Source organism: Lissotriton helveticus, chromosome 1_2 (genome assembly GCF_964261635.1).
Source record: "Lissotriton helveticus chromosome 1_2, aLisHel1.1, whole genome shotgun sequence".
NCBI lineage: Eukaryota > Metazoa > Chordata > Amphibia > Caudata > Salamandridae > Lissotriton > Lissotriton helveticus.
Genome location: NC_136058.1, coordinates 331777045 through 331849133, shown reverse-complemented (window position 1 = coordinate 331849133; position 72089 = coordinate 331777045).

Below are 72089 nucleotides of genomic sequence, written 5' to 3'. Positions count from 1 at the left end.
TACAACCTCATCACGTGACGGCTCATCCTTTTGCCAAATGTCATCTCTCACCTTTTGTATGTTGCAGCCCACATAAATTGATCTCTTATTCTTTTCTCTAAGAGTGAGCCAAATTTGCAAGAAGACCCGATTTTTCTGAGTGCAATAATATAATTTTCTACTGACTCTCCCTCGTTTTGACTGCGCCTCCCAAAATGATAACGTTTCAGAATTGTGCTAACTTTTGGGAGGTAGTGTCTATCCAATGTCAAAATACAGATCTCATACTCATTTAATGATGAATCATCTATAGCAGGTAAGTGGTCAAAGACCTCTTGACCTTCCGACCCTAGACAGTGCAGTAAAAGTGCAGTTCTTCTCTCAGCACTTAAATTTGTCCCACACACCTTAGCATAGCGCTCGAATACCTTCTTCTATTTCTGCCACCTAATAGGCGGATCACCAGGATCAGAAAGGTGGGGTAGCTACATTCTGCATGATGAAAGTACAAGGTAAAAGGTGAAATCTTAACAATACCAATAATAGAATGACTTAAAACGTACTTTTCTGAAACACCCGCAACATAATACAAAAATATGTGGTTATCAGTTTAACAAGAATTAATGAGACATAGTAGTATTCATCATGACATGCACATTTTGCACAATTCACTAAAAACTAAGTACACATCATGTGGACTCCGTGAGTAGAAAATGCACTAAACAATTGTAAGAAGTCAATTTATAATGCACTATATTGGAATAATTGTGGTGTTATTAAAGGCTGTTAGAGATATTAGAACTCGACCTTTAATTTGAAGCTGATTGTCAAGAAACACTCAACAGATAATTCTTCTAATTATTTCCCTGCTGAAGAAGGAAAGAAAAATCAGCAAATAGAAACTATCTATAAGCGGTACTTATTCAAAATAAACATTGTGCAATAACTAAATTCCATGGTGGGTGTATATATCATTAAAATGGAACAGAAGCATTTTTCTGAAGTTCCGATGGTAAAACCAAAATGGCTCCCACGTTGCGTGAGACGTCGTGTAACGTGATGACATCACAAAACTACGGTCCCTCGGAGGATCAAACTTCACCACGGCCGTTGACTCCAAGATGGAAGGAATCGGTGATGGTGATGTCGCGAAAGTTAGGAAAGCTCACGGCTCATGGTGCGGCGTTGGCGGTGAGTTGATTTTCAAATTGAATGAACGAGGAACTGACTCATGAGTCAAAGATATCGATGAAGATTAAGAACAAAAAAATACGAACATAAGAGACTTTCCAATCTCCACAGTTCAAAACTGGCAATCAAAAACAGCACCAGACCATATATTAGAGACGATCTTTCATAAGATATAAAGATAACGTCTCTCCTTAAGTCCTAAGTACAGTCCAATTCCAATATACGTGTGTGAGGTTGCTGCATGAAAGTAAGAGTTTCTCAGAGATGAACTTTGGCAAATTCCTACTATGAATATAGAGTAGCCCCGCTATGAAGGGGTTAAGATGATGGCACTTCCCAGATTTCTTTTTGCCTTGCAGAATACCCCATCTCCGGTTCCTCCATCATATTTCATAGCGATATAAGCGGAAATAAACTGCCTCCTCTGGGACGGGAAACCGGCCCGAATAGCCATGAATAAACTAGTAAAAGGTTGGTACGACGGCGACATTGCACTCCCAAACATACAGACATACTATTGGGTCTCCCAACTTATCGTACTCAACCAGTGGCTTTACTCCCCTCAAACTGAACCCGCGTTCCGTTTGGATAGGTATGTCCTGGGAGAGGGAGGAATCCTGAGGGCACTCTACAATAAAACTTGAAGGACACATCTCATGGGACCCACTGGCACTTCCTTTGGGGCCACGAGAGGTAGATAGGCACCGCTCTCATCTTTTGACAGACCACAAGCAATGGGAATAAAATATTGTAACAAAGTTTTCTCAGGAGGATCAACCTCACTTGAGTGTTTATGCTTGGCAGACTCCAGTTCTAGTAGAAAAATCCTGGTGACACTATATCTTGTTCTAGAGTTGGAATAATGTCTCTGCAGTGACGACTGCGTATCAAGAGTCGATTTAAATAATGGCCAGTTATGAAACATTCCCATTATTGTTTCATTTGATGTATTGAGACATTTGGTGAGAGTTGAAATGCTGAGACTTCTGGAAATGATCAAGAAACCAGTGTGTGTGTAAAGCAATTGAACTCTAGACACAAATTACCACATGAAAGTATAACTGATTCAGTAAGCCTTGGGGACTTGAAAAGTTACAAACTACAATAATACTTTCTGAAGTACGGCAGAAAAAGTGTGAAGAGACAAGAGGCTACAGCATGGTAAGAAAAACCGGTCCTGTGACCTGCTGGAATCAAAGAGATCATCTTTGTGAAAATAAACCTGTAAGGGATACAAGGGCAGCACAATGAACGGGAGTAGGAAGAAGTCCCGACCAGACCAGCTGAATACACCCAGGAAGACGCTACACCTGGGTACTCTTAGGGGTGAACTGTCAGGTACAGAGGCTGGAAGAAGTGATGACCAGAACAGCTGAAAACACTCTACTGGACACTCAACCTAGGTACTCTCAGGCAGGAGCCATCAGATACAGGGGCTGGAGATGCCTTTTCCTAGGGTCTTGTGATCAGTCAGTGGTGATGTGGCAGTAATACAGGCAGGCACAGTGTTCCTCAGGGACACCAATGCTACATCACATCAACTGAATGACCAGGCTGCTTCCTGCGAGAAAATGACTCTTGAAGTAGTAAGGCCAAGCAGTCAAGGCATGAGCTGGAACAGGTTAGAAATCATACACAGCACAACACAGTAAAATAAACAATAAGGTCAATGTTCAACCAGAGCTACACAGTTAAATAGGGATTGGACTTTCACCAAGAGTACAAAAAGGACGGGCTAAAAATATATAGAAGATGCTGATACCCTCTTGGGTAGAGATACAGAGCCAATACATTTATTATGTTTAGCAGCATGAGCAGAGGTCTCAAATAACATTGAGTTGTTAACCTGTAACCTACATTGTGAACATCAGCGAATTTGATCTTTGTCCCACCTTGTATAGCCAGTCTGTCATTTCCAACTTCTAAGTGCTGGTTGCACAAATCCCATTTCCTTTGCTGCTCACAAGAAACACGAGTCTGTGCTAAAGGTCTTTTACCACACATGCTGCTTTTCCAGCTACAAATAGCCTTGTGCAAGTCTATAAGTAAACTAGACAATTAGTAAATTGATTATGATTATGTACTCAGCTCTCCTCCTGCAGTATCCAATATATACCATGTGATAACAGATGAATGTGACTAACGGTATGCTCTTAGGAATGTTCCATGCTTACATGTAACTTTGCACAGGAGTTTGTGCCCTTTGTACCTGTAGATAGATGTATAAATGTCTGTGTGACCCTGTGCCTGGCAGAGAACTCTAAGTGAATCCATGCTGTCGCGTTCTCTCCACTCGAGTGTGTTTACAATAAATGCTGTTGTAATTCCTCGCTCTGTGGTAGAGTCTTATCTGTTTTTAGAGTTCCTGTATCAGACTGGCGTGGTAACCCAACAATAGGAATATTTTCTCTCTAACAGAGTCCCATTTCCAATGTTAAGCTCAGGGACTGCGCTTGGGTGTTCTCAGAAGTCTTTAGGACTCAGTAGCTCTTCTAACGTTTTCAAACAAAACTAGTCCATTGGAAAGCCGAGCAAAATATAAGCATGACTTCTCATTGAGTTTGAGTCCCCGCTACTATATTTCAAGTTATAAACATTCAAAAAAGCCCTCCTTGCCACAAAAAAGAACATTTAAGCAACAAAAGGACCCACCAAAGTGATCTGAGCAAGTTTTATGGCACCAGGCGTCTCAGTGTCCAGTCAGAAAGTCGCTGATGCCTCTTTTGATGCCTGACAGGGACCCACAAAAGAATACCTGCCAGCTGTGAATGTTTTGACTCTGATTAATGTTTGTCGCATCCGCGTAGAATACACAGGCATGGTTTGCTTTGTCAGATTGTATGTGTACAAACTTCAAGTTGAAACTTTCACAACTCGGAGAAGATTAGATTTCTATTAAGCAGAATGCTGGGATAGCTCTCCTACTAGGGCGGGAAAGGAAATGGATCACCCGCCAAACTTGGTGATGTGTATAAGAGTTTCTCTGAGGGAAACGACAATACATACTGGGAAAATGGCATGTTAATAAAATGTGACACAACCTTTCCACTACACATATAGGGGGTCTGCTTGACAGCCATTCCTGTCCTGTTGACTACTAAAAATATTCTACTGAACAGTGATAAAACAGAATTTCTCGTTATTGGTGGAATGACATTAGCTGGGAAGTTGGAGCATTGGTTCACACCGGTTGTAGCTGAAAAGATTAAGATTTTTACTATGTCTTTTTAGGTTGAAGACAAGGTGACTCACTAGAAGCCAACAGTTCCAAAGTAAAATGCAGAAGAAAGATGGGAAAAGGCTTCTCTTGACTTTGGCAATATATAGATTTAGGTCTGTGTAACAGAATGACTGGAAATTGGAATGAATCTATATCTGAGATTATCATCGAATCCAGCAGTTTCATCCTCCGTGGAGACATGAACTTTCACCTCGAGGACCGTAATGACTCCAACTCAAATGCCCTCCTCAAAAGCCCTGGGAACATCGACCTTCCTCAGTACATCACCAGACCCACCCACACCGCCGGACACTTTCAGGACCCTATCTTCTTCACAGTAGCAACATCACGATCAACAAACCAACACCTATCACCTGAACTTACCAAGCCCTCATGAGGTTCAAGATCACCATCCTGGCCCACAGGAGACCCACCACCACAAGTCAACTGGCACACAGAAGAACTCAGGATGGCGATGAAGCACTGTAAGCAACTGGAAAGCAAGTGGTGAATGAGTCAAGACACCGCAAACAAGGAAGTCTTCAAATCTGGCCTGAGGTGCTTCCTACAGCAAGACTGAAATGCCAAATGAACAACCCATGCCAACCACATCCAAGCCAACAATAACAGCAGCAAAGAAATCTTCACCATCATCAGAGAATTCATGGTGCCCGCAGCCACCACCAGCAACATTCCCCCATTACAACACGCCTGCATCAATCTCTGTAAATTATTTTGGAACAAGATCACGTCCATATAAGACAACTGCAGCGCTCCACCTGACCCCATCAACCTCACAGCCAGTCTTCCAATCTCAGCCAAAGATTGGACCTTGGCTATTTTGAACGCCATCACCACAAACGAGGCTGCCACAACCATGAAGGCCATCGACTCTGGTGCCCCCATTAGACCCACCCCGCCACATTTTAAAAAAAAAGGCCTAAACCCTATCAGTGAAGTCCTAACTCCTATCCGAAACGATTCCATCAATGCAGCCCTCTTCCCAGGAGCCTTGAAACAGGCAGCTGTTACAGCCCTGCTGAATAATCCCTCCCTGGACCTCACCAACCTCAACAACTAGTGACCGATCTCCCTCCTACCACACATGGCCTACAGACAACCATCGTCTGATCAACTACCTCATCAACCACCAGCTCTTCAAGGTCCCACAGTCTAGATTCAGCCTCAACCACAGCATGGAAACCCATGCTGTGGTTGGGGCATCGCACCCACCTATGCTATACACATGATCATAGATAGAGCAGAGAGTGGGGTCTTAATCCTATTGAACCTCTCTGCGGTGTTTCACATGGTATTACACCTCATCCTCATTGGACACCTTCACAAGATTGGGATTCAAGGTCCTGCCTTTTGATTGATCTGCTCCTTCCAGACAAAAAGAACTCAGATGTCAACCTGACATCATAGTCCTTGGAAACCGGAAATCTCATCTGCGGAGCACCTCAAGGGTCATCTCTCAGTCGGACCCTCTTCAAAAAGGACATAACCCCACTGGCCAACGTCATCCATACCTACTACATCACCAGCCTCCTCTACACAGACGACATGTAACTAATACTGCCCTCTCCGAATAAAACCCACAACTCAAGGAACACGTTTACCACCAGCAGGACATGGATGAAATCCAACTGTCTCAAACTCAGCACTGACAAGACAGATGTGTTGATCTTTGGAAACAACACCTGCCATGGGAATCCACCTGATGGCCAGCCGCCGTAGGACCTACTCCCAACCCCAGCTTGCACCCCAGTAACCTAGGGATCATTATCGACAAAAACCTGGACATGTCTGCCCAAGCCAATGTTGTCACTTCTTTCACACACTGATAATGCTGAAGAAAATCTTCAAATGACTCCCAAGCAACACCAGACGCTCATCATCCATGCACTCATCCCCAGTAGTCTGGACAACGGGAACTCTCTCTGCAGAAATCATCAAACAGCTCACCAGAAGGCTGCAAACCACCCAGAACACAGCTGCCAGACTCATCCTCAACCTCTCACTCAGAACACATATCACACCGCACCTGAGAGAGCTCCACTGGCTCCAGATACATAAGCACCCAGAGTCAAACTACTCACCCACACATTCAAGGCACTACACAAAAAAGTCTCTGCTTACATTAACAACCGCAACCACTTCTGTCAACATCCTAGGCACCGCCGCTCAGCCGTACTCATACTCGGACACATCACAGGCATCCACAGAAACAGATGCGGAGGCTACGCCTACTCATACATCACTCCTAAAGCATGGAACTACTTCCCTCAACACATCAGAGCCTCCTCCTCGTTTCTTGAATTAGGCAAGAAGCTGAAGACCTGGCTCTTTGAATGACTCTGCCCTCGCGGCTAGACTTCTACACCTGCACAGCTCCAGGACACCCTTCCGGGGGATAGTGCGGTCTACAAATACACTTAACATAACAATGCATAGCTTAACGTCTTTTACCCCGTTGTGGTAAAAATCTGTGCCATGTGCCTAGATTAAGTCCGCAGTGAAGTAAAAAGTAGTGCAGTGTAGAGGTTTCCTCTTCTGCTAGCACTGCATACAGCAAGAGTACAACACAGTGCAATGGTCACACACTCCCTCATTTATTTAAAACCACTCAGAGTGCCAGTAATAAATGGTAGAGTGTGTGAAAGGTTCCACAAAAAGTAAATGCTCCTTGCACCCTCTTACTGCAAGTGATAATCAGTGCACCGTACAGGTCTGTAAATACCCCTAACAGGGGTGTGGAAATATTTTTAAAATCTGCTTGTTTTAAGGGCAGATTGATACAGGAATCAGCTTGCCCTTTAAAGAAATCCACTTGTCCAACCTACTTCCTAAACATTAGCTGGACATAAGACAGATTTATAGCTCTTTTTTAATAGAAAAACATGTCTAGAGTTGGGACAGCTTGAGGTGGTCTTAGGAGCAAAATTAGTGGAGTACTTTTTAATAAAAATGTTATTAGGAATTTATTAGGATTGGTAATGGTGAGGCAAAGGTAACAGATCTGTGCATTCTGACCATTAACTCACTTGTACAGGATGACAGTTGGAACCTGGGACCCCTAAACTATCTCAATAGAGTTGAAATTTGTACCCCGCAGGAAAATATATGGATCCCTACAGTGGTGCATTTACACTGTTTGATGACTGGAATTATTTTTTTTATTTTTTATTTGCAGAGTTCTATATAGCGCAAACTTGACCCGAATCCGAATTGGCTATCAGAGTGCTTTACATAGCACCAGTTACGTTACATGAGGACACATATTCATTTTTGTTAGGCACGGGGAGATTAAGTGGTTTGCCCAGAATCACAGGAGGTTTAGCGCCATTACCGAGACTCGAAACCAGTTCCCCAGGTCGAGCGACCTAGCCGTTAGGCCACCTTCTCTCCCCAAATCCCTGATTCATAGCACTAAAGGTGATTCAAGTATTGGTACCACGGCCAGACGCCAGAAGCTACCGTTGTTGCTGTTGCTGCCGGTGCCAGAGTGATCTCCTGTGATATCCGTGAGCCGGGCTTTCCAACGCGGCAGGACTTCAAAGGCGGCAGAGCCGCAAATCGCTCTTCATCGCGGTAACACCTGCAGGGCATCTCTGAGCGCTGCAGAGAGCCGCTAGTTGCCCCACAGTGCGATGGAAGCGGCAAAGTGCTTTTTAGAGCAGCAGGAGCCGCAAGTCGCCTTCCAGTGCGGCAGGAGCCGCAAGTCGCCCTCTAGTGCGGCGGGAGACGCAAATTGCCTTCTTGTGTGGCAGGAGCCGCAAATTACTTTATATATATATATATATATATATATATATATATATATATATATATATATATATATATATATATATATATATATATATATATATATCCAAAGAACTCACTTCAAAGAAACGAGCAGAGGACACAGCGGGGAATCTTTCAGCGGTCATTTATTCACCATTTTAAAGTAAGGCATAATGCATTTCGGCGTGGGCCTTCATCAGATGCCAGGTTACTCTGGGATGTACTCGCTCCCTCATTTAAATGTCAAAAAGCACTCCCATTGGTTGGAGTGAAGCAGGCTCCGTTCTTGATTACTTTCAGCTGTGGTCCGGCTCATCAAGGACTCCAATTCCCAGCTTGCATCATTCGGGTAAGTGTCAATAGCGGAGCTGTATTATGCTCATGTGAGCGCTGCTGTGCATGACTGAAGAGGGAGATGGCTAGTAGTAGCCGAGTGAATCCCGCATTGCAGGTGTTGGTTGCCGCCTCAAGTCCCCAACGCCTCAACCATAAGTCCAGCACCAAACCGGGCCGTGACACGGAGATACCGTGATCCCGCGTCCCCGTGCAGTCACGGACTGCTAGCTGCAGCGGCCACTTGTCAGGTCTCTCCCCATGGTGGGCTTGCAAACATCCAATACCTTGGATCAAAAGAACAGCGGTGCCAATATTTTTCGCAAGCCACTTGCAAGGCGGGTCCTCTGTACACGCGCTACTGGCCAGCACGTGAAAAATATCCAAAGAACTCACTTCAAAGAAACGAGCAGAGGACACAGCGGGGAATCTTTCAGCGGTCATTTATTCACCATTTTAAAGTAAGGCATAATGCATTTCGGCGTGGGCCTTCATCAGATGCCAGGTTACTCTGGGATGTACTCGCTCCCTCATTTAAATGTCAAAAAGCACTCCCATTGGTTGGAGTGAAGCAGGCTCCGTTCTTGATTACTTTCAGCTGTGGTCCGGCTCATCAAGGACTCCAATTCCCAGCTTGCATCATTCGGGTAAGTGTCAATAGCGGAGCTGTATTATGCTCATGTGAGCGCTGCTGTGCATGACTGAAGAGGGAGATGGCTAGTAGTAGCCGAGTGAATCCCGCATTGCAGGTGTTGGTTGCCGCCTCAAGTCCCCAACGCCTCAACCATAAGTCCAGCACCAAACCGGGCCGTGACACGGAGATACCGTGATCCCGCGTCCCCGTGCAGTCACGGACTGCTAGCTGCAGCGGCCACTTGTCAGGTCTCTCCCCATGGTGGGCTTGCAAACATCCAATACCTTGGATCAAAAGAACAGCGGTGCCAATATTTTTCGCAAGCCACTTGCAAGGCGGGTCCTCTGTACACGCGCTACTGGCCAGCACGTGAAAAATATCCAAAGAACTCACTTCAAAGAAACGAGCAGAGGACACAGCGGGGAATCTTTCAGCGGTCATTTATTCACCATTTTAAAGTAAGGCATAATGCATTTCGGCGTGGGCCTTCATCAGATGCCAGGTTACTCTGGGATGTACTCGCTCCCTCATTTAAATGTCAAAAAGCACTCCCATTGGTTGGAGTGAAGCAGGCTCCGTTCTTGATTACTTTCAGCTGTGGTCCGGCTCATCAAGGACTCCAATTCCCAGCTTGCATCATTCGGGTAAGTGTCAATAGCGGAGCTGTATTATGCTCATGTGAGCGCTGCTGTGCATGACTGAAGAGGGAGATGGCTAGTAGTAGCCGAGTGAATCCCGCATTGCAGGTGTTGGTTGCCGCCTCAAGTCCCCAACGCCTCAACCATAAGTCCAGCACCAAACCGGGCCGTGACACGGAGATACCGTGATCCCGCGTCCCCGTGCAGTCACGGACTGCTAGCTGCAGCGGCCACTTGTCAGGTCTCTCCCCATGGTGGGCTTGCAAACATCCAATACCTTGGATCAAAAGAACAGCGGTGCCAATATTTTTCGCAAGCCACTTGCAAGGCGGGTCCTCTGTACACGCGCTACTGGCCAGCACGTGAAAAATATCCAAAGAACTCACTTCAAAGAAACGAGCAGAGGACACAGCGGGGAATCTTTCAGCGGTCATTTATTCACCATTTTAAAGTAAGGCATAATGCATTTCGGCGTGGGCCTTCATCAGATGCCAGGTTACTCTGGGATGTACTCGCTCCCTCATTTAAATGTCAAAAAGCACTCCCATTGGTTGGAGTGAAGCAGGCTCCGTTCTTGATTACTTTCAGCTGTGGTCCGGCTCATCAAGGACTCCAATTCCCAGCTTGCATCATTCGGGTAAGTGTCAATAGCGGAGCTGTATTATGCTCATGTGAGCGCTGCTGTGCATGACTGAAGAGGGAGATGGCTAGTAGTAGCCGAGTGAATCCCGCATTGCAGGTGTTGGTTGCCGCCTCAAGTCCCCAACGCCTCAACCATAAGTCCAGCACCAAACCGGGCCGTGACACGGAGATACCGTGATCCCGCGTCCCCGTGCAGTCACGGACTGCTAGCTGCAGCGGCCACTTGTCAGGTCTCTCCCCATGGTGGGCTTGCAAACATCCAATACCTTGGATCAAAAGAACAGCGGTGCCAATATTTTTCGCAAGCCACTTGCAAGGCGGGTCCTCTGTACACGCGCTACTGGCCAGCACGTGAAAAATATCCAAAGAACTCACTTCAAAGAAACGAGCAGAGGACACAGCGGGGAATCTTTCAGCGGTCATTTATTCACCATTTTAAAGTAAGGCATAATGCATTTCGGCGTGGGCCTTCATCAGATGCCAGGTTACTCTGGGATGTACTCGCTCCCTCATTTAAATGTCAAAAAGCACTCCCATTGGTTGGAGTGAAGCAGGCTCCGTTCTTGATTACTTTCAGCTGTGGTCCGGCTCATCAAGGACTCCAATTCCCAGCTTGCATCATTCGGGTAAGTGTCAATAGCGGAGCTGTATTATGCTCATGTGAGCGCTGCTGTGCATGACTGAAGAGGGAGATGGCTAGTAGTAGCCGAGTGAATCCCGCATTGCAGGTGTTGGTTGCCGCCTCAAGTCCCCAACGCCTCAACCATAAGTCCAGCACCAAACCGGGCCGTGACACGGAGATACCGTGATCCCGCGTCCCCGTGCAGTCACGGACTGCTAGCTGCAGCGGCCACTTGTCAGGTCTCTCCCCATGGTGGGCTTGCAAACATCCAATACCTTGGATCAAAAGAACAGCGGTGCCAATATTTTTCGCAAGCCACTTGCAAGGTGGGTCCTCTGTACACGCGCTACTGGCCAGCACGTGAAAAATATCCAAAGAACTCACTTCAAAGAAACGAGCAGAGGACACAGCGGGGAATCTTTCAGCGGTCATTTATTCACCATTTTAAAGTAAGGCATAATGCATTTCGGCGTGGGCCTTCATCAGATGCCAGGTTACTCTGGGATGTACTCGCTCCCTCATTTAAATGTCAAAAAGCACTCCCATTGGTTGGAGTGAAGCAGGCTCCGTTCTTGATTACTTTCAGCTGTGGTCCGGCTCATCAAGGACTCCAATTCCCAGCTTGCATCATTCGGGTAAGTGTCAATAGCGGAGCTGTATTATGCTCATGTGAGCGCTGCTGTGCATGACTGAAGAGGGAGATGGCTAGTAGTAGCCGAGTGAATCCCGCATTGCAGGTGTTGGTTGCCGCCTCAAGTCCCCAACGCCTCAACCATAAGTCCAGCACCAAACCGGGCCGTGACACGGAGATACCGTGATCCCGCGTCCCCGTGCAGTCACGGACTGCTAGCTGCAGCGGCCACTTGTCAGGTCTCTCCCCATGGTGGGCTTGCAAACATCCAATACCTTGGATCAAAAGAACAGCGGTGCCAATATTTTTCGCAAGCCACTTGCAAGGCGGGTCCTCTGTACACGCGCTACTGGCCAGCACGTGAAAAATATCCAAAGAACTCACTTCAAAGAAACGAGCAGAGGACACAGCGGGGAATCTTTCAGCGGTCATTTATTCACCATTTTAAAGTAAGGCATAATGCATTTCGGCGTGGGCCTTCATCAGATGCCAGGTTACTCTGGGATGTACTCGCTCCCTCATTTAAATGTCAAAAAGCACTCCCATTGGTTGGAGTGAAGCAGGCTCCGTTCTTGATTACTTTCAGCTGTGGTCCGGCTCATCAAGGACTCCAATTCCCAGCTTGCATCATTCGGGTAAGTGTCAATAGCGGAGCTGTATTATGCTCATGTGAGCGCTGCTGTGCATGACTGAAGAGGGAGATGGCTAGTAGTAGCCGAGTGAATCCCGCATTGCAGGTGTTGGTTGCCGCCTCAAGTCCCCAACGCCTCAACCATAAGTCCAGCACCAAACCGGGCCGTGACACGGAGATACCGTGATCCCGCGTCCCCGTGCAGTCACGGACTGCTAGCTGCAGCGGCCACTTGTCAGGTCTCTCCCCATGGTGGGCTTGCAAACATCCAATACCTTGGATCAAAAGAACAGCGGTGCCAATATTTTTCGCAAGCCACTTGCAAGGCGGGTCCTCTGTACACGCGCTACTGGCCAGCACGTGAAAAATATCCAAAGAACTCACTTCAAAGAAACGAGCAGAGGACACAGCGGGGAATCTTTCAGCGGTCATTTATTCACCATTTTAAAGTAAGGCATAATGCATTTCGGCGTGGGCCTTCATCAGATGCCAGGTTACTCTGGGATGTACTCGCTCCCTCATTTAAATGTCAAAAAGCACTCCCATTGGTTGGAGTGAAGCAGGCTCCGTTCTTGATTACTTTCAGCTGTGGTCCGGCTCATCAAGGACTCCAATTCCCAGCTTGCATCATTCGGGTAAGTGTCAATAGCGGAGCTGTATTATGCTCATGTGAGCGCTGCTGTGCATGACTGAAGAGGGAGATGGCTAGTAGTAGCCGAGTGAATCCCGCATTGCAGGTGTTGGTTGCCGCCTCAAGTCCCCAACGCCTCAACCATAAGTCCAGCACCAAACCGGGCCGTGACACGGAGATACCGTGATCCCGCGTCCCCGTGCAGTCACTGAAAAAACCATAGGTTATAGACCATATATAGTTAGGAATTAGCATTTACAAAACCTTGAAAATTCACTGAAAAAAACATAGGTTATAGACCATATATAGTTAGGAATTAGCATTTAAAAAACCTTATTTTACTCACACAAAACCATTGAAATTCCATATATAGTTAGTTGCACTAACTATATATCGCGCACCTGCAATCCACTGCTGATGATGTCACATATTACATCATTCATGACATGGTCAGTGACATCACTGATGACATCACTGATGACATCTCAAATGACATCACTGATGACATCACTGATGACAACATCCAGTGACTGTATGTTTCTGTAAAGTTAAAATATGTCTTACATATTGAAGAATGAGTAGATGTATAAGTGTCTGGACGAAGGATTTAGTAGGTGCATGACTGAATGTATGAGTGAGTGATTAAATGTGTCTCACTGAGTGCATGGGTTATTGACTAAACTGTCTTAATTTGTGCATCATTATGTCTTTTGTTCTGTAAACTGCTGCATGTGTTGATCAGTAGCTATATGAGTAACTATATGGGTTATTGATTGATTGCCCAAGTATTTGTATGGGAGACTGAGTGTGTGTGTGGCTGGCTGGGAGGTGTGTGACTCTGTGCAGATCAATGTGTACTTGTATCAATGATTGTATAAGAGAGTAAGTATGTGTTAGTATATGTTTGAAAATGTAAGGTGCTCTATGTTTAACTGTATAGATTAGAAAATGGAAGTGTGATTGATTCTTTACAGGACTGACTAGGTGTGTGAGTAACTCCATGGATGAGTGGCAGAGTGTGAGTGTCTGTATAGGTGTATGAGTGCATATGATAGTGTTGTAAAGATGAGTGATTGTATGTATGAATGATTGTATGGGTGAATGAGTGAGTGTTTGTGTAAACATAGGAATCAGTGAGTGCGTATGTAGTAACTAGTATTGGTGTGTCAATGGTTTAAAAAATTATACTCTGTATTTAACACTGGGTGTAACAGAGGTTATATGAAAGTGTGAGGAGATGCATTGTATTGTCACATGAGTGATATCATCAGTGATGTGACCAATGATGTCAAATGAGATGTCATCAGTGATGTCATCAGTGATGTCATCAGTGATGTCATTTGAGATGTCATCAGTGATGTCATCAGTGATGTCACTGACCATGTCATGAATGATGTAATATGTGACATCATCAGCAGTGGATTGCAGGTGCGCGATATATAGTTAGTGCAACTAACTATATATGGAATTTCAATGGTTTTGTGTGAGTAAAATAAGGTTTTTTAAATGCTAATTCCTAACTATATATGGTCTATAACCTATGGTTTTTTCAGTGAATTTTCAAGGTTTTGTAAATGCTAATTCCTAACTATATATGGTCTATAACCTATGGTTTTTTCGGTGAATTTCAATGGTTTTTTAATAGCAAATATCATAAGCTGTCGAATGTCAAGTACGTGGTAAGTGAAAACATTTTCGTGTTTATGCACACTGATCTGCTTTGAATGGTGCCCCCCCCCCTCATTTCTATTAGGAGTACTCTCTCTTTGCACATAGTGAAGGGTAGTTAACGCAGGCCTTTGCCCCCGTTGTAATACGTCGTGCCTGCTTCTCTCTCCATTTGATTGATTGTTATCCAAGTATTTACTGTTTTAGAATTGGTTCTCTTTGGTTCATTCTCTATTTACAAACAAACACAGAGCCGCAATACTCTGTTTAGTCTTTGCAGATAACGAAAAATCGTGTAAAAAAAAAAGAAAAGGAATCGAGCAAAATCAGTAGGCCACTAACGGGATCTCTTTTTGACCTCGCTAAAATAGAAACATTAGGAACAACCCCTCATGACAAATACAAAACTAGTGAAATGAACTGAACTCCACACAATGATGGCTGCAAAACAGCTCGGCTCCGCCACCCACCCCGCCCAAAATAACGATAAAGAGCGGCTGCCATGATTGGTTGCGGAATGGCCACGACGGAGCTACGAAATGGTACTGCTCTCATGCTAACCCCAGCTTCAGTCTGAAACATCCAGAAACACTGTAGACTACCAATTCGATCAGTTCCGGTAGCGCCCCAATGTAACCCGGTAGAGAAGGACTAGCCCTCCCCTCCTTGACTGATGTTTCTTGTTGCCTGTCCCTTCTGTTGTCATTTAACAGAACTATTTAGCCTGCTGAAAGGGGTTGTGTTCCGACCGCTGGTTGGTGGAGACATTTTGACTATATTCTGGACCTGCGTTGTCGCGTAATGCGTCATATGACGCGCCGCGTTAGCGCATCCGGAAGTCATCCGGGGCGCGCAGCGCGTCACGTAAGCATAACAAGTCATGTGACTTGTTAATAAAACTTTTCATTGGTTCATTTTACTTTTCTTATTCTAATGATGAAAGGCTTGGTCATATGACCTAAAAATTACGCTTTTTATTACTTCCGAACATTATTTTTTCTTAAATATATGTTATAATGTTCCAGGCTAATGTACTTTCCCGGAAAATTTACAACTGTCCTGCAAGTAAAATATATTCTTTTTTCGAGAAAAAGAGCGTTTCTTCGTCCCATGACGGAGCCGTTGAGCAAAAGAGGGTCGACCTGCTGTCTTAGTCGCCGATACGCCTGAATATGAGATTCTTATCGATCACTTTATGTTGCAGGAATAGAAAACACAACAGCCCTTGACCATTTATCTTTACTGCGTTCCTTCGTATTATACCTTTTACCCTTCATGTAATTGGTCTGCTTTATTTCACTTGCCTTTTAATGATTCTAAAACAGTGACTATTATTAAAAACTTTACCAATGTATATACTACTACCATGTTTTCTTTTAAAAACCTTTATTGTGAAAATTTCATTATACAAATACGAGCCTATAACCACGTGGGCCGGCCACGGAGCAAACTGTAATCGTATATGATGAGTAGACATTTACACTGTAGAGGAACGTAACGGGCGGGCCATTAGGTTGCAAGAACTAAGGTGTCTAACAGTTACGGAATCGGTGGACGTACATTTTATAATTAAAATACGACAGGGCCAGTTACAATAAAATTATCTAGATATACATTTGCGGGCAAGTACCATGGGTGACGTTAATTCGAACTTTCAATAGTACAGTAATCAATAACACATCAGAACTTAATATCAATAGGGATGTCGAAATATTCAATCAATTCTCGTCCCCGCCCGCCATGTGCTTCAAAACTGCATACGTATCTCGTGATTTCAAGGTTCTGCAACCAGTACACAACAAGGAGTTACGAGTCCCATTTATTCCGGCGCCATTTTGGGCGAGGACGGGCAGGTCCAGGATATAGTCAAAATGTCTCTACCAACCATCGACTATGATGATGTTCATATGCTGTATTTATTAGAGTAACACTCATCTGTCCACATGAAATTAATTTGCCACAATCTAAACATGTCATTTTAATCTTTCCAAAGTTCTTCTAAATATTTGGGACCGTTTCCCTTGCCTCTGATGCTGTCAGTGCCACTTCTTTGATGAATGTACTAGCAGGTCAGGGGTTCTCCTCCAAATCTCTCTTTTATGCAGCACTATAATTAATTGGTGCCACCTCTCCATATGACGATGCATGGTATAGTTACCATAACTATATTTTTTTTCGGTTCCTCTGGAGAGTTCATCGTGGCAGATGAAGCGTGTAACGTACCGGGCATTTACCTTTTTTTGCATGTACAGGAAAGGAAAAAAAAAATCGAGCGTCCGAGTTCTAAGGTGTCCCAGGGCCATTTTAGTGGACCAGGCCCAAATCCAAAGAACAGGCTGCCATTTTGAGAGTCCTGTTGCAGCCGCCTGTCGCTGTAGCATCAAGAGCAGCCGAAACTCAGCTGAATGGCAACTGAAACGGTAAAGGGGCGCCCCACTACAGCAGACGAGCCTCCACCTAGGAAGGCCCGTTCACGCCGCCTCCCCCCCCCCCCTTCGGGCACCCCACGCCGTTATTCGGAGCAGTATTGTAGGATGGCCACACCAGTGCGGCAACTTGCTAGACATCACCTCGGTGGTAACCGAATCTCAACGCCTTGTGGTGTCTTCTATTCAGAAAACATTGTTATGCTGCCTTCGACCTATTCGCCGCAAGTGCGCACACAACTCAACTGCATAGCTTGCTAGACACCACCTCGGTGCCATCCGGATCTTGGAATCTCAGTGCCTTTTGGTGTCTTCTCTTCAGAAAATATTGTTGCGCTGCCTTTGGCCCCATTCGCACATCGGTCCGCTACTGACGCCATCTCACAGGCTAATGGGGCGCCCCACGCCGAGTTTCAGCATTGTAGGATGACCACACCAGTACAGCAACTTGCTAGACATCACCTCGGTGCCATCCGGATCTCGGCGCCCCACTGCAGATGAAGTGCCTCTCAACTATGAAACCACCACGGTGACATCCGGATCTTGGCGAGTTGTGCTGCCTTCGGCCTATTCGCACATCGGTCCGCTACTGACGCCATCTCACAGGCTAATGGGGCGCCCCACGCCGAGTTTCACCATTGTAGGATGACCACACCAGTACAGCAACTTGCTAGACATCACCTCGGTGCCATCCGGATCTCGGCGCCCCACTGCAGATGAAGTGCCTCTCAACTATGAAACCACCACGGTGACATCCGGATCTTGGCGCGTTGTGCTGCCTTCGACCTATTCGCACATCGGTCCGCTACTGACGCCATCTCACAGGCTAATGGGGCGCCCCACGCCGAGTTTCAGCATTGTAGGATGACCACACCAGTACAGCAACTTGCTAGACATCACCTCGGTGCCATCCGGATCTCGGCGCCCCACTGCAGATGAAGTGCCTCTCAACTATGAAACCACCACGGTGACATCCGGATCTTGGCGCGTTGTGCTGCCTTCGGCCTATTCGCACATCGGTCCGCTACTGACGCCATCTCACAGACTAATGGGGCGCCCCACGCCGAGTTTCAGCATTGTAGGATGACCACACCAGTGCCACAACTTGCTAGACACCACCTCGGTGCCATCCGGATCTTGGCATCTCAGCGCCTTGTGGTGTCTTCTATTCAGAAAATATTCTTGCGCTACCTTTGCCCCATTCACACATCGGTCCGCTACTGACGCCATCTCACAGGCTAATAGGGCGCCCCACGCCGAGTTTCAGCATTGTAGGATGACCACACCAGTACAGCAACTTGCTAGACATCACCTCGGTGCCATCCGGATCTTGGCATCTCAACGCCTAGTGGTATCTTCCATACAGAAAATATTGTTGCGCTGCCTTTGGCCCCATTCGCACATCGGTCTGCAACTGACACCATCTCACAAGCCAACAGGGCGCCCCACGCCGACTTTTACCATTGTAGGATGGCCACACCAGTACAGCAACTTGCTAGACATCACCTCGGTGCCATCCGGATCTTGGCATCTCAACGCCTAGTGGTATCTTCCATACAGAAAATATTGTTGCGCTGCCTTTGACCCCATTCGCACATCGGTCCGCAACTTAGACATCACCTCGGTGCCATCCGGATCTTGGCATCTCAGCGCCTTGTGGTGTCAGTCAGAAAATATTGTTGCGCTGCCTTTGGCCCCATTCGCACATCAGTCCGCTACTGACACCATCTCACAGGCCAACAGGGCGCCCCACGCCGACTTTTACCATTGTAGGATGGCCACACCAGTGCCACAACTTGCTAGACACCACCTCGGTGCCATCCGGATCTTGGCATCTCAGCGCCTTGTGGTGTCTTCTATTCCGAAAATATTGTTGCGCTGCCTTTGGCCCCATTCGCACATCGGTCCGCTACTGCCGCCATCTCACAGGCCAACGGGGCGCCCCACACCGACTTTCAACATTGTAGGATGGCCACACCAGTGCGGCAACTTACTAGACACCACCTCGGTGCCATCCGGATCTTGGCGCGTTGTGCTGCCTTTGGCCTATTCGCACATCGGTCCGCTACTGACGCAAACTCACAGGCCAACGGGGCGCCCCACGCCGACTTTCAGCATTGTAGGATGGCCACACCAGTGCTGCAACTTGCTGGACACCACCTCGGTGCCATCCGGATCTTGGCGCGTTGTGTTGCCTTCGGCCTATTCGCACATCGGTCCGCTACTGACGCCGCCTCACGTGCCAACGTATTTTCTCCGCATTTTATACCCTATGCCGCATAACAGGTCATGTGACTTGTTTATAAAACTTTTCATTGGTTCATTTTACTTTTGGTTTCCTAATGATGGAAGGCTTGATCATATGACCTAAAAACAACACTTTTCATTGGATGAAAACTTTTTTTTTTTCCCAAACGATGAAAGCCCCACCTTGTTTCTGGATGTTTCAGACTGAAGCTGGCGTCAGCATGAGAGCACCACCATCTCGTAGCTCCGTCGTGGTCATTCCGCGAGCAATCATGGCAACCGCTCCCCACCAGAAGCCTACAGGAGTCGGGGGCCCCCAAAACTTTTGATAAATCCTCAAGGCGGAGGGGACGCTTTCGAGAATGGGGTCCAAGACCTAGCAGACAAGCGTCCGATTTCCAAGGTGTCCCAGGGCCATTTCAGTGGACCAGGCCCAAAAAGGAAAGAGCCTGCCGCCATTTTGAGAGTCCTGTGACAGCCGCCTATCGCTGCACTGCAAGAGTGGGCACAACTCAGCTGAATTGCGGCTTTTGACACAGTGGACCAAAAAACGGACGGAATGGCAACTGAAACGGTAAAGGGGCGCCCCACTACAACAGATGACACTCCACCTGGAGAAGCCCGTTCACGCCGCCTCCCCCGGGGCGCCCCACGCCGTTATTCGGAGCAGCATTGTAGGATACCAAAACCAGTGCGGCAACTTACTGGACATCATCTTGGTGCCATCGTTCTGCTGCCTTGGAACTATTCGCACAACAGTTTGCTACTGATGACCCACCCCCCGCGACGCCCCACGCCGTTATTTGCTGGGTGGCAACTTACTAGACATCACTTTCGTGTCATCTAGATTTCAGCGCGTTCTGCTGCCTTGGAACTATTCGCACAACAGTTTGCTACTGATGACCCACCCCCCGCGACGCCCCACGCCGGAAATCTGGACGTTGTGCTGCGTTGGGACTATTCGCACAGCCGACCGCTACTTCGTTGTTTTTCCCTAAAAATGTTTATATGTTATTACTATTTTTGTTTTCTTGTATATATTTATAAATTATTAAAGTTTTATAATCTTACTACTTTGTCAGAGTGCTATATATTTTTAATGTGACACATAATTGTAAAAACTTTGATGTACAAAGAGTCATCCCTGGAATCTTCCGCTTCAGGCTCGGTCCCCTCCCCAATCACAATACAGGATGGTTTTCAGATAATAGGAACGCTTCTGCTGTGACGAATCTCATCGAGTGTGGGCCTTGATCTACTATAACTCCTTTGAAGAGGGGTGATTCTTTACAGCTGGGGCCATAAACTACATCTGCAGGGCTAGCTGATAGCCTAGGACCGGCCTGGACAATCGGACACAGAGGAAGAGGAGTCTCAGAGGGTGCGGTAGTGAATAGGGCGAAAGGGAGGTGTCGGGCGGGCACAGGGTGTGATTCTCAGGGAAGAGCAGCGCAGATGGGGGGAGGTTTATTACCCATGCATAAGACAGAAAGCGGGGGTGACCACTGCCTGGGGGAGATGCTTGCGAGGGTGGGGAGCCATGCTAAGGATCGACAGCGTGCAGAGAGTGGGTCTGGTCAAGGCATCTAAAATGGCTGCCGTGCACGACAAAAGTGTGGCATTTGAAAAAAGACAAGATGGCGCAGACAATGTTTTTCAACACTTCCTGATTTCCTTCGAATCGAACGTTAACAGACGTTGGGGCATATTACCAAAGTTAAGCGATATTTATCCCTAACGATGCTTAGCAACGATTTTTTTACCGCTAAGCATCGTCAGAAATTATCGCAGATAAACCTTGCTATTATCAAGGTTTATCGCAAATACGATAATAAACGACCGCAATGCATTAATATCGCTGAAAACTCAGCGATATTCATGCATTACCGAGCTAATGCTCTTAGCCATGTTATCCACCTCCCATTGGATAACATGGCTAAGAACTGCTCAGGGCAGGTGCTACTTTTTGGAGATATTCGCGCTTATCTCGAATATTTCCAAAAGTTGATAATAGGAGATAGCGATGTTAGCGACTGTTTCCAGTCGCTAACATCTTGGCACGCCCACTTTGCATGTCATTAGTGATAAATATCACTCACATGCAAAGTGGGGCCCAAGATGGTCGCTATCTCCTACTAGCCGTCGCTAACTGGTGTTAGCAACAGCTAGGTAATACAGATATAATTTTATCTCCGCGAAGCGGAGCGCTGTTACAGATATATATCTTGTTTTTGAACGTTAATTTCTCAAAATCCACTGAAGCACATATATTGAGACCTAGCAAAGGCACATCGAGCTACCAGTCCCTACAATTTTGCCAAGTTTCGTGCAAATCCATTCAGCCGTTCGATTATTATTATTATTATTTTTTTGCCCCGCGGGGCCCTTTTAAAACCTCCACATCAAACCTAAGAGGTCAAGGAGGATCTACTATGCCCCCTTATGGTCATTTGCCCCTTCGCTTTGGCCTCCTCTTGTCTCTCGATCCTACCGAGAGACAAGATGGCGGCCGCTACGGACTGTTTGCAATGTTTACAGACGCCGGAGAACCAATCAGCTTCGCAAACCTCCGTTACGCGAAGCGGAGCGCTGTTACAGATATATATCTTTTTTTCAACGTTAATTTCTCAAAATCCACTGGAGCACATATATTGAGACCTAACAAAGGCACATCGGGCTACCAGTCCCTAATATTTTACCAAGTTTCGTGCAAATCCATTCAGCCGTTCGATTATTATTATTATTTTTTTTTTTTACCCCGCGGGACCCTTTTAAAACCTCCACATCAAACCTAGAGGGTCAGCGAGGATCTACTATGCCCCCTTATGGTCATTTGCCCCTTCGCTTTGGCCTCCTCTTGTCTCTCGATCCTACCGAGAGACAAGATGGCGGCCGCTACGGACTGTTTGGAATGTTGACAGACGCCGGAGAACCAATCAGCTTCGCTTCACAAAGCTCCGTTGCGCGAAAAGTACGTGTAGCGGAGCGCTGCCCGGTCCGCTGTTACAGATATATATCTTTTTTTGAACGTTAATTTCTCAAAATCCACTGAAGCACATATATTGAGACCTACAAAAGGCACATCGGGCTACCAGTCCCTACAATTTTGCCAAGTTTCGTGCAAATCCATTCAGCCGTTCGAGCTAAAAGTGAGGCCAACCGCCCTATGGGAAACTCAATGTTAAAAACACGTTTTGGGACCCCCCTTTTTTCTCGGCCCCCCCTTGACGAACCCCCCCCCCAAATTTTCAGGGGCTGCTCAGAAACAAAATGTTCCATTTTCCTGAATTTTTCAGCCAATTCCGTCCACAAACGCCAAAGTTATTAGACATAGAATTTTCAAAAATCCCATAGAGAAAAAATCCTAACTATATATACCTACTGGCGACGCCAGTAGGTAATATATACATATATATATATATATATATATATATATATATACAGTAGCAGCCAGGTGGCAGGTGAGGACGACGTGGACACTTTGCTCTCCTGGCTCGCGGCCTGTAGCCGGCCTGTAGCTTCATCCAGAAATTACCCTGCACCCGGCCTAGGACAACGAGGAAGGTTCTGCTGTCCTGGCCCGTGGCTTGCGTGCACGCTCCAGCTCTCACCCTGCGAGTATCGTTCTGCACACAGCCCGCTTCAGTCCCGACTCCCGCCCTCATTAGCGGTTGGTGGGGTGGGCTGAGGTACGGAGTGTGGTTTGTGGATTGCGGGGGTAGAGGTGTGCAGTGGCCCCCCTGGTGACTCCCGTGACTCCCGTGACCCCCCTGTGGCTTGTGGCTCGTTGCCTGGGGACACAGTGGTAGTCTGTTCACCCTTCCCTTCTGATATCCTAAGGAAGGAAGGAGCAGCAAAGCAGCAGAAGGCCCAGCACTTACCTCCTACTCCACCTCGGTTGATAACTGATGTTTGTAATGAGATAGAGGTGAGCCAAGCATAGTTGCCGAATTCTCGGGTTTGTTGAAAACAGCTGCAAAGTTGCAAAGATTGTTAGCCTACGAGACTTTTTAGGTTTGCTGACCGAAATTTTTTATTGAAAACCTGATGAGCAGCTGAAACCGTGTGAGCCACCACAGCCAGAATTGGAGCTAGGATTTGGGCTAGGAACTGTATGGCGTGCCTTTGTAAGTAGAGCTGTAAAATGTGTTTTAACATCATTCATCATTTATCGATACCAGGAAGCTGAGTAGGGGGGACGAATATGAGTATATTTAATTTTCAAATCTTCGAAACCTTGACCTAGCCTGTAGACAATGAGATCAGACCGACAGGGAGGGGCACCGCTTAGACCTCAATCGAAGCGATGACAAAAGAGAAAGGATTGGGAAAGCATGGATGTTTGTGTCACTACAAAGGAATGTACGTTAAAAGAAGCACCCACGAATGATTCAGCTAAAACGTCAGTGACCCCTATAAATTCTGGTCAAGACTATAAAAACCAAGTCTATGTTAATCAATCGTCTATTAAGAGTTTTTTTAAGCATCACCAAAAACAGTATGAAAAACAACAAAAAAACAAAAATAATGAGACTGACAATGGCTGCTCACCACTTTCATCACCTTCATCTTCAACAAGTGTAAAGAGAGTTTGCCCGTGTGCAATATTACAATCTAAATTATCATCTAGTCCAAATGGTCTAACTGATAAAGTTGGTAACGTAAGGCCTTTTAATCCGATCAGTTAAGCATAATCCTGGAGAACAGCTTTATTAATAATAAATCATTAGTGGTACCAGGTATTTCCAGTGCTGAGAATGTTTCTATTTCAAATGAGCAAAGTAAAGTAAACCAGTAGTAAACCAGTAGTTCCAAACAAACAGTTCATTCTGGTGGACTTATCATTATTAACAAAATTTGACATTATCAAGCTAGATCTGGTGACATAGAAAACATTCCATATAGGCCCGATCATGGAATGCGGGTGTTTACTCCACACTATGGATTCGATCACAAATGCTCTTAGCTTTCATTAAGATAAATTAAATATCCAGGTAGATATTTTAAATATATTGGATACCCATGTAGTAGGGATCCATGCAAAACTTCTCCAATTGACTAATTTGATAACTAAAGTCCAATCGAATAAAGAGGACCAATTAGTAAATTGTACTTGTGCGCAACTGATTGACAACATTTCAGATCTACCGTCAACCATTAGTTCAATGGTACAGGAAGTAAAACTGATGTCGGGTAGAACAGTCCAAAGTAATATAATTTCCAGCGAAGATAAAATTAATTTATCCGTGGCAACAAATTATTCAAATTATCCAGTCCAATCGGGATTGACTACCATGGGAAAGTCAGTGAATTCACAAGAAAAAGTGAATAGAGGAAATCAAATTACAAAGGTAAATTATCTAAAGAGTAAAAGTAATTTTCAAAGTGTAAATAGTGCAAATAGTAAAATTGCCGATACGAATGAACATCTTGTAAATGATGCCATCAATCTGAAAATGTCTGAGCTATCTCAAGATAGGCTCAAAAGAACTGAATCTAAAGAACAATTGATAGTGGATGAGGAGAATACCATTTAATCTAAAGTAAATCAAGCATCAAGTGCTACTTCAAACTCTGAGATCCTGTCCAAACGGGCAAGAAAAAGGTTAAGGAAAACCCACAATAAGATATCAAAGGGAAAAAATACCCTTAAGGAGGTTTTTAAATAAAGAAGCCAAAGAGCCTGATACAAAAGCCCTATTTCCAATTTTTAGATCTGCGGAACCACCTGCGGTTAACCCAAAGGTTAACCAAAATAGACAAACCATCGACATTTCCCCCCTTGACGTGTCCAATGATAGTATATGGTCTAAAACTCCTGCTCTTTCAAAGTCTGAGGACATTAGGCAAGAACAGTCATCTAAAGAATTGGTCGATCAATGTGGAAAACAAAGTACCTCCACTCAGAAAATTGTAAATAATGTCAGCCATCAGAGCCATAACGAGATCTATATTGAGCAACCCATATCCATGACCAAAAGACATCAGAAGTTCATGTACCAAGACAATCGGCAGTCCCAGTTTCGGCTCCTACCATTGGAAAAAGCGATCTAATTGATCATATTTTAAATAGGGAGAAAATAGAGGCTACAGGTTGCTTGTATGAACTGTAGGAAGTAGTCTTTTGTCCTCAGTATACTACAAGAGGCCCTTTTGTTTTTTCATTTCATTTTGATCTTTATTTCGGCTGATCCAGCCATAAAAGATGCATACAGCATGTCATACAACACATATATTACAGGCCCTTTTGATATCTTGAACCGAGGGATCTCAACAGCAAATGACACCAATACCAATACCCATTGAAGAATCACATTCACATGGCACATAAATCTCATTTTTAGCTCACAACATACAATTAAACTTTTTACAATTTATAAATAACGTTAATTCAATTTCTTTTTCTGCTCTTCTTTTTCCCTCCCCGTCAGACCTATTTCTTTCATATTTTGGATGATTCTATTATTTACTTTACCCTTTGTGCTGTTCTCTCTCTTCTCTTGCCTTGTCTTGCTTTTTCTGCTCACTCATCTTGCTCTCCCCTTCCGGTTGAAGTGACAAGCAGAGCAGAATAACTTCAAGAGTCTCTTGGACCCTTCACATAGGCTCCTGTATCATAGTAAAGTCCTCAAGAACACATGATGATAGAGTGCAGCCACCCTTTGTAGCATTGTCACACACGTGATCCTGGGTGCTTCAGGCACTCACACATTTGGAGGTCGGGCTGAAGTCTCACTCAAACCTGGCTAATTCTTCAAACTATGGGGAAGAACTAGAACTTCACACGTGACGTTGCTCAGACGTCTGCTGTGTGGCGAGTAGTACCTGACTATTCTGCACAGCGCAGACCTTCTATTCAGCCAGTGATCCTAAAGATCTCTGTAAAGAGAAGAGGAGAGGACAGGAAGAGTGACCGGCAGCCGCAAATATCTGCCAAGACAAACACCTTGAAAACAGACACACTGCAGACACGCCTCATACAAAAACACACACAGCCTACAAAGATAACTCTACCCTGTTCACATGCACACACACCCAACCTACACGTACACCAGAGATACATTAAAAACACAGACACATACCTTCCACTGCATGACAGGCCTCCTTCATGGCACACCCAAGGTCTGTGCACACACACACACACACACGCACAATCCCTGCAGCAGGCACTCTGTTGTAATTTAGCAATGATTAGGTTAAGCATTAGCAGAAGACATCTTGTATTTTGAGACTATCTTGTCCGTTTTACAGAATCCATTTTGTATTTCTGTCAGCCATTTTGTTTGCCATGTGCTCTGTCCTACCTTCCTGTTAACTGCTCTTGAAATCTGCCTAGAGACAAGATATATTTATCCTCTTCTGCTTTGCACATGCTCAGTTGAGCATGCAACTGTCGCCAACTTGTAACTGTCAAGAGGTGTCCACTAGAATTATCTAACTGTCAGCCCTTTCCACTTGTTGCTAGCCCACTCTCTGTATGACCTTATATGTATTTGAAACCAGCATTCTGTACCTTGTACCGCCTTCATTTGAGCCCCTCTGTGGGTATAAAAGGACCAAACTCCTTCCAGTCAGTGTGCTACCTCACACTCTACCGAAGGGTGTTGTGTGAATGTAGTTCCACCTCATGAGGTTTAATAAACTTTGTCTTTTCTATTCCAGTTTTTGTGCCGACTTCTTGCTATTGGTCTAAGAACAATCAGCCAGATTCATGAAAGACAATTCGGCTCGCAAAGGGCCAGATTCTGCGAATCTGGCCCGTTGCAAGCGCAATTTTTGCATTTGGGATTCATCATCCCAAATGCAAAAATCGCTATTAGCGAAATCGCATATTTGCGAGGAATAGCATTTAAGGAATCTCTCAATTTGAGAGTCCTTAAATGCAATTCATTAACCATTTTTAAATTGCGAATTCGCAATTTTTGGTCGCTATTTACCACGAAGTCTGACTTCGTGGTAAATAGCAAAAAAATAGAAAAAAGCACTTTAGTGCATTTTTTTCAATTGCATGTTACACACACACATGACCTGTGTAAATTTGCATTTCAGGGGTGCTACAGGGTGTCCTTTGGACACCCCTGGCACCCTTGAATTCGCATCCTTATTTGCGATTAGCTAATTGCTAATCGCAAATAAGGAATAACTCCCCATTCATTCCTATGGGCCTTAGGCCCATAGGAATGAATGGGGAGTTAGTCCTTATTTGCGATTAGCAATTAGCTAATCGCAAATAAGGAAGCTGTAGGAATCGCAATAAATATTGCGATTCCTACATGAATCCCGTTTTGCGAGTCTGTAATAGCGATTCCTTATGAATCGCTATTAAAGACTCGCAAAACGGGTCTTTGATGAATCTAGCTGTATGTGTAGAGACGGGAGAATCCCTTACACAGGTAGGCCTGGCTGAGGCTTGCTACTACAAATTGGCGCTTCCAACTTGGGGCTCATCGGTGACTCGGATGCCCGAAGGAGTGGTCGAGACGAAGGATTGTAATCTCGCTTTGGACGTGATCACTGCCGGAGGAGACCCGAGTCTTGGCATCCATAGTGTTTTCCCTTTCTTTCTCATCTGACCATCCAGGTGGCGCTGGTCCTCGACTGAGATCTCTTCTGTTGATTCGCCGTGAAGTGACCATTTGGTCGATTTGAGAACTTGCCAGCTGGAACCTGGACACCACTTGATTGGTAAGAGCGTTCTGCAGCACTTGCTGTTGGTTTTGATGCCTTTCATTGGTAAGGTAGTTTAGTAACACTTACTGCGGCTTTGTTTATGAAATTGGCCAATATTGAATCTAGTTTGATAAATATATATATATGTGTTGCAATACATATAGGCAGGTAATGAGGAGATTTTTTTCTCTATTTAAAATAGTTTGAACAGCGCAACGTACAAAGAGTACCTTAAGCGCTACTTTTTCTAATACTGCATATTTTGCACTATTTTTGGCATGCCTGTTTCCAGCACACTTCGCAGGATGTGTTGCTTTTGTAGTGGTACCAATTTGAAACTTGACGAAGCACAACCAGCCCCCCCGGAGGGGACGCCTAATAGGGACATGTATATTAAGTATGGTATTTCGTCCATAATGCACAGCACGTTATGGAACAAATACACCCGTAAGGATCCTGAGTTGCGTTGGCCTATGCATGAGTCATTTGATTTACAAAAGATTCAGTATGTGGAGCAACGGATTTTTAAGCGAAAGGCTAGGCAAGACATGTTTGACTGTGTGCGAATGTGGGAGAAAGAAGTGCAAGAACGAATGAAGCGTGAGCAGGCCTTGATTGAAAAAGAACAACGTAAGAGTGTGTATGCGAAAGCATTAGAAATGAAAAATAAAGAAATTAAAGAAAGGGAAGATAGGGAGCGTCAGTTACAGGTAAATGGCCAATACGCTATTCGTAGGCCTCTTTATCCTATTCTTAATAAACCCCAAGATGATTCTCTCTTATTAGATTGTTGTCCACCCCCGTATACTCTTCCCTCTGCTCCTTGTGAGTCAGATGAGGACTCTCCTACAGAACAGGATAAAGCCCGAGACACTCGCTTGATGTTAACTGCTGAACGTTCCTCTGACATTAGATCCGCAGCGCGCAAAGTCGATCGTAGTACTATCACTGCTTCTGAACTTCTAGATACTATTAAGAATTGATCGGAAAGGGAACAAAAATATTTTACCGAGATATTTGCTGCAGCGGTTGTTAAACGATTTAGGAAATATACGGTGGAAGTAGAGCCAGATGATATAGCAGCTGATTGTAAGCAATTACGTGAAGGTTTTTTTGTCTTCTCCCAGGTGACTGACACGATCAGATGCTTGGTTAAACTACGTGATGAAGCAGTCCATTTGCGGGAGGAGAAAAAGGCAGCAGACGCAGCTGCACAAACATCCCGAATCAACATGGCACGAGCTTCGACGCCCGAAACAGATAAGAATGTTGTAAATGTGAAACCCATGCGGGAAGCCGCGCCTTTATATGTTCCTCCTAAGGGAGCAGGTACAAGTGATGATAAGACTTCTATTGATGCGTAAGGGTACTTTATTTATAATTGGGTTTACACTCCTTAGAACAGAGCAGATGTCATGGCTCTTACAAAAATGCATTGCCTGATCTGCGAAAGAATCCGACAGCCTTTTATGAAGAAATTGAGGGTGCCATTAGCTCTTTTACTATGACTTTGTCTGAGATTGATCTGTTTTTTCGATTAATATTACCGCCTGATATTTGGAGAACTGTGCGTAAAGTTGATGATAATACGGCATTTGGGGCATCGTGGAAAGATTTAGAACAATTAGATGAAGATAGAAAACCTGCCCAGAAACCGTGTCAGTTAATTTTGGATCTTCCGGTAGCTATATTGGTTAAATTAAAGACGATTATTCCCCCTAAACAGATAGATTGGACTATGTTAGCGTCTTGTAAGCAAAAGATAGATGAATCAGTTTCAGACTTATTCACACGCTTTGAAGAAGCATTCCACGATTTTAGTGGCCAGTCATTGACAGATGACACGGGTAGGCATCTGTTTGTCGATAAATACGTCACAAACCTTTTGCCAGAAATAGCTAGTCGCCTAAAGGCCAGTGAAAGTTCATGGACTATCTCCTCTCCGGTTTCTCTCTTAACTATGGCTCATTATTATGAACGACAAGCATTAGAAGCAAAAAGTAAGGAGGATAAAAAAATCTAAAGAGTTAAAAACAAAGGTTATGATAGCTCACGCTTATAGCCCACCTTCTAGAGGTAATAATAGAGGTAGACGTGGATCTTATGGTTCGTCCTTTTCTCCCTATACTCGTGCAAATTTGTCTGTTGACCAGTGTGCATATTGCAAGCAATTTGGACATTGGCTTTCTGACTGCCCAGTACTGCATGCTCAGCAGGGTTCGCGTGGCCGGGGACAAATGAGAAATCGTTCTGGATATTCAGGGCCTGGTGGAAGCATACATGATCGTGCTAGGTTTGATGCTAATACACATGGACAGGAGGGGTCTAATACTTTTGACAGACGGAACCAATGTCAAATGTCTGACTATGAGCCGTCTGAGTTGCAAGATTCTGTTTTCGCATAGGATTGCCTAGGATGGGGTAAGGAATCAGTTGAAGTTCCAATAGATCAGAGGGGTCCCTATGTTACAGCACATGTTTTGGGTTCTACTGATCAGTTTCTGGTTGATACAGGAGCTACTCGTAGCGCATTGTCTAAACACTTGATTCCTAGGGCTCCCCTGTCTGGCTTAACTATTACATCGATAGGTTTCGATGGAACATCTTCCCTTAGCCCATTGTCACAACCACTTGCACTCCATATTGATAAGTTTATTGCTCCATGTCCGTTTTTGCTTTCTCCAAACACACCAGACAATATTGTAGGTCTTGACATGCTCAAATATTTCAGGGCTACGATATGATGTTCTCCGGAAGGAGTACAGGTTATTTTAAATGACAACTACCCCATGATTGAGAGATCCTGTAGTGTTAAAGAGGACATAGCACTAGCTTCACTCCCTAGTACTTTGTGGGCTACTTCAGACACCGATGTAGGACAAATGGTTATTCCACCAGTACATATTAGTGTCAAGGAGGGTGCTTTACTGCAGAGATTGCCTCAGTATAAAATTTCTCGAGAAGGAGAAGAAGCACTTACATGTATTGTACAGGATTTGATTAAGGTGGGGGTGGTGAAAGAAGTTCCTTATAATTTTTGCAATAGTCCGATTCCTCCTATTTTGAAAAAAGATGCTGACACTAGAATTTATAGATTTATCATCGATTTGAGAGAAGTCAATAAGATTGTAGTACCACAGTACCCTGTAGTATCTGACATAACAACACTTCTTACCCTGGTCCCTCTACATTTTCAGTAGTGGATTTGAAGAATGCTTTTTTCTCGATTCCTATTCATCCTGATAGCTGATATTTGTTTGGTTTCCCTTTGAATAACGGATCTTAAAAAAATTGTAGAATTCCTCAAGGGTACACCGAAAGTCCGAGTATTTATAGTCAAGCCTTAAAACGACAACTCTATTCTTTTACTTTGTCTGAAGGAGTGGCTCTCATACAATATGTCGATGACATCTTGTTGGCTGCTGATACACCTGAGCAGTGTGAAAAATGTACTTTGTCCTTACTTTCTTTTTTTGCTACACACCACCATAAAGTATCACAGAAGAAATTGCAATATTGTAGACCGAAGGTAACCTATTTAGGTCATCTTCTGTCTAAAGAGGGACGTGCACTGACACCAGATCGCATTCAAGCAATTTTAGACACCCCAGTACCTTCCACCCAGAAAGATGTCCGTACATTCATTGGATTGACTTTGTTTTGTAGGATACTGGATATTGTATGGATATTGGGTTTTTCACACATTGTTAAACCTTTGCTAGCACATTTGACTAAGAACACTCCGATTCCTTTTCCTTGGTCAGATGAATGTCAAAATGCTTTTTGCCAGTTAAGACAAGCTCTTTGCTCTGCACCAGTGTTAGGCACACCAGATTACACGAAGGCCTTTACACTCTATGTACATGAGAGAGATGGATGTGCATTGTCAGATTTATCACAGACACACAGGGCCCGATTCACAGAATGAATTTTAGACTCAATCCTAAATTTACTACTATTTTGGTATTCACAGAATGCACTTACTACTTTTGGCATTCACAGAATGAACTTACTACTTTTGGTATTCACAGAAGTTAGGATTTTGTCTTACGTTCGTCTTAAGACAAACTTAAGACAGACTTAAGACAGACTTAAGACAACCTTAAGACAGATTTAAGACAGACTTAAGACAAAATCCTAACTTCTGTGAATACCAAAAGTAGTAAGTTCATTCTGTGAATGCCAAAAGTAGTAAGTGTATTCTGTGAATACCAAAATAGTAGTAAGTTTAGGATTGAGTCTTAAGTTCATTCTGTGAATCGGGCCCACAGTGACAAGGAGCGTCCTTGTGCATATTTTTCTGCAGTTCTTGATCCTGCTGCTCTTGTGCGTTGCCTGGATGTTTCCGTTCAGTTGCAGCGACAGCTGTGTCCATACGTCAGAGCGAAGGGATAGTTTTGTCACACAAACTGTTGGTGCTAGTACCTCATGCAGTAGATGCCCTTTTGAATCAGACCAAGACACAACACTTAACTAGTGCTCGCCTGACAGGATACAAACTGACACTGTTAGCACCTCATATTACATTGAAGATATGTGCGACACTAAACCCAGCTACTTTGTTGTAATATCCAGCGACTCAGTCTCAATCAAGCCTCATCATTGTATATTCCTTACTGAGGAACAGACAAAGGGTTGCATTGATTTGCAAGATACGCCCCTTCCAGATGTAGATGGGGAGCTGTGGGTTGATGGATCCTGTTTGAAATTATCAGATGGCACAACCGCAGCCGCATATGCAATCACCACACTCAAGACAGTAGTGGAAACAGCTCGCATACCACAGAAGTCAGCTCAAGCAGCTGAATGAATAGCTTTAACACAAGCATATGAGCTTAGTACTGACTTATGTGTGAACATTTACATGGACAGCCGCTACGCTTTTGAAGTGGTTCATGATTTTGGCCTACTCTGGAAGGGAACAGACGGAGGGACTCTCGGACAGGAAGTGCAGCTTTGGACAGTCCCGCAGTGGCTGCAGCCCGGGATCTGCACTTTCAAACACTAGCCTCCCTGCCCAGGGAAGGGGGGACCCGAAGCAAGCCGAGCACCGGAGCCAAAACCCGTGCGTGAAGCTGGCAGCCAGAGCCCTCTGTTGAAGCCCGCAGACTCGGCAAGACCCGGAAGGTTGGCTTAAAAAACGCCGATCGGCAAGGCCAGTACATCTGCAGAAATGGCGTCCTGGAGTTATGCACTTCACAAGTAGCGACAGAACGAGCCTACCAAACTCTCGACTGCTGGCCTTTTTGTCCCCCGCAAGTACTCCCTTGTTGCCTTACCCGTCTGAATACAAAACTGGAGTTACAATTGCCTTCCCTTCTATCGTACTCTCGTTGAAACATATATCTACAACTACCGAGGTCGGCAAGCCACTATGTTCTATCTCGAGGGACCCAAAGTTCGTCATCATTTCGAACTTTGCCATCTAGCACATGAAGTCGCTCAATCAAAATAAAAACGAGATTGTATCATTTTGAGAGGTAGGATTACTTGGCTGCTCCCCTGCATATATTCCTTTCTGGGAGGCTGCATCTATTTTGAATACACGGCTCCAGTAACATCAGCCAGAATAGGGTTATTTGTTTTCCCGTTGACATCTTTGCAAGGTTGAACCAATCGACTACCACAGATTGACATCAATCTAGTGCATTTCTGATATACTGTTTGTGGCCCTCCTGATGAAGGCACACTTTGTGCCGAAATGCGCGTTTAGAACTTTCATCAACCAGCCACTCCACATCATCTTGACGCTATCCTATCTATTTTCTATATATTGTTATTACACGTGTATATGTCTCAATATGAATTATTTATCTGATTGTTAATAACTATTCGCTTATCCCTATATATGGTGATTACTTTATATCAAATGTATCATAAATCAATGGTATTGAATATGTACATTTTGTGTTTTTTATTATGTGTTTAATTTTAAGAAAAAGATTTTTCAATAAAAGAATCGTGATGTTTTAAAAAAATGTGTCCGCACTGAGCCTGGGTCATCCCCCACCTATCTAGTTTTGTTACAATCCATGTAAGTTCTACTTCAGTGACTGCCTAGGAATTTTTTCGCATTGCTGAGGAAAGAGGCTTTCTTACATCCCACGGGATGCAGATAATGCATGGAGAATTAATACATATTCTCTTGACTGCACTTACATATCTGAAGAAAGTTGCCATTATGAAGTGTAGCCCACACAAGAAAATCATTGACAAAATAGGACAAGGCAATGCCTTCGCAGATCGCGTAGCCTGTGATACTGCAATGCAGCGAAACACTACATCTATTTTCATAGCTGAGCGTTGGCATATTGCTAGAGAGGAAGTATTGGATATACAAAGATCTGCCTCTGTGGAAGAACTTGAGCAATGGTCTAAAGAAGGAATGCTAGATGATGAGGGTTGTTGGCGTAACAAAGAAATGGAAATTGCCTGCAACCTATTTACAACCTATGGTTCAAATGGCACATGGGCTGGCACATCTTGGAGCTCTAGCAATAACTAAATTGCTTACACAAGTATGGGAGCATCCTAAAATTGCCAGCACAGCTAAAAGAATAGTACAGTCCTGTTTGATCTGTTGGCAGTATAATCCTGTAAAAGGGACACAAACTCCTACAGGAGGATTTACTACACCAACCGCACCTTTTGAAGTTTTGCAGATGGATTATATCCAATTTGAACTCTGCAATAATCTAAAATATGTCCTAGTGGTGTTATGTGCCTTCAGTAAATGGATAGAGGCATAACCTACAAAGGATAATACTGCTCTTACCGCAGCAAAGGTGCTTCTGAAGAAATTTTTTCCAAGGTACATTGCTTGTAAAATTTTGTGGAGTGACAACGGACCTCATTTTATTGGGCAATTTGTCGAGTATGTCCTGAAAGGGTTAGGGATCAAACAGAAATTCCATACAGTCTTCCACCCGCAATCAGCAGGATTGGTGGAAAGGTATAACGCTACTTTAAAATTGAAGCTGGCAAAAATACTGACTTCCACATCCCTAAAGTGGCCAGATGCACTGCCTTTGGCACTGTTATCCATAAGATCGGTGCCACACTCACGATCAGGTCTTACACCATATGAGGTGGTATTTGGGAGACCGATGAACATTTGGGGAGTTCCTAAGCCACGCCCCATACATGATGTGCCTTGTGTTCTGTTGAATGATTATTTGGCACAGTTAACCGACAGTTTGCCCTTTATTCATCAACAGGTTCGAGAAGTTCTTCCTGACAAATCTACATGTGAGGCACATGAACTCCGTCCCGGCGACTATGTGATGGTCAAGGTCTTTGACTGATCGAACAGCTTGAAACCGAGGTGGCGAGGCCCGGAGCAGGTGCTGTTGGCTACAAGGACGTGGTACAAAAGGGGGTGATGATGGACGGAGCATCTGAACCAATCAAACACTCGCACCCAGTCAAAAGATCTGGGTTTAATCCATCTGCCCACTCTGCCACCCCAGTTCAGACATGGCCATATGCAAATCAGTCTGACCCTGTGCCTCATGGGAACAGTCCAGCCCGAACTGCCAAGCCATGCCTTCGTTGGACCTGAAACAAGCTTCCTAGGACCGGTTTCTGGCATTCTGACCATTGAGAAATTCTGGAGACGGAGAAACGTCAATCTATCTCACCTGACGAATCTACGGAAGTCTTCCCTGACCACACAATTCCTGGAGCATTGCGATACAACTTGAGACCGAGGAAAGAATCTGCAGTGTTGAACGAGACTGGTTGAGCTACCTCCCTGTGTTTGTGAAACGGAGAGCCAATAATGCAAGGGGGGGGATCAGCCTTGCATTAGTGTAGTGACACCCGTCTTGGCCCCTGGTGAAGAAATCAACGGCTACCCAGGGAGAAGAGCTCCAACGATTATTTTCAACATGTTTTTAGAAAGATTAATCATCACTGTTGCGAAGATGAATAACAAAAGAATCATTTGTGTAGCAGGGTTTGTTGTTGCCCTGGTGGTTATGGCAATAATCACTTGGTTCATTGAGAAAGAAGTTCCTGCTCGACAGCTTTTTGTTGCCACTACTCCATCTCCACTGGAGCATCGCTACTATACACTTCCCTATCATGAGCAGAAACATCGACAATCCTAACTGAATAACACATTCATCCAGATGTTGCATCATACACACAATGCTACGAATACTACCAATTGTTGGGTGTGTGGGATGATACCTGCACACCAAAAGAAAGGAGGAACGCCTTTTATTCCTCTACCGTTTTCCCATAATGGTTCATATCAAGCTTGGTGTGCTCTTTTGTTTGCTTTCGGAAAGCCCTCCGTAGGTGGAATCATTTTTCGGTTGCATAAAGAATGCTAACAAGATGAAGATGGTTATCTTCAAGCTAAAGGGGCTAAATGGGAATCGGAAGAGTACCAACCGGACAATATTTCGACACCATATGTCTTCACATATGTGAGGACTATCAAAAACAATGGACTCTTTGCAAAAGCAGATTTATGTATTGGCAGTGCTGGGAAAATTCCTGTAGGACGAAGTGAATGTATTTCTACATTAAATATTGAAGGTACTAATAATAGTAGTTTTACATCATCGCACAACACCTCCTTTGTGTGTGGTAATAAAGGTTACTATCAATTACCTGTTGGGTCGTCCAGGGTATGTTACATATCATTTTTGTTACCCCCTGTGTTTTTAGCACATGTATCATATCACCTTGACCTGAAGTTGTACAATGATATTTCTAAGAATAGATACAAACGAACAATAAGTACAGATGAGATCGACCAGACAGAAACCACTTTGCAACAATATGTTGATTTCAATTTGGGTTTGTTCTTCTTTGTGGGTGCTGCATTGAATAGCATAAAGATCAGACGATTGACTCGTGTTGTGGAAGCTGTCACCAATCAGACAGTCATGGCACTTGGGAACATTACTGAAGAACTGCAAATTGCAAGAATTGTAGCACTCCAAAACAGGATGGTGCGTGACGTGATTTTGGCTGATCGAGGTGGTGCATGTCGCATCATCGGTAGCCATTGCTGTGTCTTCATACCTGATAACTCACCTTCAGTTTATGATGCAATCTCTAAACTGCATAAGATTGCTGCAGACATTCACCCAGAGACTGGTAAATGGACATTTTCGAACTGGATATGGACACTCTTTGTTAATTGGGGCTGGAAACTACTGACCATTCTATGTATACTACTGGTGATACTATTTACATGCTGTACTTGTATACAATGCAGTCATATGCTTTGCTCCATGTGCATCACTGCTTCTACACCTGCCAAAAGAAATGTTACAAAAGAACAACAAATGCTAAACTATGATATTATTGAGACAAGCGCCATAACCCACAGGCATACCGGCAGGAGAGGAGTGTGCAGAGCCATCGGGCATAGCCGTGAGGTAAACGGCAGTGTTGGGAAATTGCTACCACCATAGAACTCCAGCCCCCAGCAGCACCAGGGGCGACGCGCTCGTGACGCGGAGGGAGCGCCAGGAGGCGCTGAAAGGGAGACGCCGCCGAGAGCCTCGCGGACAAACAAGCGCCATAACCCACAGGCATACCGGCAGGAGAGGAGTGTGCAGAGCCATCGGGCATAGCCGTGAGGTAAACGGCAGTGTTGGGAAATTGCTACCACCATAGAACTCCAGCCCCCAGCAGCACCAGGGGCGACGCGCTCGTGACGCGGAGGGAGCGCCAGGAGGCGCTGAAAGGGAGACGCCGCCGAGAGCCTCGCGGACAAACAAGCGCCATAACCCACAGGCATACCGGCAGGAGAGGAGTGTGCAGAGCCATCGGGCATAGCCGTGAGGTAAACGGCAGTGTTGGGAAATTGCTACCACCATAGAACTCCAGCCCCCAGCAGCACCAGGGGCGACGCGCTCGTGACGCGGAGGGAGCGCCAGGAGGCGCTGAAAGGGAGATGCTGCCGAGAGCCTCGCGGACAAACAAGCGCCATAACCCACAGGCATACCGGCAGGAGAGGAGTGTGCAGAGCCATCGGGCATAGCCGTGAGGTAAACGGCAGTGTTGGGAAATTGCTACCACCATAGAACTCCAGCCCCCAGCAGCACCAGGGGCGACGCGCTCGTGACGCGGAGGGAGCGCCAGGAGGCGCTGAAAGGGAGACGCCGCCGAGAGCCTCGCGGACAAACAAGCGCCATAACCCACAGGCATACCGGCAGGAGAGGAGTGTGCAGAGCCATCGCGCATAGCCGTGAGGTAAACGGCAGTGTTGGGAAATTGCTACCACCATAGAACTCCAGCCCCCAGCAGCACCAGGGGCGACGCGCTCGTGACGCGGAGGGAGCGCCAGGAGGCGCTGAAAGGGAGACGCCGCCGAGAGCCTCGCGGACAAACAAGCGCCATAACCCACAGGCATACCGGCAGGAGAGGAGTGTGCAGAGCCATCGGGCATAGCCGTGAGGTAAACGGCAGTGTTGGGAAATTGCTACCACCATAGAACTCCAGCCCCCAGCAGCACCAGGGGCGACGCGCTCGTGACGCGGAGGGAGCGCCAGGAGGCGCTGAAAGGGAGACGCCGCCGAGAGCCTCGCGGACAAACAAGCGCCATAACCCACAGGCATACCGGCAGGAGAGGAGTGTGCAGAGCCATCGGGCATAGCCGTGAGGTAAACGGCAGTGTTGGGAAATTGCTACCACCATAGAACTCCAGCCCCCAGCAGCACCAGGGGCGACGCGCTCGTGACGCGGAGGGAGCGCCAGGAGGCGCTGAAAGGGAGACGCCCCCTCTCGCCTCGCGAGTCGCGCGCGGGAAGCGCCCGGGAGAAGCCCGGGACAAGGGCGGGACAGTCTTAGACAGTCCTAGACTGGCCGGGACTGGACTGGGCCACCCCCCTTTTCGGTCGCATCCAAGTAAGAAATAAGTTTATTGATTATCTACTGCTACGGATGTTTGCTAAGTGGAGCCTTTTGTTTTATTATTAATTTATTTTTCCTGCCTGTTCCAGGCTATTTTCCTCTTTGAATGCTCTTGTGACTCTAGTTGCCTTAACAGTATTGTTACGTTGGGGTTTGCCTGTATCACCTGTTCTTGCCCGGCGAAACTCACGACGTAGTTCCTCATGCCAAAAAACATGTCCAAAAAACAGCCCCCATCGAACACCAAGACTATAGAAAACTATATGGTCCAAGTTGTGAGCAAAATTAATGATAAAAGGAGACAGTCATTGGGCTCAGTCTCCGGATTTACATCCATTAAGCCCGACTCAAAGCAGCCATCAGTCAAACACTATAGTTCCGGATGTCTCTACTGATCTGATAGACCTCATGGTCGATTCTAATCCAAATATGGACCAGCAGAATACCCTTATACTAGATAATGAAGTAGATTTAGTATCTCCAGATTTAGAAGCCATTTCTGACTCTGAGTACGTGACCTTGGAACATAAACCTGATGATCCTTCATCTCCTGAACAGGAAGCCCGACCTGCTAGAAGACATAGAAGAGTGCAGGAAAAACGGTCGGGTTTACGATCAGGAAATAGGAAGAAAAAATCTCCACCCACAGGGAAAACCAAAGTAAAATCCACTGAAGAAGGAGAAAATAATACTCTTGAAAAAAGTGATCAGGATAATAGCTATAATGAGGATGATCTGTTGCAGAAAATAGCTGATATCATTGATTCAAAAATTAAAACCATTATCAAGCCGCTAGTTGCTAAGATCGATAAACTTAATGCGGAATTAAAAAGAATGGGTGCTCTTCAGATAAAGACTGTGGACGGGGTTGACAATTTATCTACACTAGTGTCACAAATGGGAAAGCCAGTCGAGTCTAAGGATGGGAGTTCGGCAGAGAAAGAGGACGGGCCGATACTCCCTGAATGTCCAGTTCAAAATGGGACTAATTCTAATAATCAGCCCGTGACAAAAGATGGAATACCACTGACAATAAGTATTCCGACAGTAACACGTCAGGATTTAGATCCCCTTCAATTCATCGAAGAAGCTTCGCCAGTGGTATTGGTGTTGGCCAATGTGCCTCCGCCAACGGATACTCAAATGGAATCACCAGCATCTTTGTCTAGCAAGGCACTGCACTGGCTTACAACTAACATGCAAATGGCACCAGGAGGCAAGCATCAGCTTGCATGTGAAATTAAGTCTGTCAAAAGGGTTGCTTGGATTGGGAATCGGCCCAAAAGGTTCAAAGGAGATTGTGTTATAGTGACTTTTTGCCATGCTGCTGTATTACCCAATGTCTTAAATCATATCTTTCCCCCACAAAGAAGAGCCGGGTCTGTTGTTCCCCTCACCTTAAAATTCTTTTATGGGGAGCAACAGAATGTGACATTTCCAAAAACTCCTGGCCCGCTGTGGGAAGTTGGGAGAAATAACACAGGACCAAGGGCTGCTCCTAATGAATGGGGTGTGGTCCTAGGAAACAGATACGAAGCTTTATCAGACCTAAATGCCTGTGATTGACTGTGCAGAAGTAATCTTTATACTGATCACTTTACCCCTAATGGAGGTTGTTTAGGAGGGGAAGTGGAAGCTCAGATAAACTCTGTAAAAACTGATCTGTTGTTAAATTCAAGTAGTACACAGGGGGTTTTAGGTGTTATATGTAATGATTATCAATTTACTGGTCCTCTTGATTATATTGATGGAAGTGATCTAAATGTAAATTTATCCCCAAAAATGGTTGTAAATGTGGATAAGGTAGGTGTAAACCATCTCAACCAGGAACAAAGGGCTAGCTTACCTACCAATAATGAACCTACCAATGACAGGGCGTTTGGCCAATATATTCTATCGTCCTGGAATATTGCAGGTCTGAAAAGCAAGATACCATCACAGGACTGGCAAACTTTCCTGGATCTTAAGGATGTGATCCTTCTCCAGGAAACTTGGCAATTAGACCCAGATCCTGTTGAAGGATATCTACATTTTTATGTCCCGGCTACACCAAGTCAAAGGGGAAGACCTAAAGGTGGTCTAGTGACATGGGTAAAACAAAATAGAGACTATTCAGTGGTTCAATTGGCCACTAATAGCCCTGATATACTGTTGGTCAAGCTACAGCGGCCATTCAGTTTGGACCTTTATATTTTTAATATATATTCAAGGGGCTTACCAGGTGGTAAACCCACGGAGGCGGTTGATCTGCTAGATTCCCTTCTAAAACAACATTGCTTAAATGCAAATGTTATTGTTGGAGGTGATTTTAATTGTTGTTTTGAACCCTTAGATAACCACGATGTAGATCTTACGATAGAGGAGGACTATATCTGGGATATCCCTCAGCTCTCCTTACCACCAATTAAAAAATGGTCTGAGGCTGCACTACAGTTAAAAATTCTGTGCGTTGAGTTTGGTTTGCGGGCTACTAATGGAAGAGTGACCTCGGATAAACATGGTGCTACCACTTTTTCCAATGGAAATTCACAGAGTCGCATTGACTATATCTTAATTAACAAAGAGAGTTGGGCCAGTGTTGTTGATATGTGGATAGAGCCTAGAGTGGAAAGCGACCATGATCCATTAATTTTGACATTTAAAATGTATGGAGTGTTGGGAAAAGACGATTTGAGGGAAAATGTCCAAATAAACCTCTCAAATGATACCAGACGCATCAGATGGGCAACTTGTGCAGCAAGTGAGGAAAGCATAACTGCTATGAGGGATTTAACAACCCAGGCTATTAAAGAAGTAAGGAGTATAAGCCTTATGGATACTCAGCTATCTGAAGTTAGTAGGATCCATGATGAATTTTTTAAAAGGTTAAATATTTTCTTTGTTAAAACAGTTACTAAGAAGCAACGTAGGCCAGTAAGAGAGGAGACCAGTGGTACGGCAAATCGTGCAGGGGTGCTTATAAGGCATTGTCTGTCGCTGTTAAGTCAAAAGATATAAATAAAATAAGGGAAGCACGTGTTATGTACAAAAAGGTCCAAATAAGTGCAAAAAGGGACTGGGAGGAAGACTATTGGAGGGATCTCCTTAAAGCAAGCAAGGAAAGATCTATGACGCCCTTTTGGAACATCGTAAAATGGGGAAGGTGGGCCATAAGAGGAGAACCCATGAATCATGTGTCACCAGAAGCATGGGTATCCCATTATGCGACCCAGTTCGCTGCTGAGGAAACTGATGGAGAGGACCATGTGGCCCCAGTGGATACCCTGGAGAGCCACTTAATTTTCAGCAAAGCTGATGTCCTAAACATTCTAAATAATATCCCTAAAGCCAGAGCACCGGGCTTAGACTCTGTTCCAGCAGACCTTTTTATGCACGATAAAGATTTATGGGCCACGTACATTCACTTGCTAGTAAATGGTATCGCGAAGGGCTCGCCTATTCCTGAGACCTGGAAGGGAGCCGAGATTATCCCCATCTATAAAAAGGGGGCATGCTCGGATCCAGGCAATTATAGGCCTATTAGCCTGATCGCATGTATACAGAAAGTTTTGGCTAGACTCTTACTCCAGCGAATCCATGGGTGGATAGATGAACAGGATATACTGTCACCCTTGCAGGCAGGCTTTCGTAGCCATACAAGTACCATAGATCAAGTGTTTAGATTTGTTTTAATTTACTGGCGTGTAGTTTTACCGGGGGGGGGGGGGATGCTTTTTGCTGCTTTCGTCGACTTAAAATCGGCTTATGATTTAGTCCCCCGCCACAAGTTGAGGAATACTCTCCAAAATCAGGGTATCCCCAATGAAATTCTGTCCTTACTAATGAGAATGCATGAAAATAATTTTGCACAAGTGCGATGGAACCAACAGGGTAGTGTTACTGATAAATTTCCTATTGAGAAGGGAGTACGCCAAGGTTGCGTGCTTGCTCCAACGCTTTTCTCGCTATACTTCAACAGGGTGATCAGATACTTCGAACATCAACCAACAGATGCCCCTAAGTTGGCTGGAAGACTGATACCCCTGTTGATGTTTGCGGATGATACCCTGTTGATATCTAAGATGCAACAGGGACTCCAGAGGGCAATTGGAGTGTTTGAATCATTCTGTGCAGATCATGGTCTTGTAATTAATACAAGTAAAACAAAATTCATGGTTCTGCATAAACGGCGACATATTAGAGGGAAGGCAATTATGGACGGTGTTCAGCTTGAACAGACCCAGGTATTTAAGTACCTTGGAATTAATTTGTCCTATAATTTGGATTGGAAACAACACATTAATGAGCTAGAGACTAGACATGCTCAATTAACCGGAGCTCTTACTAAGGAACTTTTTGCATCACAGACTAAACCTATCACACCGGTCTTGAAAATTTATAATGCAAAGGTAGGAGCGGCAGTCCTGTATGGAGCTGAACTCTGGGGGCCCAGTAATCTTACAAAGCTGATGATAGCACAGAATAGATTCCTCCGTAACATTACTGGGTTACCAATGTCAACACCTTTGATACCCTTAAAATATGATCTGGGTTTCCATAGCTTTGAGGATATGGCTAGATATAGACCTGTAGCCTACTGGAGAAGGCTTTGGGTAACCCTAGAACTTTCACAGTATGCTCAAGGATTCCTAGAGATTCGAACAATGGATAAAGGGTGTAAAATTGTCTGGTTGAGAGATGTAAGAAGTACATATAGGGCGATGGGATTATCCCAATTGTGGGACGATCCTGTAAACAATGTATTTCCACCAAAAAAGGTACTTCGAGATCTATACTGGAGCATGATTGAGACAAAGTGTTTTAGAAATCATATTGAACGATCTTTCACTAACGATTTTCTAGAACTTAAGCATGCACCAGCCCTTGAACCTTACTGGGACTGGATAACTGTACCAGGGGACCGGAAAAGGTACCATCAGTTGAGGGTAGGGACTTTACCTTTAAATGCCCTAACTGAGAAATGGCATAAGAGCCAAAGCCCAAGGTGCCTTTTCTGCCCTGATCAAACTGAAAATATTGGACATGTGCTATTTGCTTGCCCTGAATATAATGTTCCCAGACGGTCATGGCTAAAACCGATCTGTGCCCAGCTAGGCTTAAGAACTGCAAATGAGGCTGTTAGGGTTTTAAGAACTGATACATCACAGCCTGTTGTTATAGCCATGTCAAAGTTTTTGCATTGGATATGGATTATTCGGTCACGTAAAATGAGTCTGGAGTAATCATGAGTTTCCGTCGTCTGCTGCTATTTAACTCTGCATATTATATTATTAAGTGATTAACTATGTACACTGCATTAGTAACTGATAATTTTGTAATTTTGATATTGATGAAATTGCTTTTATACCCGTTTCTTTTTTCTTTTTTCTTATAAATGTCTTTTTAAAAAATATAGGATTAACTTAAGAATGTGTACAAATGTAAATAGGATGAGTTAGGGTGTTATTTATTCTACTTTTATTGTATATTGAATATTTTTATCTTGTACTTTCTGTATGATAAAATGATTCATCGTGGTTCCTGTTCCCTTGTGGGATAGTGGGATGGGTATCAAAAACAACTATTTCTTTTTTATCTGTAAAATGTCTTTTATGATTGAAAAATATCGAATAAAGACTATTTTGAATTTGAATTTGAGATGATGAACATCAATGTACAGGATGCAGATTTAGATTACCCTAGATAGACGAATGTCTTCAGCAAATGCTGAAGGGGTCGTCTGTTGTAATTTATCAATGATTAGGTTAAGCATTAGCAGAAGACATCTTGTATTTAGAGACTATCTTGTCCATTTTACGGAATACATTTTGTATTTCTGTCGGCTATTTTGTTTGCCATGTACTCTGTCCTACCTTCCTGTTAACTGCTCTTGAAATCTGCCTAGAGACAAGATATATTTATCCTCTTCTGCTTTGCACATGCTCAGTTGAGCATGCAACTGTCGCCAACTTGTAACTGTCAAGAGGTGTCCACCAGAATTAGCTAACTGTCAGCCCTTCCCACTTGTTGCTAGCACACTCTCTGTATGACCTTATATGTATTTGAAACCAGCTATCTGTACCTTGTACCGCCTTCATTTGAGCCCCTGTGTGGGTATAAAAGGACCAAGCTCCTTCCAGTCAGTGTGCTACCTCACACTCTACCGAAGGGTGTTGTGTGAATGTAGTTCCACCTCATGAGGTTTAATAAACTTTGTCTTTTCTATTCCAGTTTCTCTGGCAACTTCTTGCTATTGGTCTAAGGACTCTGTGTAGAGAAGAGAGAATCCCTTGCACTGGTAGGCCTGGCTGAGGCTTGCTACTACAACACTACCTCTGTAGCGGATAATGCCATAAGCCAACCTTAGGCACAGGAAACTATTGCAACGACTGAAGCTATTGCCCAGTCTGAGAGATGAAACAGGACAAAGGGAGAAAAGGGGCGCGGGGAGCATGGGCAGCTTTGACGTTCAACTGCCTTGGGGACATGCTTCGAAAATAGGGACTGGGGTGGCAGAGTCAACAAATTAACAGCGAGAGCAGAGCACAGGGTGTCCACGGATACCTCACAATGCAATAAGATCCAGAGCAAAATGCACAGATACCTAACAGTGCAGTAAATGGCAGTGCAGTGGCACAGACATCTCACAGTATAGTACGGTGCAGTGGAATGCAGATTTATCATTGTGAAGTAGACAGCAATACAGTGTGCACAGATTCATCATAATGCAGTAAGATGCAGAGCAGCATGCACAGATTCCTCAAAGTGCAGTAATGTGGAGTGCAGAGTACACAGATTCATCAGTGCAGTAAGATGCTGTGCTGGGTGCACTGATTCCTTATAAGGCAGTAAGATGCAGTTAAGTGTGAACAGATTCATCATAGTGCAGTAACATGTAGTGTACAGATCCCCTCTTTAACACCAATGATGTCCACAAACACCCTCAGGGCAGAAGGAAAGCCCCCTAAGGCCCCCGGATAGAAGAGCCCAGCTCAGCCTCAGGGGCCCCCGGATAGAAGAGCCCAGCTCAGCCCCAGGGGACCCCCAGATAGAAGAGCCCAGCTCAGCCCGGCTCCTGCAGAGATTCCCTCCAGAATTATTCAGTCTATTTCTACAAACACAGCAGAAGGTGCTGACAATCTCCTACCTGAGCAGAGACTTGTGCAAACATGTCCAGGCTCTCTCTTACTCCTGCGGCGGGGGGGTTGGGGTGGAAAGATCTGAGGTCTGAGGGCGGGGGGCAGGGGCAGATCTGGAGTCTGAGAGGGGGCAAGGGCAGATCTGGGGTCTGATGGGGGCAGATCTGGGGTCTGAGGGAGGGCAGATCAGGTGTCTGAGGAATGGGCCTATGGGGGCAGCGGCAGATCTGGGGTCTGAGGGGGAGGCGGCAGATCTGGAGTCTATGGGGGGAAGGCAGATCTAGGGTCTGAGGGGGGGCAGATCTGAGGTCTGAGGGGGGCATATCTGGGGTCTGAGAGGGGTCTGTGAGGGTCTGAAGATGAAGGCAACTGTACAGACAGACAGGAGTCCTTCCTCCTCTGCAACAGGCTGGACACAGAGCACAGGGAGGAAGTGATGTCACCACCGCTGCATAGCTGCCAAGGTTTGAGATTGCTATGTGTGACATTTTCATAATTTCAGTGTAATTATGAGTGACATTCCAACGACTATGAGTGACACTTTTTCGCAAGCAAAATCAAGGAATGGAGACTAGGAAAACATATAAATATCAACAATTACACCCATTTGAGCAACAAGAAGATGTTAAAACTGCTGGAAAGCACCAGAAACTGAAGCATCTGTTGCCCTTATAAACTGATCGTACTAATAACCAAAACGAGGACTCAGTGTGCGCCGTGCCACTACAAACAAAAGGACGTTTCTGTGAATTTCAGCAAAGTCAGTTATTGTAGCAGGGTCAGATGATCTGTTGCGGAAACCGGCTGAGTGTGCTGCCACTTGCTCACCTGGAATACAGAGAATAACATAATGCCTGCTATAGTGGGAGTGCGGGGGAGATAAGGAGGCTGATGAGGACTATTTTCAAGATTGGGTCTCCTCACTTGAAAACACACATCGACATTGTTCGTTGGGGTATTTACGGATAGAATGATTCCGAGGTCCAGTCTTTCCAGTACCAACATTTTGAGCAGGTGTTCTGTTTTAATTACTTCCGCGCTGACAAACCGAAAATACAAAGCTTTACCTAATCCCTTTCTTGACTGCTGAACCGCTAAAAATCTCAATCAAATGAGCATGGGATATTAATTGTATATAAGAGCAGCAATAGTTTTCCTTGTTCAGAGGTTATAGGTGATCATGACATGTTTAAACGTGCACTCACTTTGAATAAAGGCAGGCGAAGAGCGGAGACGGCGCCGTGGCGACAGGCACCTTCCCCCCCTGGGCTGGTACACTCTCACAGCTGCAGGCAGCACTCCGGTCCCGCCGATATGGTTGGTTGACCCTTAGTACGCGGGGCGGCTGCACAGGGGGCCGCGGCGGGTGGCCATGCTTAAGAGTGAGGACTGTGGCTGTGCACAGCATGCGCGCCGCCCGCCTGCCTGCACACTCACCCGCCGCTTAACCTCCTGCTTCCTCAGGACGTGATGGCCCATCCCAGGCAGGCCGGCACATCCGGATTATCATCCTGGCGCCCTGTTGCGCCAATGGCCTGCCCGTTGATTGACAGCTCTCAGGCTGTATCGACTGCGGGCAGGCCGGGCGCCGGCCGGCCCCTGCAGACAGTTTGACTGTATCTGCATATTAAGTAGTTTCCAGGGCAACGCCGGGAAAACGGGAGTCGACGTCAGACTCTGCACTAGCATCAGAGATACATTGTAGCGCGGCGGCGCCGCTCAGAGAGCTCAGCTCAGTCAGAGCTGCTGCAGTGAGTCTGTGGTTTAAGGCGGCACACATTAGTCGGCAATAAGCTGCGCAGGCAGCATAACTGGCGCGCCGCTGGCACAGCTGGCAAAATGCGTGACAAATGCATTCAGTGCGGTGATGCGGATCACCGCACTGATATGCGTGAGTGTCACACCAGTTGCGTGACACTTGACAGGACTGCCGCTGCTGGTGCTGTCTCTGCCGCCGCTGACCCGGAAGAGGAAACCCTTCTCCCTTTCATCCAATGTGCAGCTCAATGGGTTTCATCAACAGGGAAGGAGCACCCTCTGGAGGCAGCTGACAGAACCGCCGCCTCCAGGCCCCAGGAGTGAATACATTTCACACAAACTAGCTTTGGTGCCTGTAAAGACCTGGGATTTCAGATGTCACAGACGTGAATGTTTTTAAGAGTCAGACAGTTCAAGGGCCTCACACTTGGTTGCTGCTGTAAAAAAGTATTTATAGCTTCACTTCTGATGAGCATCTTCCAAACACTGATGTAAAGAACTAAAGAGTATTTACAGAAAGGTGACAACTAGAAGCGACAGTCTGTATTTCAATGAATATATGAGTAATTTGGTCAGTTTTGCAACTAAACTGGACAGCTTATTTTTTTTTTTTATCATTTATTTGCAGGTTTTTCAAATCCACAGCGTGATACACAGGAAAGTAAACACAGGAAAATACCATGGAGTTTTATACACCAGATCAGTGACAATGAGGCATAGGTCATGTGTAAAAGCAACAATTAAAGGAACAGCTTAATTCTAATTTTCATGTGTCTGTGGCTTATTCCTTATATTTAATATGGTTTTATATCCTCGAACAAGACTGAAATGTAGGCCCTAATTAGGTTTTGCGTTTCCGATTTAAGAGCACAACTGTCTCATAAATTATCAATATACCGGCCTCTTCCAGGCTTTGTTATTTTGTTTACAGTAACCACCTCCCTCTGTCAACAAAAAATCACTGACAAAAAATAAAATAAAGCAATTTATCTTTGAAACAAGTACATCCTAAGATAGAGATATCAAGTATGAACCAGAAGTTTCTGACACAGTTTGCATTATATCATAAAAATGAGTGGGTGTTACTGGTTTCAAGAACAAGGGAGGGGCATTTCACTACATACTGCACTCGCCATCAATACACCATTGATTAGTGAGTGCGTAAACTCTTTGTAGCATTGTCATGCAAACAGCCTTTAGTGCCGCAACAGTGACATTATTTCGGACGTGCAAATATCAGAGCCTTCAAGCCTCACTCATCACGAGTGACACTCACACATTTGTAGGTTGTGGTAAGGTCTCACTCAAACCTGGCCCATTCTTCCAAACTAAGGGGATTAACTAGAACTTTATACATGTCTATTCGGCACAGAGCAGACCCTCTGTCCCGCATTTTGGTGGCAAACGTTTCTCATATTTCACCATGAATACTGCCCACAGTTCAGTAGAATGTTAAATTGAATGTCTATTTTAGTGAGGCTTGATTGTTAATTTTATCACTTTACATGCGTTCTGATCATGTCTATAAATTTAGTAGTGTCTCTTCCTTTGGTATTGTCAAAGTTGAATGCTAAGTGACACCACTCCCTATGTCTTTTGTTAAATACCTCAAATCTCATATACAATGAGCATATAACAGGGATGGAAGTTTATCAATTCAGCATAGTCCAAGATACTGCGTAAACTAGAACTTGTGAGAAGACATTGATAACATGAAAAACTATAAATTAAATAACCCCTCCAGATAGAGGTGATGTATCCCAGGAGATCCCGCAGATGATCAGGGAAAGAGGACGAGGGTGAACATGAGGGGAAGGGACATGGGAACAGGAGAGAAAAGTCAGGGCGCGAGGCCCCATGTTTGCACCCCAAAAAGCCAACTTCCACTACGAAGGCCGTAGCCATCTAACTCTTACCATGGGGTGTTAAATCCTGCAATATTGATCTTTTGTGAAGCAAGGTCAGACGGGCCATGAATTGCGGTGCCACCCCTAGATTGGTCATCAAGGTATCCCAAATGGAGCCCCAGGAAGCACAAAGTACTGTACAGTCCGCAGGAAAGGCAAAATCTCACAGGCGAGTGCGCCACACCTTCAGCAGCTCCAGCACTTGGACACGTCTGCGGTATGTGCTTTATAGATCCACTCTGGCGTACAGTGCCAGTGGTGTAGGAACTAGAAATAACTGAATTTCAACCTGACCTCCTGGAGGAAACTGCTATGGTCTTTCCAAAGGTCGTGCCTGGCCTGCTAAGACAATGAGAGGGCCAGCTTCTGCGCCCACAAACAGCATAAAGTGTGGGCAGTGGTGCTTGAAAAAAGGCTGTCCACAGCTGTAACATACAATCCCACCATAGTGTCTGTTAGACCTGGCACCATTGGCGTGGGTCTCCCTTCCATTTTTTGCTGTTGCCTCAGGTGTTTTTACTGGTGTTAGATGCTTTGGGCACTGTGCCACTGCTGTCCAGTGCCACAGTGCGAGTGCTACCTACTATAAATTGATGTATTGATTAGTGGTTCCATGATTGGATATTTGGTTTACTTGTAAGACCCTAGTATAGTGCACTGAGTGTGCCCAGGGTGTGTAAATCCAAATGCCGCTAGTGGGCTTGCAGCACTGGTTGTGCTCCCACAGAAGCGGCCTTGTAAAATATGTCTAAGGTCTGCCTTTGCAGAGCCTGCATGCAGTCTGGTAATGTCATGCTGACTGGGCAAGTGCACCCACTTGCCAGTCCCTAAACCTTCCCTTGACTTCATATTAGTCACCCCTGTGGTAGCCCCAAAGGCAGGGTGCATTGCAAGTATAAGTTAGGACAAGCGCTTATGTGCGTGGCATGTCCAAATAGTGAATTACAGCCATTTTCGTTTTTTCACTATTGCAAGGCTACCTGTTCTCCATAGGCCAGAATGGGCTGCTGGATTATTACATGTTTATACTCCTAGAAGACTCAAGGAACATGGTAGAAATTCAAGTAGTATGCCTGAACTCAGAGAAATAAAACACATATTTTAGTGAAGTTTATTTTATTATTCTGTGTTTGCAAATACCACTTTTAGAAAGTAGGTATTTGCTTGCCTAGCCATTTGAGCCCTCCTCTGCGAGGTTGTGTATTCCTTCGTCTGGTTTCTGTAAGTGACAGGGCTGGGGGATTCCAAGAGACATGCTGGGGCAGCCCGGTGGTGAATAGGGAGATCTGCATCTAGATGGCAGGGAGGAGTTGCACCTGGGACCTGAATAGGGCTGGGCCTTCCCTCTACAATGCCGGCTCCACCCCCTGTGGTGCGTCTGATGTCTCTGCCCTGCACACTGAAAGAAGAGAAGGAAGACTGTCAACAAAGTGCTCCAGGACTGTACTTGCCTTCCACAATGCTGGCTCCACCTCCTTTTGGGCGTCTGATGTGCCTGCCCTGCGCTGTGAAAGGAAAGGAGAGGTCTGGTAAACAGAGTGCTTCAGAACTGGCTTGAACTGGGCACATGTCCCTCTCCCCTCAGAGAACAAAGGATTTTGGATATAAATATTGGGACCCTGATCCCAAGAGATTAGATCACTTCTGGACTTACAAGACGAAACCTCTGCGAAGGAGAAGGAACCTGAAGAAACTGAGGAGAGACTATTCCCAAGCTGAAGTGCTGCTTGGGGGACTGGCCTGCAGTGGTTGGCTGACTGCCAAAGGGAGGAGAAAGAACTTTGTGGACTTTTCTTTCAACTTGTGCATAGATCTCCAAGGGCTTGGAAGAGAGCTTGCCCCCTGACCAAAGTCCCAGGACCAGTGAACTTCACCAGCCTTTGTGAATTGCTGCTGGAAACAAGTGGCTACAGAGGCAAGGAGCTGTGACCGACTCTCACGACCGGCCCGGTGTCCTGTAGGCACCTGATGCAGCGCCCCTAAAGAAAAACTGTCTCAACAATGCTACCCTACACCATAATACTCACCATTAATCATAAATCACTCACAAGGCCCATTAACAACCGAGACAATTTTTGGGTGACTGAATCATGTGACCTAATTAATCAGAACCTATTCACAAACTATTTACACATTTATATACATCTGCAGTTTATCATTTTTCTACCATGGTTTTTATGCATTTATCATATTAATTAAGTCACTTAGGTAAATGGATCAACTGATGGTAACTAGACCATGAATAAACAAGACCAGCTTGTCGTTTCAAAATCTAATGTATTAATTTTAATCATCAAAGATAAGCATCCTCTTTATTAATTCATTATTTTATTAACAATTAAGCAGCATTTAATGAGGTAAAGCATTATTAGACTGACATTTTAAGGAATCATCAAATAGCATGAATTAAAGCAAATAATCAGTTTTCTAAACCCCTAAGTTCTATTTTCCCTGACTAAAACTCACTTCATATAATGAATTAATCATAAAGGCCTACTATCCTTACGTGCGCCAAAGTCCTTCAGCACGGCACGCCCTACTGGATTCGGGAGGCGAGAAGACACCCTCCTGTCCATGGGGGCAATTTTTATACCTTTCTGACTAGCTAAAGTAACTAAATTTTGCATTCTTTTCTGAAAATCCAAACATGCGATTGGCTGAGCCCTGTCAGTCCACCATTAGGTCATTCACTTTTGACCAAGTCCGGGCCTCATCATTAGCCCCTATTGTTCTTAGATTCTCCATCCTTTCGGCTTCCTCGAAAATGTTACTTTCGCACAGGCAGAAAACTTTTACTTCCTAATCTTGGCAGGCAATTCGAAATTCCTGTCCTTGTTTTTTTCTTCAAGAACACATTCAACTCGACCAAAACCACGTCTGCATTAAACATTGATTGTTCAGCAAAAAGCTCTTTTTTCTGCACATGAGTGAAGGCTTCACTCTGGTCAAGTTTTCTTATTCTTTCCGGCACTGCCAACCATTTCTTAGGCCCATACGATAACTATTATTTAAACAAACACAAGACAATAATTAATTAAAGAATTAAAACTTATTCTGTTACCCACCCCCCTTTGCTAAGTTTAACCCATTAATATATGTTACCTAGCTTAAGCTGAAGCCACAGATTTCTCCACAAACTTAGGCCACATAAAATACGAAAGACATAACATAAGCACACAAATATGCGCATACCATTAATAAAACAGCCGCATTTAATACTGACAAAGACAATAGACAAGGTTAATTTATTATTTTCCACAAACTTGCAGTTTGCAACAAATAGCACATATGTTAATCCCCTGTGTCGTGTAATGCATTTTAATCTAAGTTGATTAGTACAATTCACTCACAAGGTTATTAATATGATTATATAATGGAAGTTTAACTTCACGAGTCAGAACAAAATATCATTCTGAACCTCGCTCCATCAACTCCCTCATCTGGTGATTTCGAAATCACCAAACTACACTCAAAATGTCAGCAAAATTTTATTCTTTAGAACATGTTTTGATTTACACGGTATTAGTATTTCTAAAAACTTGTTTCTGCTGTCTACTTGAAACTCTCATACTGTGATCTGCGAAACTCTTCCATTTCTATTTCCTTTTCTTGTTCCTTTCTAAGCTTGTAAATCCTCTTCTTTTCCCTTAAGTATTTCTTTCTCTTATGCAGAATGCAACTAATTTTCAACAGAAGTATCACAAAAACTATAACTAGTAAAGGAGTCAGTATTTTACCTAAAATCGAACTACCTATCTCTTGAAACCAGGTTTTGATTGCTGTAAATCTTTTGCTCAAGCGTTCTGAAAAGTCCTCATCTTCCAAAGGTACAACTTCTGAATGAAGCTCTATGATATTTCTAATGTACATTTCAATATTCTTGCTCTTGTCAGGAATATATGTGCAGCAATGCTGAACATGTAATATTCCACAAACTCCACCCTCTTTTGCTAGCAGAATGTCAAGTGAAGACGATTCTGCATAAGCATGGTTCTCATGGCAATAATTTCAGTATCCACTAACTGAAAACCACCAGCAGTGTCAGTGGATAATCTGTCAACAATTATGGACAATTTTCTGATTTTTACTGCATTCAGGGTTATACCCACAAAAGGAATTGCTGCACCAAAAATATCTCCCAAAATTTCTGAAAAACTTTCTCTTCTGAATCTACTCAGATGATTGCTAATTTCAAATGAACCTTTTTCATTTCTGTCTACATGAAAACTTTTTGGGAAGACTAATCCAACATAACAAGTCCCATACCAGTGGTCTGGGAGATTGTAGTAAGCTTTGTCCCCACATACAAAATAAAAATATCCTCGCATTGACTTGCACCCACAAAATAATTGTCAAAAAGCGTGTTGTCTCTTCTAATGCAAAGCTTTCCACTAACAGGTTTATCTATGTGAATAGCAACATTTTCTGATAATCTACCATTAAGCTTTTCATCCTCAACTTGCCAAAACTTAGATTTGGTTTGTTTCTGCATCTCATTTCTTTTATAAATTGCTCTTCTTTCTTCAACTAGGTTTATGAAAGTCTTTTCTTCAGTTCTCAATTTACAAGTTAAATTGTTTCTAAAAGCATACTCATATGTTGGTTCATTTGTTACAATGAAGAATTCCCTCATCAGTTTAGCTTGTTTATGCTTATTCAAGCTTTTGTCAACCTTTAACCCCTTCCGCGCTCATGACGAGCTCAGCTCGTCATGAGTTACACCGCTCGCACGATCATGACGAGCGCACAGCGGGAAAACCGCTAGCGCGCATGCGGTTAAATTTGCAAAAATCTCGTCATGGTTAGAATAAAAATACTCTAAACGACCTGTTTGATAAAACAAACTAGCTATTACGCTGCATGTAATGCCATATGTAAGGGGAAGCATGTTATAGGTCACCCCCTCAGAAACAGAGGCTGGTAATTTCACACAAATGTAGCAATCCTTAACATCCATTACTCTAACATATTCAGAAAGAAGTCTTGAAAAGGTATTACTAGAAAAATCACCAACAGATCTATCTTGGTGGATCTCTGGCTTATGATCAATAACTCTGTTAGTTTTGCCTGCTGTACCATGATTTTCTTGTTTAGCCATAGCTTTGCTTGTCATGTTAGCCTTGTATATTTCCTTGTCAATTCCAAAAGGGAAAATGACAGCTAAAATTAACCAGACCAAGATTATCAAAACCACACAAATTAAAGACATCTTACAACATCTCCTTAGAATGGAACACCTCGAGTTATTGTTAACAAAAGGCATCCTTTACTAAATCAAAATCAAAAATTTAAAAATTAAAAATCACTAAATATACCCCCCTGTTTTTTTTTCTTTTTTTTTAAAGAAACCCCTACTATCTAACAGCTTTTCTTCGACCTTGCGTCTTACATCAAATGTATTTTTCAACTAACACAATTTCTTCGACCTTGTGTCACCTAACACAATTTCTTCAGCCTTATGCCAAAACAAATCCTCAAAATTTTACAGAAACCATTTTAATCATTACCACTTGTGTCATCTAAATCTTCCTGACTACTACTATTCACCTCCACCACAGGTGGGATGATTATATACGTCCGCTCAGGAGACTTGTATTTCTGATTAGGCTTTATAACTCTTTTTGCTCTACTACTGATCACTTCTATTTTCTTCCCTGCTTGAATTTTCTGACTAGAGACTTCGTTCACCTGCTCTTTTGATCTGTTCACAAATTTGAATTTTAGGCCCTCATTTTCATTAGGCCAATTATCACCTTTTCTTGGTAATTTCTTCTTTGGTTCAGATTTGTTACACTCTTCTCTCCAAGCTCTTTTCCTGAAATTTCTTATTTCAGCATCTTCATCACTATCTTCTGTATCTGTTTCTGAGATTTCTATTCTAAATCTAGGCTCTTCTTTACTCGGCAGTTTCACTCTGTTAGGAACATCATCCTTATAGCTGGTACTCGGAACTTCGTCTTCTTCTTCTTCTGCAATAACTTTCAACTTCCCAGTTTCAGGAATTCCGTTCCTGCCTTCAGAGTTTCCAATCTGCTTTTCAATACTCTCCTGATTTTGAATTTCCACTTGATCAGACTCTTCTGCTTCTTTTTCTAGCAGATTTTCTTCATCTTCTGAGTCAAGTATCACAATTTCTTCAGTATCTTCATTCAATGCCTTATTCGCAAATGAATTTTCCAGATGTCGACCTTCTTGTCGATCTTCAGGATCTCGATTTCTTTCAGGTTCTTTTTCAGAATCTGAATCAGTTGTGGTGTCACCTTCGTCAGGATTTTCAGGTGTTGGCAAACGAATGGTGTGACTAGCGTGAATCCACCTCTTCAATCCTTTGCACTTTACTGCATTTGTTGTGACAAGAATCACCTGTCTTGCTTTTTGCCACCTGGGTACTAGACAATTTCTTCTCCGGTGTATTTTTGTCCTCACCCAGTCTCCTGGTAACAGATCATGAGCTTTTTCCTCGTCTCTTGCAATTACATCAGTTCCCACCTGGTGGAACACAGAAGTCACGACGTCAGAAAGATTCTTACAGTATTCCAAAATGACACTATCATTTATACTCATTAGTTTTCCAACTGGTACAAATGCTTGTCTCATGACTTTACCCATGACAATATCATGAGCACTCAGACCTGTCTTTTTTATATGGGGTACTTCTCAAAGACATCAAAACAAGTGGAAGTGCATCAGTCCACTTTACTCCTCTAGCTAAACACATCTTAGCTATTCTATTCTTGATCGTACCATTTATTTGCTCAACAACACCTGATGCTGCCGGTCTGTAGGCACAGTGCAGCTTCTGTTTTATGTTCAATGCTTCACAAATCATTTGTAATAGTCTGTTCTCAAAATGTGTGCCTCGGTCAGTTTCCACAGTTACTGGAAAACAGTACCTAGGAATGATCTCCCTTAAAAGCAACTGTGCAACAGTAACTGAATCATTGTGACGTGTTGGAAATGCTTCCACCCATCTTGAAAATAGACAAACTATCACAAGTACGTACCTCAACTTATTGTGGAGTGGCATATCAATGAAATCCATTTGCAACCTAGTGAAAGGACCACCCTCGCGTCCTATGGTTCCCATGCTCACAACTGTTTTTCTGTTTGGGTTCATTTGTTGACAGACTAAGCATCTCTGACAAAAAGATTCTGCAATTATTCTGAACTTAGGGTTGAAGCATGTTTGCCTAAATAACCTGATCATGGAATCTCTTCCAATATGCCCTGGACCATGATACATTCGAGCCATGTCAGCAATCATGCAATTTGGCATTACTGGTCTGTCGTCTTTATAAACCCAAATTTCATCTTCCTCTCGCTGTCTGCAACCTGCTCTTAACCATGAATTTTTCTCCTCATCATCCGCTTCATCTTACAAATCTTTAACTCCTTGCCATGTCTCAACTACAGATGTTAGCATGAGTGAATTCAATACATGTTCATTGTTTTTTCCCCGATTGATTGAATAATTGTTTATTGCGCAGTGTTTTGCAATCTCATCTGCATAGGCATTTCCTTTAGTTATATAATCATTTCCCTTTTTGTGCGCTGCACATTTCACGACAGCGATTTTCTCTGGTAACTGAATGCCATCAATCAATCTTTTGATCAATTTCACATTTCTTATTGGTGATCCCGCAGACGTTAAATAACCTCTATGAGACCAGAGCTGACCATAGTCATGGACTACGCCATACCTATACTGACTATCAGTCACTATGGTAATTCTTATTCCCTCTGCTCTTTCACACGCACGAATCAAAGCAATCAATTCTGCTACTTGAGCTGAACGAATTCATTCGAGACAGGAAGCCTCAACTACATCTGCAACTGTGCAGACAGAATATGCTGCTCTCAGAATACCTTCGTCTGTTCTCAAACATGAACCATCAACAAAGTAAACAAAATCTGACTCTGGCAATGGAACATCTTTAATGTCCTGCCTGGGTATAGTACAATATTCTAAAACATCCAAGCATTCGTGATCAATGTCATTTTCATTTCTGATCTCTGTTATAGTACCATCAGACAACAATGTGAAAGGATTTAAATTCACACACCTCGCTATTGAGACATTATCTGATCCCAGAATTATTTTCTCATATTTCATTAATCTGTTACTTGTTAGATGCTGTGTTTTGCTTCTGGTAAGGAGAATTTCAACAGAATGGGGTACATAAACTTTTACGGGAAACCCCATTATGATTCCTTCACTCTGTTCAAGGCTTACACTTGTTGCAGCCACTGCTTTTAAGAAGCCAGGTAAAGCTTTTGCAACAGGATCAAGAACTGCTGAGAAATAGGCAATTGGCTTTCTCAGTTTTCCATGTCTGTGTATTAGAACTGACAATGCACATCCTTCCCTTTCACTGCAATATAGCTCAAATTCTTTCTCGTAATCTGGCATACCTAGAGCAGGTGCTTCACACAGACTTCTTTTAAATTGTTCAAAAGCTTCTAACTCAGTTTGTGTTAGAATAATCGGGTCTTTTATGTCTGCTTTTGTCAGTCTCTGAAGTGGTTTTGCAATTACTGAAAATCCACTAATCCATTGGCGACAATAACCAACCATTCCTAGAAACATTCTGACTTGTCTCTGTGTCTTTGAAGGTTGCATTCCCTGAATCATTCTAATTCTCTCAATTGTTACCTGTCTGATTCCTTTTGCAATTCTGTGACCAAGATATTTAACTTCTTGTTTGCAAAACTGTAATTTTGCAGGAGACACTTTATGTCCCTCATCTGCCAAATGATTCAAAAGAGTAATGGTATCTGTAACAAAGTTATCTCGTGTTTTTGCTGCTACTAGCAGGTTATCAATGTATTGGACCAATGTTGACTTTCCAGGTAAATCTAGATTTTCCAAGGATTTCTTTAGCAACTGATTGAAAATAGATGGACTCTCTGTATATCCTTGAGGGATACGACACCATGCTAGGATGCGATCCTGGAACCTAAACGCAAAAAATTACTGGCTATCTGGATGCAACGGAACAGTAAAGAACGCATTGCAGAGGTCTATGACTGTATACCATTCTGCATCATGCGGAATCTGATAAAGAATTACCGCAGGGTTCGGGACAACTGGGCAACATGGAACAACTATCTGATTAACCTTTCTCAGGTCTTGAACAATCCTGTAAGTTCCATTTGGCTTTTTGATACCCATAATCGGTGAATTACATGGACTACTCTCACTTTCTTTTAACACACCTTGTTTTATGAATTTGTCAATTACAGGTATAACACCTTCAATAGTTTCTGCTTTCATTTTATACTGAGGAATGTTAGGGAAATCTACTCCTTGTTTCACTGTAATTTTAACTGGATCAACATTTTTCATCAAACCCATTTCACTTCCACTAAGATCCCAAATTTTAGCATTAAGTGTTTCTTTTAATTCTTCTGGAAGATTTTCCTTATCAAATACAGGAAATAATTTACTTTCATCTGCTTCAACCATTAACATTGTTAATTTGTAAAGCCCATCTTCCTCTAGCGTTTGGAGCTCTATACCATCCGGTGAACAATAAATCTTGGAGTTCATTTTACACAAAATATCCCTCCCTAACAGGTTTACAGGACTGCTGTTACAAACTACAAATCTATGTTTGTCTTTAAATTTGCCAATTTCAACATTTACAGGATCTGTTAAGTCTGTTTTAATTTGTTGATTAGCTACGCCAACTACTTGGATGGTGTCCCCAGAGAGAGGCAGGTTTTCTATTTCCACTGATCTAACAGTAGAACGGGTAGCACCTGTGTCCACAAGAAAAGTTATTTCCACATCATTCACTTTGCCATTAACAAATGGACCCGATTGATCTACCTCAAGAGTGGCTCCAAGCACACACTCTTCCTCCTCTCTCAGGCACCGTCATAAGTAATCATCAGAATCACTCCCTCCATTTTCATTCAACAAGTATTGTTGAGAAACATTTTGCACATTCACTCTTTGTGATCTGTTTACCTGTTCACCTCTACAGAATCCCGTCTCTATATTGTATCTCTGCACATTCACACAATTTGGAAGTGGCGGTTGTGGAATCTGACTCTGGTGATTCACTACCTTTCGCTGTAGCGGTTACTGTAGCTGTTGCTGCAGATTTCTCTCATTCTGCATCTGTGGATTTAATGATACATTTTTAGAATTTCTGGGCGGATTTTTACATTCGCGCTTCCAGTGTCCAATTTCGCCGCAATTGAAACATGGGAGTTTTTGCTTAAGTTCTTCAATATTCACATTAAATTTCGGTTTATTATAATTACCTTTAAATTTACCTTGATTCAGATTAACATTTTTATTTTCTGAACTTGCAATTTGTTGTTCAGCTACTTTTACTTGTGCCCACATAGCTTTTTCTTTTAACTTCTTTTGCTTGGCGTCTATCTCATCACTACAGTATTTAGCTTTTCTCAATATGTCATCAACTGATAGTGACTGCCAACCAACTATTCCGTTTCTAATCATGTCACCAATTTCAGGTCTTAAACCATAAACAAACCTGTATATGAAGTGGCTCATGTCCTTTTCACTTAATTTTTCATAGCCACTGTACTGTTTAAAAACCAACAGTAACCTTTCATAAAATGAATGTACTGATTCTTTTGACTCCTGATTTGTTCTATCTATTTTAACCCAATCAACTTCTTTCGGGGGAATCTTGTTTTTCAACCAATAAATCACTTTATCATACAGATCCATAACATCTGATGATGGAGCACCTGTTATTCTATCTCGAGGAGGTTCCTCTTTGGGCCCACTTACAGTAATTTTACATTCTGTCCAAAGATCTGTCGGAACAACAATGTCAAAGAATCCATCAAGATCAATCCACAGAACCTTTGAAACCTTGATGAATCTATCCACCTGTCGATACCATTCCACAGGCTTTTCTCTCAGCCGAGGGAAATCATTAGTGAATAATAAAATGTCCTGTCTTGTCCAAGGGACATGCACATACCCACCTCCTGCTATTTCTCTCATCGGGAACTGATTTGCCACTTCACCTCTTTCTCTCCTTTCTTCCTCTCTTTTCTTTGTCCATTTTACTCTCCATTTGCTTAAATCTCCTAATCTTTTTAAATACACAATTAAATCTTATATATGCAATATTCTTCCATTAGAATTCATGTTTTCAATATCCTTTTCAGTAAATTCTATTCTGTAATGCTTACCCAAATTTTTCTGTCTGCTCAAATCAACTTCTAGTTCAATAGCTAATTCTTCCAACTGTTCATATTTATTCTTTGTTTTCCATTGAATGCTTTTACAAATAAACAATAATTCCTCATCCTGATAATGCTTTAAATTGTCAGGTCCAATTGTGCCAATTATTAATTCCTCCAAATCTGCTTTCAATTTTGCAACATCAAGTAATTTACTTTCTGGAGTCTTTGGGGTATGCGTTAAATCTATTTTATTTATGCTCTTTTCAGGGGACTCAGCATCAGATTCTGCACCAGTTGGTGTTTTACATAACGGACTTCGATTAAAAGTTAAATCAGGCATCATCATTGTTTTTTCTCGATGAATTTCTGACAAATCTGAATAAAAATTTTCAGTCACTTTCTGGATTTCCGCATTTAATGGAATAGTTAAAGCTGAGTGTCTAACTTCACTTTGATCAAATACTGGTTGAACAGGACCAATCGTTACTGGAACTGCTTCCATACTTTTAGTTAACTGTTGTATTAATTCTTCTTTTGCACGTAAATATTCTGAAGAATTTGGCATTTCCCCAGAACCTTCTGTTCTCCTTTCATTTCTTAGAGTATCATTTCTGCGAACTGGGGTTTCAACATAATTTCTATTTTCACCAGATATGCTAAAATTAGTTCTGGTTTCTATTCTTTCAGGAGTATTTGCGTTATTCGGGTATAATCTGGGTGATGCTTCATTAATAATTTCTCTTGGAGGTGCACTTGGAGTAATTCCTGAAGGAACCATTGGGGAAGACCAAGTACAAGCTGATTTATAAGGTGTATTTTTTTCTGATTTGTAATATAAATCTCTTCTAAAACTGGATCTTCTAAATCACTTTCTTCAAAATTATTATTTTTCTTTTGAATATTCTTTTGACCCTGTACTTCAATAACCATCTCTCTTACTGGGTACAAACCATCACGCATGTCTGCTTGTCTCCAACGACGCATTCTATCTTCATGAGTTTCCCTATTAATGTCTAACTTGTTATACCAGTTTTCTCCTGCAAGTTCAAACATCTCATCCTCCCATTCAACTAAAGCTTCAAATTGAGTAGGTCTAGGCTTCGGCACAAGAGCCATCATCTTTTCTCTCAAGTTTTTCAAAACCCTCATATTAAATGATCCATTTTCTGGCCATGCTAGTACACCATCATCTTTGGTATAATCCATCCAATTATCAAACCAAAGACAAGTATGATAACCATATTCACCTTCCATATAGGCTGCAGGTGTTTTGTACTTATGAAGTAATTTTCCATTTCGCGTTTCAATTTTCTTATCAGGTTTAAGTATATTTTTCAATTTCTGAAGCCATGAAAGCTTCTTTTCCTCCTTCTTGTAATAATTACTCATATTTTAAATCAAATCCGCTTATTTCTAAATGATCGTAAGTATTTCCTTGTTGTTACGCAAACCCAACCAATCCGTGCGCGAAACACACCAACAAGCCAATCAGGTTAAGCTACGTCACCACCTTGCTCAACCAATAGAAACACTGCTTTCAGGATAAACCAATCAGCTATCAGCTCGTCTTTGTCACGTGAGCCAATCAGTGCCCTCGCTGTGACGTATGTTAGCCAATCACAGCGCGGACCCTTGTGACGTACAGTGCTGCTGCAGCTTCTCGTCTCTCACACCTAGAGCTCACCCCTCCTTCACAAAATATTTTCACAGCGCCATTTTAAACCAAACTTTTCAATGAATTTTAATTAGTAACTCCAGAAATACAAACCATTTGTCTGTTTCACTAAAATAAAGTGATAGCTTTTACAGTCATACAAGTATTCTTTGCGTGGAATAGACGACGCTATTCTCACAGAATATTCATTCGTTGAGAAAGTAAGACTACTCTGCCCTTCTAACAGGTAACAACGAATTCGTTTCTCTCTGAATGTGACAATTCAAAGTTTAACTCGAATGTAATTACAAATTCATTTTCGCACATTCAAACAAAGAAAACCCTAAACAAGCATACAAAATCTTGGTAGGACTTTAACCAACCATAGAAATCTACACTCGCCAGTAAGAATAGACGACGCTACCTTACCCTTCACTCAAGCTTGGATAAATTCTACTACTCTTTTCACAGTGTGACGCTTCGGTCCGCGTAAGGATGGACACTAAGGACCGGGGGGCTCTTTTAACTGTTTTATTGACAGTAGATCCAAAATAGTTCAAGAAAGCAAAGAAGCAAATGATTAGAACTGAGTCCCGTAACCAGGTTTTCCTCCGGAAGTAGGGCTTCCTTCTCCTGGTGGTTCTTGGGTAGTCTTATGGCGTCTTCCTCTCGCTCATCTCCGGTCCGGGATGCACTCAGAAAGAAAGGAAACAAACTGCCTCGTTACTGGCTGATACGAGGACAAGATATGGGAGGGGGGAAAGGGAGTGAGGGTTCACCAGGGTTCCGTCACCTTTGTGGAGTAGGGTCTTTCCTACAGAGTGATGCCGGGAACGTGATATGTCTGTGACCACCCTCACGCTAGCCTGTACCACCCCGTGTCCCCAACAACCCTTGCAAACGCCCTCGTACCTTGTGAAGCCACACGTCTCCCCTGGAAGTGTGGCAGGGCGGCTCGTGGTCACGTTGGCCTCCTGGCTTGTCGAGTCGTGAAACCGGCAGTCTGGGATGAGGGTCTTCGGTTCTCTCGTCTTCTTCGATGTCGGCGTGTTCCTCACGGCTCGGCTGTTCTCCTGGAGGTTCCGCGGTAGCAGACGCACACGGGGTTTCCTTAAACGCCCCAGTGTCCTGTGATTGGCCCGGGTCTCGTGACGTCTCATGCTCCAATTGGTCGAGTGCTGGAAACGCCAGGGAACACCTCCCTGACGTCACGGGAGGCAGGGGCAGAGGCGGCGTCCTGGAAGGCAGCGTAGGGAAACACCAGGATACGTCCAAAGGTTCCTGCGGACGGGGCGGAAACGGACAACAGTGAGTAGGCACACCCCGTCCGTCCATGACAGGGACCATGTCCTCGTGACACATAGTGAGTTTTAAAACAGGCACCAAGTCCCTATACTCGAAAGCTACGATTTCATAGACAATCCTCACTATGCATTTTACCTAGCACACCTAGAGTCCCTAAACTTGTGCAGTACGTCCACAACACTAGTGATATATGTCAATACCACTATTTTGAAACATAACAAATGCACTATGCAACTTCACCTGTTACACTACTCTTTGTACCGGTCCAAACCCAGGAATTTTCACACTGCTGGAAAAAACCCTTCGACTACATATAACAACTTAACAAACTTGACATATGTATAAACATCGATCCTATGTAATTACTCAAAGTTCAAAGTTTTTTATTTTTGTTTCGGTACTCTTTCGAGGACCACAAAATTGTATAAAAGAAAAATACATTCTGCATTTATAAAGAAATTAATACATTTTCAAAGTTATTTTAAAAAATTTATAAATCTTATTGCAAACATACTCGTTAGGAGGCTTAACACATACAGAGATGAAGTCCCTTGAATTAGTGGTCCGACAGGACCGATGTATCGGCTCCAGACATGATAACCTAGCGGTGACAACGACATTATTCGGACATATAAAGAGCATATGCTCTAAGTTCTGTTTACCCCCAAAACACAGGTTGCATTGTGAACTACTCTTTATATTCCAAGAAGAGGTAAAAGATAATAAAGGGAGTATGCCCAAACGTAGCATCATGATCGTGCGCCTTACTCCATGGGTAAGTGTATATTCCAAATAAGGCAATTTTTGCTTATATTCTTGGGAATCAGCATAAGATTTATACATAGCTAATTTTGTGCAGTGTGACTGATCAAGCACATAACTCAATTTTGGTGAAAAGTTTTTCAGAAACAGCTTGAGATGTGCGGGTGTCCAAGATAATAACATTTCTGCACTTATTTCTGCGAAACGGAAAGCTTCATTCAAATTTTTAACAAATATAGAGTCCTTGGTCTCCTCACTAAAGCACTCAATTTTTAGCAGATAACGAAGGGTACCTTCTTTGGAATGAAGAAGGTTATAGGCCCACCTAATGAGGCTTGCTATAGATATTGCAAATGCACTTGTAATCGCACATTCCAGTCTGAGTGCCTGTACTGGAGTTGAGTTAGAAACTTTTAATAGCTTTTTTAGGATTTTCCCTTCGTTCAAGTCCATATAACTCCATTCTTTTAAGGGAATATGTTCAGAGGCGTAGGATAAAACCGGGGAGATCTTGGCTCTATAAATTTTTATTAAGGCTGAAAAGTGCCTACTTCCGGTATTTGCGTATAAGCGCGATATTGCCCCCGCATGTAACTCACATTTCCTTTTTAAATGGATAATCTGTTTACTATTGCTCATGTTGTATGAGAATATTCTTCCGAGATAGGTATATTCCTTTGTCTGTTCCAAGGACTCCTCTCCCATTTTCCATTGGTACTTCACATCTTTCTTTAACTTTGTAAATGCTACTACTTTAGTTTTACTTATATTAGGGATTAAAAAGTGATCTTTTGAGTAGTTATTTAATATGACTAGAAGATTTTGAAGACCAAAGGGTGTCAAATCGAACAAGACTATATCGTCCGCGTACAGCAAACAATGTATCCGTTGGGCTGCCATTTTCGGTGGAGTACTTTGCCCTTGTTGTAGATGGAATGGCAGGTCACTCAAATAAAGGGAGAATAAGAGCGGAGCCAGAAGACACCCTTGTTTTAGTCCATTGTGTGTATGTATTATTTTTGTCAGGCCCTTCTCTCCCCCCATTTGGACTCTGCACCAGGTTTCACTATGTAAGTTCACGATTAGTTGTAGCAGAGTTTCAGGGATACCCATTTTTCTTAATTTCATCCATAGCGTCGGCCTGTCGACCCTATCGAACGCTGTAGAATAGTCGATGAAGGCTGCGTATATTGGTTGGGATTTGCCTTTTACATATTTGTCTAATAAAAATTGGAAGGTAGCTATATTGTCAGTAACTGAATGGTTCGACCGGAACCCTGCCTGGAACATAGGGATTAATCCCTTCGAGAATGCCCAATGTTTCAGTCGGTCTAATATTTCCGCCGCAAAGATCTTTCCGCCAGCATCCATTAAAGCAATTTGTCTGTAATTTCCAGCTATACTCCGTTTTCCTTTTTTGTATACTGGAATTATTATACTTCCTTTCCACGATTTTGGAATATTTCCAGAGTCGAATACATAGTTGAATAATGGAGCTAGCATCTGACCCCACGCGTTTTTGTCAATCTGATAAACCTTAATCGGGATCTGGTCAGGACCTGATGCGCCCGTACTTCTTGCCTTTTTAATGTTCAATGCAATTGACATTGCCGATGCCCTGGAGAGTTTTGTGTCCTTGATTATCTTTTTTTGTTCGATGTCCTTTCTCACTCGGGTATTTGTATTGGGTTTATATAAATCATTTAAAAATTTGCCCCAGTCTTCTTCTGAGACAGGAATTGCTTCAAGCTTCTTTTTTGACCCTGTCATCTTGGCTATCAAAGACCAATATTTTCGTTGATTGCATTGTCTCGCTGCAATTTGGATATCAATCCAATTACGGTCATGCTTCAACCTTTCTTGAGTAGCCCGTTGTCTGCGGATTTGATTCTTCAATTTATTTATTTCAGCTTTATATGTTGACGATTTACTCAGGTACTGAGCACGGATCATCCTATTTAGCTTTTTTACAGTAGGTTGATTAAAATTTTTATATTTGCTGGCACTCTTTCTTTGCCTTGATCTATCCTGTTTTGATTTACTTAGTATAGCTTGTTTGAGTTCATTTAATACAATTTCATAATTCATAATTGGATTTTCTGAATGAGAAGAAGTTAACAGTTGGAGTTGTGTGATGAGTTTATTTAAATAGTCTAAATTTTCAGCATCCCAAAAGATCCGACGTTGGACATGATTTACCACTGTTTTGGATTTACTAAATATCAAATCGTTCTTAAAGGTGTTCTGTGGCTTCCAGAATGTTGTTAGGCGAAGAAGAGCATGATCACTTTCCTCATAGAACTTGATAGATAGTTGTGAAATTTGTTCTTTTAACTCATTCCCGCATATAATATAATCCAGAATAGAGGGAGCTCCATTACCTCGCCTAGTAAATGAAGCTGGCTTGTCTCCGTTGGTATTTCCGTTTAATATTGTCCCGTTTATACTTAAAAGGAACGATAATAATAATCTTCCTCTTTTATCAGCCTTTGCTCCTACCGGGAATTGCGGGAGCGATATTTCCAATGATTCCTCGTTAAATAATGTAGACCATTTCTTTAGTTCACTGTTAGATATTTTGGCGTTTAGGTCACCCATGATGATATACTGTGGATGATGATGATCTTCGAGGATATTGGATATAGTCTCTAAGAGATGATCAAACAAGGGATCATGATTTTTACTTGGTGGTGCGTAGATGTTAAAAAGTAGTATTTTATTTAGAGCAGCAGCTGGATATAGTTTAAGTTGTATTTTGATACATTGCAAGTTATGCGAGTAGGTATCGATTAATTCTTGTGACCAAGAGTAGTCTTCTTTCAGCAGGATTGCCATACCTCCTTTCGCATGACCCCTTTTAGATTTATTTGCTGGGTTTTCGTAAACATAATAACCTTTTTGTGTAAAGGGGGTGGTAAACCATGTTTCCTGCAGAACAAGAATGTCTGGATTATCTTTTATTGCTTCAGTCATTTTATTCTTGGTTTTCCCGGCTATATTCCATATTGATAGTTTCAAACCATCGCTAAACTTGACATTGTTGCTCGTTGTCCATTTTTTTACTATTTAGTACTTCTGGTAACCACGACCAGGATAGTATGTTATTCCTTTGTCCTTTAGAATTAATTGTCCGGGACCAAACCGACCTTTCACCTTGTGTTACTTGAATTTTTAATATATCAGTTCTCGTATTGTTTGAGTTGTATTCCTTCCTTTCTGGACTATATTTATTTTCAGTGTGCAATTGTCTAATTGCTACTGTGTTTTGTAAGTTAGTTTTGATGTCAGGAATAGAGATTACATCATATCCATGTTTTTGTAAAATTTCCTTCTCTCTTAATATTATTCCGGGAAGAATTGGAGAGAAAAATAACACTTGTGCAAATTTCATGTTTTCTTTTTTTGGAAAACGTACTAAGTCTATTTCTTTACTAGTCAGACTCTTTAAAGAAGGTATTTCTTGAATTAGATTAACAATTCTTCCTCGATTAAGCGGAACATTATCCATGGGAAACAATTCCTCAATTGTTAAGTATTTAGATTGATAACCATCCCCTAGCCAAGTTTTTTGGTCTTGTAGATCTTTTGTATTAATGGTATTATACTCTGTTAATTCGCTTACTGTTGGCGGGCAGTATTCTTCTGCTATTGGATTCAAAGGCTTCGCCAGCATTGTAGGTTCAATAGATGGAGTATTCACCAAATTAACAGAGGTATGTTTTTGAAATTTGAGTTTGTTCCCTTTTTTCTTTTGGATTCTTCTCAGAGGTCGCCCTCGGATTTTCTTTCCCTTATGTACCTTCACTTCTTTGTTTTTTATAGTTTTTCCCGTCTGTTTTATTTCATTTTCCACGTTATTCTTTTCTGGGATTATTTTAGTTTCAGAGAATATCGCACATTGGACTTTCTCAGTTTCTTTATTTGAAAAGATTGGATAATGCTTTGTATTAATTTCAGACGGATAATCCTTTTCTTCTCTGAAGAGTTTCTTCAGGGAGTAGATTATAGGAGTTTTTACTTTTATTCGTCGTTCCTTAGAATCAGTCCCATTTTTTTTCGCATCTGATGTTTGCGTACTTGCGTTTTGCATTTTTTGGGGTCTCATACTTTTTTTACAACCATCTTCAGACTGCGCTGAGATAGCCATTTCTGGTTTATCGGATAGATCCTTAAATAATGTTTTCTTCTTTTTTTCCTCCACCAGAAATTTGAGAATACCTATCTGAACGTCCAAGGTATCATCTGAGTTGGCTAGAATTTGACCTAAATGAGTGAGAACAGATTCCAGGATTTCCTGAAGTGTAAATAGAGCTTTAGACAGCGGAGGTGTGGTAGCTGCCTGGGTTAGGTTAGAAAAACAAAGGTCAGTAAGTTTAGTTTGATTAATATATAGTTTAGAAGATTTTTCTGGGGAACTGGTAAGTGGTTGATTATGCCTTAAGGGAGTCTCAGATTTCTGGACATCGATCTTCGCTGTATTACTTACTAAGTCCTCCTTGGCTAATCCATCATCATGCAATTCAATTGGAGTTGTTTGAAACATCTCTATATTTGAATGATTATGCTCTTCCAAAGGGAAGATCCTAGATAGGTCAATCTCTGGATTTGATAGTAACTGATTTTGGTCAATTGGTTCAAGTAGTTGTATTGACTGATGTTCACACTTGTTAATTGGGAGATTTTGCTTTTTTCCTTCTTCTAAGAGTGACTGAGAAGTGTGGTTTTTCTCTGAGAGAGTAGAAAAGTATTTGGTTATTGCCGGTGTATTGGAAATTTGTCCTGGTTTTATTGATTTATCTACACAGTTTCTAATAGCTGCATCAGTTCCCATGCGTTTCATATAAATGGTTCTTGATCGCAGTTTTTTTAGTGCCATCATTTAGAAGTTTATAATCCAGGTAATCTGATGGTCCTAATCTCTTAAATTCCGAGTTAGTGGGGTGGCCCGTCCCGTCCTCGGTCGTCCTCGGACGGCCACAGACGGCCCGCCCTTTGCCCGGGCTTAGCCCGGCGTCCCGCTAAGCGTCCCGCTAAGCGTCAGGTGATTATATTAATAGGAGGAGCTTGGGGCGGGAAGAGACTCCAGGTGCGCTCTGTTGGTCAAGCGCTGCAGCCTGGGTCTCGCAGTCCCAGCCCCTGTGGTAGAACAGCCTCACAAGCGGTTTCAATTCCTTCCTGGACTCTTGGTCAGCAAACAAGCAAAGGAGCAGTCAGATGCTCTAAAACACAAAGGCAAAGTACAGCTACGAGCGGCACCCGCGAAGCGGGGGCCGCGAGTTGTTGAGGAAGTGGGCAGCCAATCACAGGCCGCTCTTGAGCAAACAGCCAATCAGTGAGGAGCAGGGGCGGGAAGAGACTCCAGGTGCGCTCTGTTGGTCAAGCGCTGCAGCCTGGGTCTCGCAGTCCCAGCCCCTGTGGTAGAACAGCCTCACAAGCGGTTTCAATTCCTTCCTGGACTCTTGGTCAGCAAACAAGCAAAGGAGCAGTCAGATGCTCTAAAACACAAAGGCAAAGTACAGCTACGAGCGGCACCCGCGAAGCGGGGGCCGCGAGTTGTTGAGGAAGTGGGCAGCCAATCACAGGCCGCTCTTGAGCAAACAGCCAATCAGTGAGGAGCAGGGGCGGGAAGAGACTCCAGGTGCGCTCTGTTGGTCAAGCGCTGCAGCCTGGGTCTCGCAGTCCCAGCCCCTGTGGTAGAACAGCCTCACAAGCGGTTTCAATTCCTTCCTGGACTCTTGGTCAGCAAACGAGCAAAGGAGCAGTCAGATGCTCTAAATCACAAAGGCAAAGTACAGCTACGAGCGGCACCCGCGAAGCGGGGGCCACGAGTTGTTGAGGAAGTGGGCAGCCAATCACAGGCCGCTCTTGAGCAAACAGCCAATCAGTGAGGAGCAGGGGCGGGAAGAGACTCCAGGTGCGCTCTGTTGGTCAAGCGCTGCAGCCTGGGTCTCGCAGTCCCAGCCCCTGTGGTAGAACAGCCTCACAAGCGGTTTCAATTCCTTCCTGGACTCTTGGTCAGCAAACAAGCAAAGGAGCAGTCAGATGCTCTAAAACACAAAGGCAAAGTACAGCTACGAGCTATGTAATTACCATGTAGCATGTTCGTTACCATAGTAACCGTAACTCTGCTACCAAGAAATTGATGCAGCGCCCCTAAAGAAAAACTGTCTCAATAACGCTACCCTACACCATAATACTCACCATTAATCATAAATCACTCACTAGGCCCATTAACAACCAAGACAATTTTTGGGCGACTGAATCGTGTGACCTAATTAATCAGAACCTATTCACAAACTATTTATACATTTATATACATCTGCAGTTTTCATTTTTTTACCATGGTTTTATGCATTTATCATGTTAATTAAGTCACTTAGGTAAATGGATCACCTGATGGTAACTAGACCATGAATAAACAAGACCAGCTTGTCGTTTCAAAATCTAATTTATTAATTTTAATCATCAAAGAAAAGCATCCTCTTTATTAATTCATTATTTTATTAACAATTAAGCAGCATTTAATGAAGTAAAGGCATATTAGACTGACATTTTAAGGAATCATCAAATACCATGAATTAAAGCAAATAATCAGTTTTCCAAACCCCTAAGTTCTATTTTCCCTGACTAAAACTCACTTCATCTAATGAATTAATCATAAAGGCCTACTATCCTTACGTGCGCCAAAGTCCTTCAGCACGGCACGCCCTACTGGATTCGGGAGGCGAGAAGACACCCTCCTGTCCATGGGGGCAATTTTGATACCTTTCTGAGTAGCTAAAGTAACTAAATTTTGCATTCTTTTCTGAAAATCCAAACTTGCGATTGGCTGAGCCCTGTCAGTCCACCATTAGGTCATTCACTCCTGACCAAGTCCGGGCCTCATCATAAGCCCCTATTGTTCTTAGATTCTCCATCCTTTCGGCTTCCTCGAAAATTTTACTTTCGCTCAGGCACAAAACTTTTACTTTCTAATCTTGGCAGGCAATTCAAACTTCCTGTCCTTGGTTTTTTCTTCAAGAACACACTCAACTCGACCAAACCACGTCTGCATTAAACGTTGATTGTTCAGCAAAAAGCTCTTTTTTCTGCACATGAATGAAGGCTTCACTCTGGTCAAGTTTTCTTATTCTTTCCAGCACTGCCAACCATTTCTTAGGCACATACGATAACTATTATTTAAACAAACACAAGACAATAATTAATTAAAGAATTAAAACTTATTCTGTCACCCACCCCCCTTTGCTAAGTTTAACCCATTAATATATGTTACCTAGCTTAAGCTGAAGCCACAGATTTCTCGACAAACTTAGGCCACATAAAATACGAAAGACATAACATAAGCACACAAACATGCACATACCATTAATAAAACAGCCGCATTTAATACTGACAAAGACAATAGACAAGGTTAATTTATTATTTTCCATGAACTTGCAGTTTGCAACAAATAGCACATATGTTAATCCCCTGTGTCGTGTAATGCATTTTAATCTAAGTTGATTAGTACAATTCACTCACAAGCTTATTAATATGATTATTTTATGGAAGTTTAACTTCACGAGTCAGAACAAAATATC